Raw genomic sequence first — 72,089 nt, 5'->3', positions numbered from 1 at the left:
ATCGAGTAACTCTTACAACATTGACGAAGTAAACCCTCTAATACTGACCTAGTAAAGCCATGTCCACTTCACCTTAAAAAAAATATTATGTAAAAAGAATTTCAATTCAGTAAAAACAATTTCAGTAAAAATAAGTTCAGTTCTGTAAAAAATAATTTCAGTTTAGTAAAATTTAGTTCAGATCAATAAATTTTAGTAACTATAAAGAACAAATATAATAGAAAATCAGTAAAAATGATCAATTCAGTAAAAATAATTTAAATTCAACAAAATTAACTTCAATTCAGTACAAATAATTTAAGTTCAACAAAAATAAGATGAAGTGAACGAGGTCTAACTTCTATAATTCTACCAAGTAACCGTGTGATGTGTGGCCAACCGTATATAAGAAGTTGTGATTTATTAATATTTAATTATTATAATTTTTAATAATTAATAAGAAAATTGTGACAATTCATTAGTATTGAGTTTTACTAACAATAGTATAATGCAAAATCAAATATTGATTTTATGGTGTTACGGATCTATTATTCATTTTTTTTAAAAGGTCTTAAATTGTAAAAGTCAAAATTTACCGTTGGATTTGGAATAGGGCATGGTCTTAATAGAGAGAAAGCCTCAAAGTTAGCAAAGGCAACGTCTCCTCCATCTCCTTGATGAATGCTCGTAGGCTTTTACAACTCCACTGTGGTCCAACCTACTCTAAGCTTTTAGTTTTCTGTCCATTTCTACGAAACAAACTATACTATACCTATTTTTTTTTTATCTTCTTTGTTTTTTCTTTTTGGATAAAATAAGCTACTTACATACTCTTTGTTTATGTTTTAATTGATTTATTTTGGCTCGCTTTGTTCTCTTGTTTACTCAAATGATCATCATAATAAAATAGTACTTAATCTTTAATACAAAATAAAAGAAGCTCAATGTCAATAAGTTACCAAGTGTAATCTAATCAACAAAATTTAACACAAGTAAATTACATGCACTGAATTCTCTAATAAATACATATACATTTTTTACCAAGTAACTTTCTATTACGTACCTCCGTCTCAAATTAAATATTGTCTCATTTGTTTCGATAAAACTCTCGTAAAAAGTGATCATATGGGATAATGTAAGTTGGATCAAAAGAAGTATTACTCATTATGAAGTATTTTTTTTGGTGATACATTACTCTGGTTTTATTTTTTTGGTAAGGTAAGATGAAAGACTTTATTGAACCAACACTTCTCACCAGGTAAGCCAACACAACTCCGCACAAATGCATAAGAGTAGAAGGGGAAAGTAAGGAAATCTCCAACTCCCAAACAAATATACTTCTTGTTTGATAAAACCAAAACAGGATTGGCATTATAAGATTTATATTTAGCTAGTTGTATCAAATTATTAATGGACATCCTTAACATATCTAAAGTCATTTTAGAAAAGTAGTTGATAATCATTAATCCTAGAATAAGTTACGTTAATATGAAAAAGTGTAGCCTGAAAAGACACATCTTTCGGCTAACAGCAATATAATCATGAAAATAAGAGAAGCAAACACTTTAATTAGCACGAGTAGCACTCACTAAAACACAAATTAAACTAAATGGAAATACTAAATAGTAAAGCCCATAATAATTAAAAAAAAAAAATGATATGAATGGAAATTAAGTAAATGAATAGGAGAAAGAAACAAGCTCAATCTCCTCGAAAGCAAACAACAAAAGCAACAAACAAACAGCTCTCTTTCTCTTAAAAATTTTGATAGAAAGAAATAAAGACACACACAAAACAATATTGGTCCTTTTTTTTTTAGCTTAGCTTACAATTTCATTCCTAGACTTCTTCACTTCACTCCTCTTCATTAACTTTATCCCTTTGTCCCCTTCTTCTCTCTCCTCGATTCTCTCTCTCTCTCCTCGATTTCTCTCTCTAATTCCATTTCTCACAATTAAGTCAAATCCCCTTTCATTATATATATATATATATATATATATATATATATATAACTCTTGTAAAAGCTTGTTACATTACAATTATACAGAAACAAAAAAAATGAAAATGTTGAAACGAGAGACGACAATCGAGTATTCAATCAACGATTACCCGGACATACTCGTCGAGGTGTTGAAGCGCCTCGACGGGAGATCCTTAGGGGTGGCTTCATGTGTATGTAGACTATGGTGGTCAATTTCCAAGTCAGATGATTCAGTTTGGGAGTACGTCTGCTTTCGACACGTGTCGCCTCCTCCACGTGTTCGGACCCTAGTGTTGGCTCTTGGAGGGTATAAACGTCTTTACATGGTTTGTGTTCGACCCGTACTTGGTCGCTGGAACGGTAGTGGTCGTGGTCGTGGTCGTGGTGGTGCTGAATTGACTCGCCGAGTTTGGTCGAAGCAAGGCGCTCAGCTTTTGCTGTCGTTGTTTTGCGTCGATTATTACGAGAAGTTGGGCGGCGGTGGCGGTGGCGGTGGTGGTGGTGGTGGGAGGATTGGGAGTGATGCGGTTCCGTCGTCTCTAATGTTCTTGTGTAAGCCAGTTAATGTTTAATTTTTTTAAAAAAAAGAAAAATATTTGATTTTATGATTTGATTAAATTGGAGGGAAGATAATTAAGTAGTTCATCCAACGGTTCTAATTCATTGAGTTTATTTTATTTAATTTTTTTTAATATTTTGCCCCTCAATAAATAAAGTGAAAAATATCCAAATTTTGTACTGTTCCTTTATTTTCGTTTTTCATTTAACCTTTGTATGATGTATTACGGAGTAGTAAAAAAAAAAATTCTTTTCTATTGGTAGTGTTACTGACTTACTGATATAAAATAATTAAAGAAGTGAAATTTTATTTGTGAATTTTGATACTTTTATGTTTTCTTTTGTACAATTGTACATATGCAATTACCAAATTACGTATGTTGTTTCGTTTAGCGGTGAATAATATGAGTGAATGTAGTGGTGAATAATATGAGTGGGTGTAATTTTCATGGCTATATGTTGAACAATTAGCTTATTGGCATAGTGGCAATTGCTAAATGTTGAATAGATACATTCATTTGGTTTGAGTTTCTTACCTACAATAAGTGAACAATTAGCTTATGGGCATAGTGGCAATTGCCATACGTGTTACACTTGATAAGGTTTGAATTCTAATTTTGATGGCATTAGCTCCAAACACCGCGTTTCTTTGTTACGGACTACTCCCTAATGATAAGTACCCAACTAATTAAGCATTTATCAACATCAAAAATTAAAAAACTTTGTAGATTTTTGGTGTTTAGAGAAATAGAGAGTCACAACGTCGAGTAATAATAATCAATACGAGGATCACTTGAAACCGAGAAAGGAATTTTAAGTCTCTAACCACTTAAGATATTCCTCACTCTGTCAACTTTATAGATAACCTGAGCTTGAATTTCCATATCTTGAACCTAATCCAAGTTATAAAAGTTCTCTCTTCTTTTTAGTGAAAATCAAAGTTCTTAAATGTGTGCGGTTGCCAATTACATACGTCAATCGAACTAGTCTAAAAAGAAGGAAACCGTAGTCATTTGGACAAACAACCTCCAATAATTTAATAATTAGTAAATCAACTCATTTGCATGACTCTAAATAATTATAATATAAAGTAAGAGTTGGCTTAAGATTTTCATTAAAAATGTATAGTTGGTTGGTTCACCACTTCACTAATATAGTGATCAAACTTCTGAAACCCAATTATACTACAAGTACTAAGGGTCTGTTCTCATTGATTGAACTCAGCTAAGCTGAAGTGAGCTGAGCTGAGCTGAACTGAACTGAACTGAACTAAGCTGAGCTGAACTGAACTGAACTGAACTGAATTTCAACGTAAGAGAACAGACCCTAAATATATACGACACGTACTCTTCTTGTCTTCTTACAAAAGGATCGTTCAATTCATTTATATAATTAGGTTAACCCCAATCCGAATTAAATAATTAATTCAATGTCGTAAGTAAGACCAATAATAATATATTTTTTTTGTAAAATATTAATAGTAAGATTATATAAAAGATATGAAAATAGTTAAGGAGAATGTAGTCAACAATAAAGAGAGAAAAAGAGAGAAAACAAGAAGAGGTGAGAGAATCTAGCTGAAGGCCTAGACAACGTGCAGATTTAGCTCAAAACTATAGGACAAATATGTCCAAGACAACAAGGAAAACGCAGGTGCCTATCGTTTTATTACCAGCTCAATGCGTTGCAAAAAGAAGAAATTATAATTTTATTATATGAATTTATATAATTATATATTAATTTGGACTAAATGCCAAATTGCTAAAAATTGCACGTAGTAGTAGATATAGATATGTTGATTGATACTTCCATTCATGGTTAGAGTGAAGGGGTAAAGTTTAAGTTTTTTTTCTTCTACTATTTGGGTAACGCTACTAGTTGATGAAGTTGTTGTGACATAATTTTTGCTTCTCACTAGAGTAATCAATCATTGAAGTGTAGTGTGTTATGATCGATTATGTTAACCCAACCGGTCGACTTGTTTATTTTTTTTTCACATGAGTCGTATATGATCTTTATACCTAAAATGATTGTTGCGTTTGGATTTTACGTGGTTTTAAGAGAAAGGTAACGATTTGAGTGTGTAAGTGTGAATACAGTATGTACTAATCAAAAGTGTGGACCAAATTGGAATATTTGAGCAATAGTTATAGAAGGAGAGGTTGAAGTCACTATGAAATTGTGTACAATTTATTCTTAAAATAATGTTTATTTTACTTGCATGAAATATATCTAATCTTAAACCTAAAGTGACTGTTGCATTTTGATTTTACACGATTTTAAGAGAGAGGTAGTGATTTAAGTTTGTAAGTGCAAATACACTACGTACTAATCAAAAGTGGGCCAAATTTAACTATTTGTGCAAAAGTTTGTTGAAAGAGAGGTTGAAGACATTTTGAATAAGTTACCTTTAATTTAGGATGTAGAGAATAAGATTTTTTTTTTTTTTTCTTTCAATTGATCAATCTAACTGGAGGATATTGGAAACTCTTTATTAAAGTGACTTTTAAGGATTGTTTAATTAACATAAGAATTAAAATCCCACGTCAAATTTCCTAAGAATAATTAACTTGTTTGATTGTTACATAGATATTTATAAATCATTGACATTATTGTGAGTTACCATAAGGGCATGTGAATAGCATATTGTATTTGCACTTTCTACATTCTTACTTTTATGGTCTACCAAAAAGCCCTTAATTTCTAAATTTACATGAGTTTTCAATCCTTTATTTGCAACAAAAGAACACCTTATTTTTTTTGAAACATCTTAAGAACTCAATGCAACCATCTTTATTTTAAATGATCATTCAATTGGAGAGAGGAGACTCTCTTCACTTTCTAATTCTTTTTTTTTTTTTGAAGAAACACTTTCTAATTCATTGTATATGCTATATTTTAATTGGGCTACAAAGTTAGCCAATGTAAAATGTATAAATAATGTGAAAGTCAAAGTGTTACATAAAAATAAAAATTAAAAAAATTAAAAAAAAAAAAAAAGAAAGGAAGAAGTACTTTGTAATACGGAGTACCAATTAGATTTAATTAAAAGTTATTTTCGGAATCACATCTAAAAATAACACAAGCTAAAATTATTTATACTCCCTCTGTTTCCATATGATAGTCTAACATGGAAACAATCACATAAAATAAGAAAAGAAGAATATTTGGAATTATCATTAAAGTACAAAAACAAATCATAATGAGTTTTGCCTTATTTTAATTTTTTGATATATGTTTGGAAAGCATCAGCTATAATTAAGGGAGCTGAGGGATTTCCTCAATTAGAGTTATGTCATCAATCAACAATCAATTAATTTAACAATAAGAATTTAACATGTATAAAATATGAAATAAAAACTAAATTAAAAATGGAATACATTCGATATGGACAGATTTTTTTAAAATGCCTAAAATAATACGTAGTATATCAGACTAACATTATAAAACAGAGGGAGTAATTTTTTTTAGGTGTAGAAATAGATCTACAAGGTAGTGATGTACTACGTAAATAGAATTTGTTCTAAGGGGTTGAGTACCTCCCTCGAAACTTTAACTAACAAAAAAATTGATATCTAATTACTCAATTATCTAGACATACTAATTTAATTTGATAACATATTACAGTAATTCATTATTTATTGTTGCAGTCCAATACAATTAGTAGTAATTGTTAAAGACTTAAAGCCCAGGTTTATTATTGTTGAAGGTCCGTGACTTTGAACTCCAACTCACCAGAGAACAATAGGCCCAATCTGCAACAAAAGATTAGATTCAGCTGGTACCTAAAATATTCTAAATCAAAGCATAATTTGTTAGAAAAAACCTTTTAAAGCTTTTTGTTTGGAAAAATCTTTTAAAAATTTCTTGGCACCCGATTGTAAAAGTTTTACTCCGTATTGAAGACAACCAAAGGCTACTTTTCGATGTTGAATACACTAATACCTCCGTTACAAGTTATGTGCAACGATTAGACATTTTTCTTTTCTGTTTTATGTAAAATCGTTGCACATAACCTGTAACGGAGGTAGTATTTCCAGTTTTTTTTTTTTTTTCCTATTTGCCACTCCATTTTTAGTTACCCTCTAATTCACTTAATTAAATAATAATTACATTAATTTATAATTGAAAAAACCACAACCACCACCACCACTAGACAACCCCTCCTCCCCAGATCTCCTCATCTGAGTCATCTCCCCACCCCCGGCAACGACCACCGTGATATTAAATATGATTAAAATCTATATTATAGAACAAAATTCCATAAAATTGAACCAAAATTCTCAAGTTGGGTACTATTTCTTGCCAAATTTCCAAAACACAAAACAAGAAATAACCTACATAAAAAAACTTAATTCGATTGAGGGTCATAGTGAAAGTCTTGGTAGCACTGATGGCGAAAAGCGATAGGGGGTTCGAGCGACTGTGTAGTTTTTGGTTCAACTTTTCTCTCCTCTTTCTTGGCTGCCATTGAAAGACAAGCTCAATAGGTTACAATGGCTTGATTTTGATTTAATTTCGTTTTTGGGTGGTTTTATTCAGTCAGTATTATAAGGGTTACTTTGTTCTTTTAAAAGTGGGCACATGGTTTGACCAACCGTACATAAGACATGCTGAATGTATATACTTTTTCGTTCCATATATATTGCACCCTATTGATTTTTTTTACGAGCTCTCATATAACTAATATATTAAGCTAAACTTTTAGCCAGGCGACGAAATAGCGACAGAATTCTATTTGTAGGATAAAAAAAGTTAATTTAGAATTCTATTTTCAATCAAATTTGGATAGAATTTTAGGATAAAATTGTTAATTTAGAGTTTTATTTTCGATAAAGTACCAATATTTCGTATGTACAAATTAAATTATAATTTTATTAAAAAAAAATTATAACACTCATAAATTATCATATAAATTTATTTTTTGTATCATAATATTTTTTTGGAGCGAAGGAATTAGCTCAAAATGCACCACATCCATTATTTATAATATATTCTAATCAATTAAAACAACATACTTTACAATCTAATATAATTTTATTACCGTGCGTAGACCTGTCAATCGGGTCGGGTCACGAGTCATTTCGGACAGGGTCATTGTTTCAGGTTACGAGTCAAGAAATGTTTTTCACCAATGTTATTATTATTAGTCATTACATGCCTACTATATAGTTTAAATCATCACAAAAACATATGATCTTTCCTAACTAATTTTTGTATCTATGATATGTTTTAAATTGACATATAGATTAAAAATTTATCTTAAAATTCAATAAACAACCCAGGCATCGCACGGGCACAAAACTAGTTATATATATAAAGGGGAGTTTTTCCCGAGTTTTTAGAGAGCCACGTAGGATTTAATTTTCTTAGCATGCCACGTAGGATTATAAATTTGAGTTGTAGCCAATTAAATAATAAATTATTAATTTCTTTTACAATTAAATAATTCAAATGCCACGTAAGCAAACGAATGAGATTTTAAAGTTTAAATTAAATACAAAACATTATCTTTTGAGTTTAGGAATTTTATCTAATATTTTAAAACTAATATTATAACAAATGTAATTACATAAATATGAAAAATATTTTTTTTAAAAAAATACTAACAAACCGTGTATCACACGGGCTTTATCTAGTTTATATATTATTGTTATCAATTTTTTTTATTCTTATTATATTATAATGAGATTAAAGATAATGATCAAAGTTATACTTCTAAGTAGCAAGCATAAAACTCATTATGATACAATACTACAATATTTATTGAATGGATGAAGTAGGTTGGAATTCATAGAAATCGCCAAATAGGTAATCTAAAAACTTGATAAAAAGTGTTCACCATATGCCCTTATGAAAAAAGAATGTGGGAGAGTGTAAAATTACAAGCAACAAATGTCAAGTCTACAAACAATATTGATTGCTCAACCTAGGGTCCATAACGGAGGAAATTGATTGTCAGTGTGTTTGCAGTTTGAGGCCCATATTTAAGTTGGGCTATCAAAGACATAAACATTATGGACATGCCTATCTCTCAATTGCGCATCAATGAGTCCGTTTGAAAGTACCATTTGCAAAATTAGTAAAATAAAGGAATTAATAAAACTCCATTTGCATGTCATGTTATTTCAACCCTTTATTTTTTTTACAAGTTCGATACTTCATAATTAAGCAAAGTATGTTTAGCAAAATAATAATAAAAAAAGGCATTATTTTGCTGTTGGAAAATTCCTATCATTGTATAGTATACAAACTTTAATTGGAGTAGAATTATACACCAACCTACCAGTTTTAAACTTTTAATAACCAAAAATTTAAGGCAGCAACATGATGTGTAAAATGATATGCATGCATTGGGGAAACCCCTCCTATTGTTACCTTGTATTAAAAAATTGTACAAATAGCAATTGTGTATAAATTGGCGGTGGTGAGATTATTAGAGAGCATTTTGTTATATATTATACTAGTTTAAGTCCCGTGTAATGCACGATTATTATTAAATTTTATAAAGAGTTGTTGTATTGAATTTTATTAAAAAAAAATAATAATAAATAAAAAAATAAAAAATTAAACTCATAATACTAATTCAAAAATAAATATAAGCAACTCTATCAATGTCAAGATTAGTGACACTTAAACTTGATTAAAAAAAAAAAAAAAGGACTTTACAGTTTTTATTTTTTGTAAAAAAATTCTAAGGATAGTACCCGCACATGTTGCGTTAGTATTGATACGAATTTTAAGAGTAGAAAATAAAGTGTGTGTGTGTATATATATATATATATATATCTTAACAAAATGATTTAATATTTAATTGAATTAAACATTATTGCAAAAGTAACAAAATTGAAAGAAATAAAAAAAAGTTAATAGTATTATTGAAGACTAAAATAATATATAGCAGTATTGTTTAATAATAATTACCTCATTTTTGTTACAAAAATAATACCAAATAAAAGACTACTTATATGTAAAAATATATTAGTTGGGTTTATATGGAGAATTATTATTGTTAAGAATTTTAATTAGAAGAAAGATATTTTAAATTATTATAAAATGATTTCCTTAAAGATTCTGCGTAAAAACGGAAAGTAAAATGGGCGGGAAAATTGTTAATGAGATTGTGACAAGTGTCATTTTAGATTCGCTTTTAGTATAGGTTAATTGATTATTATAAAATGATTTCCTTAAAGATTCTGCGTAAAAACGGAAAGTAAAATGGGCGGGAAAATTGTTAATGAGATTGTGACAAGTGTCATTTTAGATTCGCTTTTAGTATAGGTTAATTGATTGATGATTGATAATATCTAAAAGAAAATGTAAAACTGAATTTCTACCATATATATATATACCTCAACATTACTTCTTCAAATTCCCCTACCCCTTACCAGTTTCTAATCGTTTAAAAATGTTATTGCAACTCATCTGGTGTTAAGATCATGTACCTTATATTGGCCAAAAGCCATAAATTATCTCAACACACAAGCATTTTATTTACATTTGAGGGTTAAATGGAAATGCATCTTTGTTTTGAAATTTTTAGTGAACACTACATGTCTACATGTACATGTACATCACTTACTTTAACAAAACGAATTGAGCTCCAATAAACTATATGCAATATTTTAACCTTGGGGGAGGTCATGGTCTACTCAAGTCACCTATGGTTTCCACCCTACATAATCCATTATTTCATTTCCAACCTCTAAATTAAACATAGGAGGAAAGCAACTCAAGAAAAAAAGAACAAAATTTTACCTCTAAGTTGGAATCATGACATTAAATCAAGTACTTAGGACCTGTTCTTTTCAGCTTAATTTTAGTTGAGTTCAGTTTAGCTCCAATAAGTTCAGTTCAGTTTAGCTCCAATAAGTTCAGTTCAGTTCATTTCCTAATTTCCTTTTCTCATAAACAATTCATTTCAGTTCAGCTCCAATCAGTTCATATCAGCTCAACTTAGTTCAGTAAATCAGAACAGGTCCTTAAACTTTCATTAACTCTAAAGAGATATTCACACCCTTATAATATAATATTTCATTCTCTTCATTCGGGATTACCTTGCTCACCGTTATGGCAAGTTGTCTAATTGACGAGGAGCTTGAGGTTCAAAGCACTTCCCCAAAACATTGGAGCAATAATATGTTGAGACATGTGGTGATGTGGAGCATTACAATTGAGGACTTAGGGTGTACCAAAAAGTATGAGATAGAAATTGTTGAGAACTTAACAACAGGAAGCAACAAATTAAATGATTTGGGTAAGAGTCAATTGCAGAGGAAAAACAAAATAAGAGTTATTATAGTAGGAAACTTGGACATTCTCGTGTGCTTTTAGGGTTTGTTTGTTACAACTTATTTTATCGTCTTATTTTAGACAAATTAAAATTTGATTAGTTAGAATATGTTTAGAGAAGTTTTATCAAAATAATTTTTAACATATTCACATGCTTTTGTTTGAGTTTTGTTACATAAAACAAAATAAATGTAATTAAGTTTAGAGAAGTTTTAATAATATGATTTACGAAAATATATGTTGAATCTAGCAAATTCCAATAATATGGTATATTGAAGAATCACCCGAGGTCACAAGTTCAAGCTCTAATTTACACATGCTTTGAAATAGGAGAATTTTCTTCCACCAAACATTGACCTGTGTAATTGAGCTAACTGATTTGTAAGAGATGTCGATTCAATATAGTTCTTTTTATTAATACACACTCCTTCTCCCCCCAAAAAAAGTACTATGAAGTTGTATACATTATTCAACGTAAACCCACATAAATTACATTTATGTACTTGCTTCTTAAATTGCATAAAAACCCTAAATAATATTTGGGTTGTACATACTACAAAGTATATAATTTATCTTCCCTACCCTTTCCTCATCCTTTATCCCAACAAGAAGCAATGGATCCATTAGCCCCTTTCCATCCAAATGTTCCCACAACATGGCATGCATTATAAAATTTTACTGAAAATTTCCCTCCTATTTTCTAAGGGTTATGAATCAACCATTTTTTTTTTGGACGGAAGCAACCACATCTTATTTTCAAGTACTCATGTTAATAGTAAGTATAATGTAAATAAACAATTAGCAAGTACATTTAAAGGGAAGAATGAGTATCTAATATAGACTATAGGATCAATTTAAAAACCCTAATAGTTATATATCAATGTAGCAATGAGCCAATGCCATTCTTCACCAAGAAATTAAAATATAGCATTGACATTGCTATACTCCCATTCACTGACTTGGTATGTAAGTATGTTATGGGTACATATACTAGGTTTATTTTTTTGTGTGCCCATATATAACCAATTCATTTTTTTTTTTTTTTAAAATAATAGTAATAATCTTTTGATACATAGTTAAGCAAGGAATTCTTGTAACGACAGTTTCATATATTATAGAAATTATTTACATGTACTGATGATATTGATTCTAGCTTTATGACTTATAGTTTGGAAGACCATACTTGCAAATACTTAATTATCATTTCAATTTTAGCCATGATCTTAAGCCTTAACAGCCTTGCTACCTAATTAATTTGTGTTTAAGGTTCAACAAGATTTTGTGGAATCATGGAGAAATAATAATTAATTTTCTAATTTTGATATTACTCAAATAAGGAGTTACCACATTTAAGATTATTATTATTACTAGTACAATATTTTAACTTTAGAGGTAATAAAATGAATGAAATTTAATGGGATATTTATTGTAATTTTTGTCTTGTTCACCAAACTTGACCATAAAAAGCAAAACATATCAATTTGCAATATTAATATATAATCAAAAAACAGATATGTTAAGATGAAGAATAATTAATTCCACAAATAAATAAAAAATTATATAATGACATCACATTATTTTTAAATGGACAAAACTACCCATCACCAAATTCACTCCCAAATAAAAAGTTTGATTAATTTATAAATCAAACTTTATAATTATTATATTTATACTTATATTTTTATTTTTTTATATTTTATATATAAAAAAAATATGAATGCGCATTATACACTAAGGTGCATTTTAGTATTTCTTCCCATTAAATAGCAATACCATAAACAGCGCTTTCTTTTTAACCAGATTATACATTACACAAAGTATCATTTTATTTCATTTTGGTAAAACTATTTTTTTCCCTTTCTTAAAAACTCTTTAATCCCTTTTCTCTCTCCTAATTTCCGGTCACCGGAATTTAACCCCTCAATTTTTTTTTAGATTACCCATTTGCATTTTCAAACCCATTTGATTTTTCCTAGTCTCCAAAAAAAATTATTGAGCCTAGGAAAAAATAAATAAATTAAAGGGTGATAAAATAGTTTGAGTTTTTAGCTTTAATTTTTGTTCAGTAAAACCCAGAAATTTTCATAAAAAATTATAAATAATTTGAATCTGGTGAAGTTTCGAAGAAAAATTAGTTGATCGATTTGAAGACTTATACGATCTATGTCTTCTTCATTTTTCACCCCAGTTGGACTATCAGTAAGTTGAACTTTTACTTTCTTTTTTTGGAATTTATTTTTGCTAATTTTAGTAGTTTAGTTGATATTCTACTGATTTATTAGCTGATTTTCTTCTTTTTTTTTTTGGCATTTTTGTAATTTGATTCTTTAGCTGCGATCTTCTTCAAAATAAAGTTTAGATTTTGGTAGAATTTTTGTGGGTAATTTGTAGTTTCATGAAATGGGGGTTTTTAATGCTTTGATTTTTATTATGCACTTTAATTTTAATGCGCATGTTGAATTAGGATTCCCTTGAATTTTTCTGGGGTTTTTGTATTTTTCAACTGGGTTTTGTGTTTGTTGATTTGGGTCTATTTTTGTGTTATAGATCTAAAATTTCAGTAACATAGCTCTTGAATTAGTGTTATAATTTGTTACATAGCTTTGAAGATTTTATATTTGATTAATTAGATTTTGTTATTTTCATGTACTTGCTTTAGCGTAAATTAAAAGTTGTCTGCTATAATATTGAAATCCTCATAGATTTGTTGTCCCCTAGAAATTAGAGGATTGATTTATATTTGAGATTGAAGACTGAAAATGACTAAATTCAAATTTGGGTCTTTATTAGTTTTGTGAGGTCTTAATTTTGGCTACTGGGTTTGACTGAAGTGCAGAGATATAGATATGGGCTGTTGTTGCACCACTCGCTTTCAGTGTATGGGCGCTATTTGTGGTCCTAGTTATAATTGAAGTATCGAGTCGAGTTGGTTGAGTTTTCGACATGGAATCGAAGAGAGAGGAGGCTCTTGTAGCGAAACAGCATGCTGAGAAGAGATTTGCTGAGAAGGATTTTGTTGGTGCCAAGAATTTCGCGTTAAAGGCTCAAATGCTGTATCCCGAATTAGAAGGTATTTCGCAGATGGTGGCAACGTTTGATATATATGTTGCGTCTGAGGGGAAAGTTAATGGTGAAGTTGATTTTTATTCTATTCTTGGGTTAAAACCATCTGCTGATAAATCTTCAGTAAAAAGACAGTATAAAAGGCTCGCGGTGTTGCTACATCCAGATAAGAATCGAACTGTGGGAGCTGATGGGGCATTTAGGCTTGTTTCGGAAGCGTGGACTCATTTGTCAGATATTTCTAAAAGAGCTACATATGATCGCAAGAGGAATGGTCAACTGTCTTCCACAGTGGTTGCTGGGGCTACATATCCTACCAATTGTGCAAAGTCTTCTCTTCCTCCTACATTTTGGACAGTTTGCACTTCTTGTCAAGTTCAATACGAATATCTTCGGAAGTATGTCAATAAGAGGCTCTCATGTAAGAACTGCCGTGCTACTTTTATGGCCGTGGAAATGGGAACAGCTCCGATCAACGGTTCTTATCCTGTTTCACAGTTTTCATATGGGCCTGAAAATGGATACAATAGTAGTCATGGGCATAACATGTCATTCTACCCTACTAGTCCTGTATATGTTTCAGGGAACGGGGTTCCTGTGTATCACTCTGGTCACGGCTCTGAATATGTTTCAAATGTGTCTTTTCAGTGGAGTACATCCCCGGGATCCTCTGGTGGGTATGTCAGCCCTAATGGGTTTACCACTTCTGCTGATACGCTTTACCAGAGTAACGGATATCCAAGTAAACCTGGGAAAAAGGTGAAAGCTGATGTAAGTGCCAATGGCTCAGTTGGCTGTAATCAATCATCGGGCACAACAAATGTTAGAAGGCCGTATAAGAAAAGAAAGGTTGAAAATGGTGGTAATTCTGCTGTAAATGGTGACGAGTTAGGTGGTAAGGTTGTTATCGAAGCAGCAATGCCTAAGGAAAACGGATGCACTGTACCCAAGTTTTCTGCCACTAATGAATCCTCTGTCAAGCGGTCTATTCCTCCACTGATTGATATCAGAACGTTGTTGATAGAGAAGGCCAGAAAAGAAATCCGGAAGAGGCTTGAAGAGATGAAATCGGAATCAATTGAGAATGGTGAAAAATCTCATATACCTGGTAAACCTGGAGAATCTCGGAGAAGAGCACATCTGGGTATCTCTCATTTGGAACCCAAGAAACTCGGGCCAGTCACTCTAACAGTTCCTGATTCTGACTTCCATGATTTTGACAAGGACAGGACAGAAGAGTGCTTTCAACCCAAGCAGATATGGGCACTGTATGATGAAGAGGACGGCATGCCCCGCCTTTATTGTCTGATACGCCAGATCATCTCAGTGAATCCATTCAAAATTCTGATTAGCTACTTGGGTTCTAAAACTGATACTGAGTTTGGAGCAGTAAATTGGATAGATTCTGGATTCACAAAATCTTGTGGACATTTCCGAGCGACCACTACTGACATCATTGAAGGGGTCAACATGTTTTCTCATGTCTTAAGCCGGGAGAAGGCAGGCCGAGGAGGGTGTGTTCGTCTTTACCCAAGAAGCGGAGACATATGGGCAGTGTACCGGAACTGGTCAAAGGATTGGAATCGGTCAACTCCTTACGACGTGAGGCACCAATATGAAATGGTTGAGATAATGGATGATTACAACGAAGAGATTGGGATTTGTGTTACCCCACTTGTTAAGGTAGAGGGGTACAAGACGGTGTATCAGAGAAGCACCGACAAGGCCGCAGTTCAGTTGATCCCGAGGAGAGAGATGGTCAGATTCTCGCACCAGGTGCCATCTTGGTTGCTCAAAGAGGTGACTAATTTGCCAGATGAATGCTGGGATCTGGATCCTGCTGCCATCCCAGATCAGCTGCTTCAGCCGGTGAAAGATACCGAGATCCAAGATTTAAATAAACCTAGTGAGAAAGACTCTTGAAACTAGATACTACTGCTCTTTTTGGGCATTTCTGATAATGAATGGTTGGCTTTAACTCAATACTGATAGAGAGATATCATAAAGTAGGGCAGGAGTTCACCATAGGATGATTTAGAGTAGTTCCGATGTTGGTCACAAGCTGATCGACGAACTTTGAACCCTAATGATTTTAGAGGGTTCATTGCTCATTGAGTGATGGGTGCTATGTAGGCATGTAGCAATCTTGTACTCAATTCTTAAATTGATTTTACTTGTGTTTTACAGGTTTTTGATCATCCTGCTAGATTTAGCTGTGAATTCTTATGCAAGAATTTTGTGCATGTTGAAGATGGTTTGCCGTTGGGTGGCGTTATCACAATTGCATGCTTCCATCGTTGTGTTGCAAATAATCTTACAATTCCTCATTGTTGCTCTAAGTGTTCCAATCTTATTTACTACTGTATAATTGATTATTGATCTTACAATTACTATGTCATGTATAGTATTGGGTACTGCGAAGTATTTCTCTAAAATTTAACCAATTAAGTTAGTTGATATACAAAAAAAAAAAAAATTTACTTGGTGAATTATCCTCCATGCTATAGGTCTGGTCTATTCTGTTCACTATATTTTCACTTATTTTAGGTTTAATGAGTTTTGTTGAAGAAAAATAAGTTCTGATAAGAGTTGTCTAAAATTCAAATTATAACTAAAATAAATTTTAATTAGATAAGTAAAAATCAAGTGAATAAAACACAACGTATGACTGTTTTCAAAATCAATTTTCACCAATTTCAAAAAGTTCTTACACAACATTTTAATTAATCCTTTTTTTTTTTTTTCTCCAAAGAGCACCATTTGATTTATCCACAACTTATTTTTTTATTTTTTTTTAAAAAAAAGAGATTATCCAATTCTTCTTGCATCCACTCGTGATTCTAATGAATACTCAAGAGGAATTGTTTAGTTCACCTTATTTTAGGACTTTCCGTTATTTTTTTAAAGTGTTACACTTATCTTTTACAAGTATAGTTTTATGGCCTTTTTTTTTTAAGTGTCTCACTTTTTTTTAAGCAACATTATCTATTTAAAATTTTAAATATTATAATTCACTCTTTCCTTTTTTTTTTTTGAGAAACATAATTCACTCTTTCCTTAGTCCAAACTCAAACGCACTACTATTTTTGTATTATTTCATTCCCTATCACATCTCTTACTTTTAAATAAAGTATTAACTCCAATATATATTTTCTTATAATTTTTTAATACTTCAGCTACTGCATCACTTACATTTACCGCGGTTATTTGAAAAATGACTACCATATTATTTTCATGATATACAATATGATCGATTCATTTTTTTTCACATTATAAAATGACTACAATTAATCTTCTAATGTTTACAACGCATATATAATTTTAAAAATTCTTAATCCAACATAAATTAAATATTTTCGAGAAACTATAAAATAAGAATGGAAAATTTGCCAATTACTACCGCAAGTTAATACTACTTTGTAAATTACTACCGCAAATTAAAAAAGTTGTGAATTACTACCGCAAAAAATTTTAAGATGTTGCGATTACTACCAAACCCCCATTAAACCCAACTATAACGTCATTATATCACTTTAACCCATGGTTAAAGCCCTTAACCATGACGTCATTATATCCCTAAACATTTTTTTTTTTGGGGGGGGGGGGCTGGTTAAAGCCCTTAACCATGGTCAAACACGGGTTAAAGGGATATAATGACGTCATAGTTGGGTTTAATGGGGGTTTGGTAGTAATCGCAACATCTTAAATTTTTTTGCGGTAGTAATTCACAACTTTTTTAATTTGCGGTAGTAATTTACAAAGTGGTATTAACTTGCGGTAGTAATTGGCAAATTATCCAATAAGAATAGAAATTACATAAGTGAAAAAAATGTTGATAAATCAAAAAAATATTGATAATACTATTTTATACCCAAAATAAAGTATAACACTAAAATAAAAAGGGAAGTACTTACATGAAATAAGAAAAAGTTCTCAACATACTTTTTTGTTTTACTACTTTTTGGCTTCGTGCAATGGACGAATTCATTTTAATAAGGTTTATTAATAATGATAGCCTTTATTTTCTTATACATTAATAAACATATATTGAAAATACACAATGACTTTATGTTAACCCTCTGGTATGGACTTTTCTAAACTATGCCCCCTCTTTTTAAAAGTTACACATTGTAACATTTTACTTACAACTAGTTGGTGGCCCAGGCGTTGCCTTGAGTCATTGCATTACATGAATGAATCAAGCGAATTGAACTATGGAATGAGATGAGATATATATGTTATATGTTTTGAATCCATGAACTTAAGCTACGAATTAAGCTAAGCCAATTGTTGGCCCCTTCTTTCACTCTAAGACCTTAGAGCACTCACATCAGTGAGCATTTTTTTGCTCATGAGCAAAATTGATGAGCAAAAATGGTAAAAATGTTACTACATCAATGAGCAAAATAAAATATGCTCATGAGCAAGTTAGAATTTGCTCATAGGATGAGCAAAATTGAAGATGAACAGTAAATACGTAGGCCCCAGCATTCATCCAAAATTGATGAGCAAAAATGGTAGAAATGTTACTACATTAATGAGCAAAATAAAATATGCTCATGAGCAATTCAATTATTTTTTTATTACTAGGGGGATAAAATTTCCTCACAAAAAATGCTCATGAGCAAATTTGGTTGGGAAGAGAGAGAAAGTGGCTAGAGAGAGAATGAACATTTTTTTTTGCTCACTAATGTGAGTGCTCTTACAATAATTATAATAGACTACTATACCCTTGCTCATCATCATGTATATGGATGACAATTGTTTACCTTTTCACTCTTGCATTGGTTGTTTAGATCCTCCTTTTATTGATCTCTATGCAATCTTCCTCTCCATATATAACAACACAAACACAAACACAAACACAAAATACTACAAAGTATATCAGTCGTTCTCTTAATGATCTCTCTCCTCCAATAGTGGAAGCTGACATGTTCTATATAGGGGTGATTAGTAATGAAATATTTGATAGAAATAAAGGATTTATATAAAAGGGTTTAGTGGCAGTAATGAAATAATTAATTGAGGTTGGAATTGGTGATGTTATTAACTATACGTTAAAAAATATTAAAAAAACATAAAAAAAACATATGTAGTACTCTGTATGAAGGTGAAAAAGGTTGAATATATTCAGATTATTTTTTTGTTTTTAGTTACAAACTTAATTAGTACTCCATCTATGATTATGAACAATGTCAATTACAACTATATTTTAGGCTATTCATTAAGACCATTGAATTATTTAGCGTAAATCAAGTAAAAATTAAATTTATGATTTAAGAATCTAGTAATGACTTGTTGGTGGTGAAAATTGTTATTTTTATCAAATTGATATGGAATTGCTTATTTGCTTATGTGGGAAATTCTTGATTAGCTAACAAATTCCATTTTTTTTTGGCGCTTGCCAATTGATAGGGTGAAAAGGTTTGATGACGTGGGAGTTTGATGATGTGGCTAAATAAGAAAAAAAAAGCGACACGTGGCGGATTGAAACTCCTTGCCTTTGAGTTTTAACTAGTTGTTGGCCCGGGCGATGCCCTGACACATCATAATTTTATAAGTTTGATCAAAATTAATTAAAAAGAGTTATTAAACAATATTAATAAGTGCATGAATATAATAATCTATATTATCTTTCATTTATATATACTTGTATAAGATATGTTTCATTTAAATATAGAGGTTATACATATGAAAAGTTTAATATATAAGTAAATTAGACATTATTATTATAGAGAATTAAAGTCACACAAATGAGGAGTTTTTCAAGTAAATTAAACATTATTATAGAGAATTAAAGTCAAGCCGATGAAGAGTTTTTTTTTTTTTTTTACACAATGAAGAGTTTTTCAAATTGACTACATTACTACTATACAATTATTCAATGTGGGAGAGAGAATGGTAAACACACATAGGATGACACATGACACAAATGTGGCGCCAACTCGTAAGTAAGGGTGACATATGGCATTGCCATGTTGTTCCCATGAGTTTTAATAATATTATAGATAATAATATTGATTATGTATCAATACTGATCTTGCCGTTATCCTACCATTAACGATTTAACGGTCACTGTTAGTGGGGCCTTTTCTAACCTATTATTTTTTTCTCGACTTACGTGCTAAATAATATCTCGTTTAAGGTTTTTATGGTTTATTTTGACCCTTAGGAATTTAAATTGAGCTTGGATTTGGCTATAAAATAATATAAAAGCCCTATTTTGTCATTATTCTTTTAACTATTCGAGTTCACAAAGGGGGCTTTTACATATTTTTTTTCTCAAATTCGAGCTCAATTGGGATCTTTAAGAAGTTCAAAATGATCCTAAAACCTTTAAGTGAGTTTTTCAGTGCAACATGTCACATGGTGCGGCAGGGGTTACTTGTAGGGTGTTACTGGTTTTGTCAAGGGTTACTTGTAGTGTGTTACTGGTTTTGTCAGGGGTTACTTATAGATGTTACTTATATTTTGGGGTTACTTGTATGGATTATTTGTAGGTGTTACTTGTATTCTGAGTAAAACCTACAAGTAACCCCAAACCAAACCCCCATAACCAAACCGGTAACACCCTACAAGTAACCTCTGACCAAAACCAGTAACACCCTATAAGTAACCCCATAATACAAGTAACACCCTGATCAAAACCAGTAACATCCTACAAGTAACCCCCGAATACAAGTAACACCCTACAAGTAACCCCTACCGCACCATGTGGCCACCCGCATACAAAAATTTGTAAAACATTTTCTCGCACACAAACTGAGAAAATAAATTTGAAAGGTGTGAAGTGGGCACCACTAATGGTGATTGTTTATGGTAAAATAATGACAAGGTTACTATTGATACATAATTGTAAATTGAAGTTTTCAATGTACAAAATATAAAGTTTAAAAGGAAGGGGCACAACTTGGTAAAATCAATACCATAGGATTACAATGTACATTTATTATTTATCAATTTTGGTAGAAATTGGAAACAATGGCTGAGTACTCTAGAGAAGAGTATTCTTTATACTTTCAACTTTTCAAGTATGCCAGCCATTATTTATTTAATTTTTCTTTAATAAAATAAAGAGTAAAAACTACTACCTCCGGTCCATTTTAGTTGCAACTTTGGGGGTGATTGCGAAGGTCGAGGCAAAACTTTTAAGGGGTTGATTAGAGAAAGTAAGGATAAGTAATTAGGGGAGTAATATGGAGGGAATACATGTGGTCCTTTTATTTGACTTTTTAGGACCACTTGTACTTTTTGATTTTTAGTGGGAATTTCCCACCCAAAGTTTCTGGCAGCATACAAACAGGTGGGAAAATTGTTTCCCATTTGGTTTCCCCCCACTTTTCCACCCCAAATTCAAATTTTTTTCCAAGTTCCCCAAAATTCGAATTTTTCATTCACATTCAAACAAAATGTCCCATGTAAAAGGAGGGCATCCTTTCCAAAACCCTATTTCAAAAGAGCAGTTTTAGGGGAATTGGGGAGGGGTTGGGGGGAGGATAGTTTAGTTAGGTTACATCAGAAATTAAGTTTTGTTAATTTAAAATACAGGCAGCCATATCAAATTACATCAATCTAAATCCAGATTAGCATTTTCCTAATTCCTAAAGCTGTGTTAGTAGATGCAGCTTCTTTAATTACAGGAATATGCTCCGTTGAAGACCGACAAAAAAAAACCAGCCGCTACTTCATCACCAAAAAGCTACTCTGAAAAAAAAATTTTGAGGGACTCATGGCAGAGTTCAAAGATGAACTTATGGATGAGTACATTCAGCATCAGCAAGCATTGGATGATGAATTCATAGAAGATGAAGAAATTCATGAAGAATATCCATGGTGGTACGATTTAGATGATGATCAAGAGTAAGAACAGGAAGCCAATGATGATGGATATGATGCAGATGATGATGCAAACAATCAAGAAGCACCACAACATGTCAAAGCAAGCAGAGAAATGAATGTAGAAGAGAAAAGAGCACTTGTTGATGAGATTATGTTGCACATGGAGGGGGACTCACTGCCAAGAGGCTTCTTAGCCAATTTGGCTAGAAAACATTCAGTGCACAAATCAACAACAACAAGGTGGTTCAAGGTAATCAAACAATCTCTAGCTGAAGATACTGTAGTTGATGTTAATACCAAAAATTGGGCAGGACAGGACCTAAACCAAAAGTGTACACAGATGAATTTCTAACTTCAGTACCATTGTACAAGAGAGGGACAGAGAGAGGTTATGCTGTAGCACTTAAAATACCTAAGACAACACTACAGAGACTCAGGCAACAAGGCAGGCTCAGAACACACACCAGCATTAATCATCCAGCTCTTACAAAGAAGCATAAAGTGTCAATGAAATGGGTTCTAAGTCACATAGATCCCATTCCAGCACAAGGGGACCCAAAATTCAGAGACATGCAGCAATGGATACATCTGGATGAGAAATGGTTCTTCATAAATCCAGAGACAAGAACATTTTATTTGCTACCTACTGAGGAAGATCCATACAATGCACAACAATCAAGGAGATTCAAGATAAAAACAATGTTCATGGGAATGATTGGGAAGCCCTTGTTTGATGAGAAAAACAACATGGTATATGATGGAAAATATGGTCTATTTCCTTTTGTCAAGTATGAAATGGCAAAAAAGAAAAGCAAAAACAGAAATGCAGGGACTCTAGAGACAAAGGCACTTCAAAGTGTCACAAAAGAATGCATTAGGGACATGCTACTAACACATGTTATTCCAATTCCAACTATATATGAGAAGTGGCCAGAACAGCTACCTAAGGACATCATCATTCAATGGGATAATGCAAGACCTCATCAAGTTCCAAAGGATGAAGAATTTCAGGCAGCTTGTCATGCACATGGATTCAACATTCAATTCATTTTCCAACCAACTCAATCACCAGAAACAAATGTTTTAAATTCAGGTTTGTTTAGTGTCATTCAATCACTACAATACCAATCATTCCCAAGGAATCTAGATGAGCTCATACAGGAAGTTGCTAGAGATTTTGAAGAGTTTGATCCAGTTTTGAACAAGTACAGTTGTAGACACCCATGTGTGTCTCCCCAAAACCAAACCTAGTGATGAGTACCTTTCACGTCGAATCATAATCGAATGAAGTGAAAGTGTGGAAAGTTTAGTGTTGCGGATAGTTTTAATTTCTTTTCTCTTCTCTCTGTTTTTGAAAACTTATTTTAAGAAAACAGCCAATCCAGTTTGGTTGGTCCATGATATGGGTCCAATACTAGTGTAGTTGGATGGGGCTCGACAAGAGCTTTCCAACGATATATTATAAGCCCAATTCCGATGAATATTGAGGAAGTTATGACCAATTTACTGAACTGGGCCCAGTTGGAGCCTTATGTGCGGCCCAATGATCTAGGGGAGGGCCTAATATGATTTATCATTCCTAATGCAATTAGGAATGGTCTTAGTCTTCTAGATTCTTCTAGAAGGTTCTTTTCATTCCTAATTCAATTAGCATTGATAAATTGACTTTTGTTGACTTTTCAGAGTTCTAATCAAAATCAAAAAGAATTTTTGAGGAAAAGATACGATTTTATCCTCCTGTACGGCAAAACATATCTGATTTTCGAAAACGCGTCAAAAACAGGACTAGCGCCTGACACCATGCATTGACGCCTGGAGCTAAGCCTGGCGCCTGGCGCCAATAGCCTAATGTTGGCGCCAGCTCTGTTTCACGTGCGCCAATGCTCTGTTTTGTTAATTTTATCTTTTGGCTGATTTTCTCTATAAATAACGTATTAAAAACTCCGTTTTCATTCACCTACAACCAATTTTCAATTCTCTTTCATTCTCTTTAATCATTCGCTAATTCTCATCAAGATTTCCTTAATCATTCATCATCTCTCTCTTATTCTTTTTTCTTAACTTGCTTTTACATACAAAATTCCGCATTCACAAGATCTAGAAACACCTAGCTATATTCGAAGTTGCCTTCGCCCTAGACGTGAAAGGTTTAATTTCTGAGGGTTTGATCCTAAATCTCTCTTTCAATTATTTAATTTAATTGTTTGATTTATTATTTTCCTTGAAGTTACTAACGTGTGTAATTTGTTATTAGAAAGAGGTACGAGGCATCAAAGTAAGTTCTTTAATGATTTTTATTGATGTTATGATGTAGAAATCATGTTTAAATTGTTATTATGATATTCCTAGTATCATGTCTGGGGTAAATTTGATATTAAATATGATTGTTACGATGCTTCCTATGTTCTTCCTAATATTTATGATTGCTAGTATCATGTTAGGGTTAAAGATTTGATTTTTATTGCTTAGTGACATGCTAGGATTTGTTATTAATCTTGTTAGTATCATGCCTAGGATCTTGTTATTATTATGCTTTAATATGAACATGATTATGATTATAATTGTTATAATTTATGATGATTATGATTATTATTATTATTATTATTATTATTATTATTATTATTATTATTATTATTATTATTATTATTATTATTATTATTATTATTATTATTATTATTTTGATGATGATTATTTCATTATGATGATTATTATAATTATTCTTATGAACATGATTATTGTTATAATTTTATTATCATGATTATTGATAATTTATTATGTTGCTTATTATTTATTGTTATTGCTTGATCACACCTTTTATGCATGTTTAAAGGGAATTTAGTACTTGTAATCACGCTTAATGAGATAGTTAATAATCTTGTTAGGTTTAATTTGATTATAATTTCAAGTGATCGCCAATAATAGTTTTTTTTGTGCATTAATATTCAACCAACATAGATAAACAGGTTTAGGGTTAATCCTATTGATTGCATGTTAGTCAGAAAGCGCACATGAATACGATCAGAATAAAGTAGAGGCCTATTATTAGGGCAGGTTCAATCTCTTTTAGGTTGGATTTGTACCTTCATCCCCAAACCCTTATTTGGTTCTAGACCTTATGGATTTGACGATCTCTTGGATCGTTAAGGGGTGTAACCTTCACCCTGTGAACGGTTTATAAGTTCCTAAAACTTGTTGGCGACTCTTTTGCTCTATCTTCTTCCCTTTTGGACGCCACCGTACTTTAGTGTATGATCACAGTGGGGTTCGAGCTAGGGGATAGCGCTTGAAATTAATCCTTGCACCTTGATAGATAGTACCGAACAACATTTGACTAAGCTCATTCAACATGCATCTTCAAACTTCACTTCGATTCTTTTTTTTTTTTTTCGCGTCTTTCTTTTTCGGGAGAAAGTCGGTACCCTCCACAAAAATGACGGAATTTTTTTGCTTTTTTGCATCTTCGAGTCGCACAATCACATTACAATGCACACACAAGTCATGTACACATTGAGTCATGTCGTATCATATCACTTTGATTTGAGTCTAATACATGTGTCAAACACTTTGAGTCGAGTCAACCTCGAGTCAATCACAGCGAGTCAAGATTATGCCTTGAGTCGTGTCAAGTCGACGAGTCAAGCAATGATAAACCTTAGGTCAACCCTAAGATAATTAAAAAGATTGGCAAAGTTCTATAGTCAAAATAAATACAGGTGCAGCAGAATAGGGAGGACCCTACTCCAATTCCTGGCGCCAGAAATATCTCAGCAACGACAGAGCTCGAAGCCTCTCAGAAAGGTGATTTCGACCTGGCCTCATGCAGCAATTTTGGGTTCCTTGGTACGCCAGTTAGCCCCTATAAGCAATTTGACATGATTAGTAGTCGACTCGATTACAATTGTAGTATGTGATTGACCTCACGAAAGATCGTCTCACTTAGCTTAAGCGCCTAAAACACTGGCTCATTACAATCGGTTCAAAGAAAGCACTTAAACGACAATATTTCCAAATATGGATTGTCGCGCATTCTTATTAAACGACAAAGTTTTCCCAAAATTGGATTGTCATCCCCAACTGACAATATTTCCAAAAATGGATTGTCGTGCATCTTCTTCAACGACTATTTTTCCAAGATTGGATTGTCATCTCTGGCAAAGTTTCCAAGTGTGGAATGTCGTGCTCCTTTTTTGTTTGGCAAGATTTTCCAAGTTCGGATTGTCATACATTCATAGATCGCTGGCAAGTTTTCCGAGATTGGATTGTCATACACCCAGTTCCCTATGGCAAAATTTCCCAAAGGATTGTTGTAGGTTTCTATTCATCATAAATATCGGCAAAGGTTCCTCAACGTGGATTGTCATTCATTTCAGCAAGTGGCAAATTTTCCCGAAGTGGATTGTCGGTCGACTCTTTTTTTTGCAAATTTCCAAGGTAGATTGCTTTCAAGAGTTATATTCCAAGATGTGGATTGTCGATCGTAGCAAAGTTCTTATGAAAGATTGTTACGAAGCATTGGCAACTTTTTCCCAAAATTGGATTGTGGCAAATTTTCCGAGATACGGATTTTCGCTTCATCGTGGCAACATTTCCAAGGATGGATTGTTACGTGGCATTGACAACTTTCCCTAAAACGGATTGTCGTACATCACACAAGAGTTGTGTTGGCAACTATTCCCAAATAAAAGAAGATTGTCGACACACTAGTTCACAGGCAGCAAAGCGCCGACGTACTGGCATAGCAGCATTAAGAAGCAGTGATCTTTTCGAAGACTATCACAGCGGAAATTGGAGTCATATAAAAAAGAAGCTCTTTGTTCAGAGACGCGTGAACATATAAAAAAAAAGGAAGCTCTTTTGTTCAGAGACGAGTGAACATCGAAACACCAAGGTGACGTTCCCTAGATTGTGGAGAGTTGTCACAAACAATTGAGGATTGTTTCAAGAGAAACAATCTTCGATAGTATTCCCTTGGACGTGGAATATTATCAATGCGGATGAAGATTGCTTCAAGAGAAGCAATCTTCGATGGAATTTCCTTGGACGTGGAATATTATCAATGCGGAGGAGGATCGTTTCAGGCGAAGCAATCTTCTATATTGGAAGCAGTTATAGGCGTAGCGGTTTTCAAGCGGGATGTCATTCTCTAGCTTGCAGGAGGTCATCAAAACAACAGTAAAGCGGCAACAATCGGTTACTTCCAGAGACGTGTGCTCGACGGTGCAAGATACGCGTTTCTTAACTCTTTTATCTGTCTAACTGTAGGGAATAAATTTCAAGCGTTAACCCCTAGCTTGAACCCCACTGTGATCATACACTAAAGTACGGTGGCGTCCAAAAGGGAAGAAGATAGAGCAAAAGAGTCGCCAACAAGTTTTAGGAACTTGTAAACCGTTCACAGGGTGAAGGCTACACCCCTTAACGATCCAAGAGATCGTCAACTCCATAAGGTCTAGAACCAAATAAGGGTTCGGGGATGAAGGTACAATTCCAACCTAAAAGAGATTGAACCTGCCCTAATAATAGGCCTCTACTTTATTCTGATCGTATTCATGTGCGCTTTTTAATTAACATGCAATCAATAGGTTTAACCTAAACCTGTTTATCTATGTTGGTTGAATATTAATGCACAAATAAACTATTATTGGTGATCACTTGAATTATAATCATATTAACCTAACAAGATTATTAATTATCTTATTAAGCGTGATTACAAGTACAAATTCCCTTTAAACATGCAATAAAGGTGTGATCAAGCAATAACAATAAAAATATATATCAAGCAACATAATAATAATCAATCATAATAATAATCATAATAATAATAATCATAGCAATAATATCATTATAAATAAAATAATCATCCTCAAAATAATAATAATAATAATAATATTCATAATCATCATAAATTATAACAATTATAATCATAATCATGTTAATATTAAAGCATAATAATAGCAAGATCCTAGGCATGATACTAACAAGATTAATAACAAACCCTAGCGTGTCACTAAGCAATCAAAATCAAACCTTTAACCCTAACATGATACTAACAATCATAAATATTAGGAAGAACATAGGAAGCATCGTAACAATCATATTAAATATTAAAATTACCCTAGACATGATACTAGGAATATCATAATAACAATATAAACATGATTTCTACATCATAACATCAATAAATCAATTAAAGCACTTACTTTGATGCCTCGTACCTCTTTCTAATTACAAAATACACACGTTAGTAACTTCAAGGAAAATAATAAAATCAAACAATTAAATTAAATAATTGAAAAAGAGATTTGGGACCAAACCCTCAGGAATTAAACCTTTCACGTCTAGGGCGAAGGCAACTTCGAATATGGCTAGGTGTATCTAGATCTTGCGAATGCGAAATTTTGTATTTGAAAGCAAGGTTTAGAAAAAGAGAGAGATGGTGAATGATTAGAGAGAATGAGAGAATTAATGATTGAAAACTGATTGTAGGTGAATATTAATTAAAACTGATTGTTGATGAGAATTGGTGAATGAAAATGGAGTTTTTAATACGTTATTTATAGAGAAAATCAGCCAAAAAGATAAAATAAACAAAACAGAGTCTGACGCACAAAAAACAGAGCTGGCGTAAACCCTGGCTAACTGGCGCTAGGCACCAACACTAGCGCCAGGCGCCAGGCCTGGTTCCAGGCGCCAATCCTGTTTTTAACGCGTTTTCGAAAATTAGATAAGTTTGCCGTACTGGAGGATAAAATCATATAATTTCCTCGAAAATGCCATTTGATTGTTATTAAAACTCTGAAAAGTCAACAAAAGTCAATTTATCAATGCTAATTGAATTAGGAATGAAAAGAACCTTCTAGAAGAATCTAGAAGACTAAAACCATTCCTAATTGCATTAGGAATGATAAATCATATTAGGCCCTCCTCAAGATCATTGAGCCGCATATAAGGCTCAAACCGGGCCCAGTTTGGTAGATTGACCATAACTTCCTCAATATTCATCGGAATTGGGCTTATAATATATCGTTGGAAAGCTCTTGTCAAGCCCCATCCAACTAAACTAATATTGGACCCATATCATGGAACAACCAGACTGGATTGACTGTTTTCTTAAAATAAGTTTTCAAAAACAGAGAGAAGAGAAAAGAAATTAAAACTATCCGCAACACTAGACTTTCCACACTTTCGCTTCATTCGATTATGATTCGACGTGAAAGGTACTCATCAACGGGTTTGGTTTTGGGGAGACACATTTGGGTGTCTACAGAAACCCCCACTTTGACTGAGTTTGGAGAAACGCAAGTTTTGAAAACAAAAGTCAAAGTATCGATAGGGAGGGAGAATGATTCAGAACGTTCTGCGATCCTAAATCACTCTTGTAACGCCGATACCTGCAAACTAGCGTTAGTTAAACAGATAAAAGAGTTAAGAAATGCGTATCTTGCACCGTCGAGTACACATCTCTGAAAGTAACCAATTTGCTGCCGCTTTACTGTTGTTTTGATGACCTCCTGCAAGCTAGAGAATGCCATCCCGCTTTAAAACCGCTACGCCTGTAACTGCTTCCAATTTGGAAGATTGCTTCGCCTGAAACGATCCTCTCCGCTTTGATAATATTCCACGTCCAAGGGAATACCATCGAATATTATTTCTCTCGAAACAATCCTCATCCGCATTGATAATATTCCACGTCCAAGGGAATATTATCGAAGACAACTTTGCCTGAAATTACCTTCAGTTGTTTGTGACAACTCTCCGCAAGCTTGAGAATTCCGTCGAAGATATCCTCGCTTGAAGTCATCCTCATTTGATGCGATAATTTTCCTAAGGAAATTACTGAAGACCTCCATCTGTCGATCTTTAAAAGTTCGCCTGAACTTCACTCCTGCTATGTTTGTATGTCAGTGCTTCTGCTGCTTCGAACCTGTATATCGGTGCCTTTTGCGAATGAACCATTATGTCGGTGCTTTTCTTTTTTCTTTTGAACCTATATGTCGGTGCTTTTTTTGTTGGTGAGCCAATGCTTAGGCGCTTTAAACTAAGTGAGACGAACTTTCATCAGGTCGATCACTTTACGTAATCAAGCCGATTACTAAAATCATGTCAAATTGCTTAAAGGGGCTAACTGGCGTACCAAGGTATCCAAAAATATGTTGCAGAAAGGTAGAACATCCTACCAAGTGGCTGGGTGTTCTGGCGCCGCTGAAAAGCCATCAGTGCCACACAATTATCCTTAGTGCCAGGCGTTGGGATTGGCGCCAGGCGCCAAGCCTAATTTTTGACGCCAATGCCTAGGGCTTGGCGCTAGCACGGGGATTTCCTTAAATACCCCTTTCTTCTTCATTTTGCTGCTTGCTTGTCGCGAAACTGCTCAAAAAAACCGCAGAACTTCACTTGCTCGGTTCTTGCTCGTTTCTCAACCGAATTAACTCAAATTCGTTGCAAATCAAAGCTCTTTTCATCTATTTTCCGATCTATGTAAGTTTTCTTCAAACCCACATCAGTTTTTATGAATTTTTGGCATGTTTATTCACAAATTTTATGTAAATTCGAAATTAAAAATGCTCAATTTGCTTTGTTTATAAAATTTATGCCATGAAATTGCTTGATTATGTTTATATATTGCCTTGGGAGTAATTTGAGACTTGTTTGACTCAATTTGGTGGAGAAATGAGCAATTTGCCATTGTTGGACCTCCTAAGGTCGTGAAGAACAATGTGACTTGTTCTTAATGTTTTTGCTAGCAATTCTTGTCCAATTTGTCACAATAATTACTATAGTATTGCAAGAAATTGTGTGATTGCTTGAAAAATGTTATTATGCTCAATTTGAATTTGTGCTTTGTTTTAGTACTACGTACTCTGCTGTTTGCGAACATAGTATCATGCGGCTAGGCGAACCTTAGATACTATAGAACCTTAATTCACGATGATTTTGCACAATGTAGTATGGCTAGACAGCGAGGTTTAGGTTCACGGTCCCGAAACACCTGACGGGAGCATGAGCCCGTAGAGGATGACGTCACACCTTCCACTTCGCTTGGTCGACTCCCTGAGTGGGATGAGCGGACCCTGTTTTTCGCCCCCGTCCACCACATTTCTAAGAGGGTGAGACGGGGCATCACGGTCGGGAGGACGCTCTATCACGGTTCCGGCTGTGATGGTTTGGGCGATTTGTACAAGATGCACATCGCTAGGGATCGGGAGACGAGACTCCTATGGGAGTCTTGCGGACTGGCTACCCTGTTCGAGACCTTCGAGGCTATGGTTGCCTCTAGTGGGGGTCACCATATAGTGCGCGCTTTGGTGGAGTTCTTCTGGGACACCACCAACACTTTCCACTTCCCTTGGGGCGAGATGATGGTCACCCCTACGGACTTCAGTCTCATTACAGGACTGGAGTTCAATCCTGTGCCACTGCCGTTCGACAGTGGAATCGACGTCTTTTCTGCGGAGGTCAAGGAGCTGTTGGGGCCGATCGCTATTCGGGCCCGAGCTGAGGTCGAGACGACTCAGTTTAGTGCTAGGGGAATTCGCTGCTCGACGCTGGCAGCGGCTTTTGATGACGATGCGACTACCCGAGAGCAGCAGGTGCGCATCTTTGCACTAATGTTGTTGTCAGGGACATTCTCTCCTAACAAGGGTAGTAGGGCGTTGCTTTATTACCTTCCTGCTGTCCGTGATCTTCACCGGATCGAGACTTATGATTGGGCCAGCTTGGCCTACGCTGACTTCGTTCGTGCACTGAGGGACTCGTGTCGACACCGGTCCTTTGGGACGAATGTTGCTTTGTCTGCCTTTTGGAAGGTCGTAGAGGTAAACATTATCCCCTATAAAGTTTAGCTGAACATTTTAGCTAGCATTTACTCACACTTTAAACTCCTTGTAGATCTGGTGCTACTTCCCATTTGCTGCGCCGGCGAGACCATCGCCGCGCGGATTTCCTGTGAGCGCTTGCTGGGGCGGTCGCCATGTGGATATGTCTACTACACATGTCCGGAACTGGATCATCGCGGTACAACTTTTTATTATTTATTTGCTTTTTCACGATGCTTTAGCTATGTTCTTGCATGATTGATGTTCTTTACAGGGGCCTGAGGTGGTGTACCGGCCGTGGGGCGGTTGGACAGTCCCTGGGTTAGCCGCACAGTATTCTGCTGAGCGTCGCTATTTCCTAGGGACTTATGGGGCGATCGCGTACTTAGGAGAGAGGGTTGCTAGACAGCATTCCTCTGATGTCTTCGTCGTTCCTGCTCCTCCACCACGTCACATGTTCGACGATGCGTGATTATTGAACATGTCCGAGGGAGCTGGTACCCCTTGGCGGTCCTACGCGATCCCTGGGCAGTGCTATGCTGAGGAGCTACTGCCGTTATTAGCTCCAGCCCCCGTATCGGCTGAGGATGTGAGGGTAAAATTTTTCAGCTTTTACTTTCTATGAGGTAGCCCCCAAGTACTGTTTTACTAACTTTTTTGCTTTATCAGGACGGTGCTACTGAGTTTGTGCCACCCTGTATGTCCATCCATTACCAGGGGACATGTGGGCCGATCGAGGAGATGATTCCTCCGGCTCCCGAGGGTGAGCGCTTCGTAGAGCGGTCGATTCCTCGCCACCAGACTCGAGTAAGCTTGGTTTATTTGCAATTTTTGTCCATATATTATGCATATTTACTGACTTATTTCTTTGACAGTTCCCGCGCGAGGTAGTTTCGGCGATGGCACGATGTATATATAGATGCCTTCCGGAGCCAGCTCGTCCGGATGAGGAATGCGGCCACCTGCCGTCGGGACGACGTCATCCCAGAGGTAGTCTTTCTTTATATATTTTTGCATTACCGCTTCGATTTTGCCTTGTTTCTGATATAATTCTTTTTGTAGGGCCAGCCTATTGCTTCTCACACCCGCACGAGACCTGAGGTGCGGAGGGATCCGGCGAGGTCTAGCTCGAGACGTCGTCGTACTACGTCAGGGGGTAGAGGCGGTCGTTCTGAGGCTGCTCGTGCTGACGTTGCAGAGGGCTCGGGATCTTCTTCTGAGGGTGCTCATGCTGCACCGATAGGCGAGGGAGAGGCTACCTCGGCTTTCAGAGGTGGTGGGATGTACGAGGTAGGCTCGTCATCGCAGCGGCCTCCGCAGCCTTAACCTCAGCTTGATCTTGGGTGGAGTGGACCTACATTGAGTTTTCCTCCTCCTGCGGAGACTGGAGCTGGAGTTGGAGCTGGAGTTGGAGCTGGTGGAGAGGTGACTCCTCGTACGACGCAATTTTACGATATAATGGGTATACGTCCTCTGGTAGGGGTGGCAATTCGGGTTAGTGGGTCAGGTTCGGGTCAGATTTCGGGTCAATTTCGGGTTATGCTTAAAAATAATGAAAAATAGTGTAAAACTTAAAATTATTACGAAATATGAAATTTTGGTCAAATCAGGTCGAATTCGGGTTATTCGGGTTTGAATCGGATCGGGTCGGGTTCGGGTTTCTCTCAGGAACTTCGGGTCGGGTTCGTTCGGGTTATCGGGTCGGGTCAGGGATTTCCAGCCCTATCCTCCGGCACCATAGTTTGTTCCTGTGATTTTTTATTTTGACTTTTTATAGAACTTTGCCTTAGACTCACTATTTTTAGACACATTTTGTATATTTATGAGTTTATTTTGTTTGCTATTATTATGTGTATGTTTGTGTGTGCAAGAGAAGTGTGACAAACAATTTTGCGCAAAAATTCCGTCATTTTTATTATTGATGGAGGGTATCCGACTCTCTCCCCCAAAAAGAAAAAAATAAAAAATCAAATAAATGCTTGTGTGTATAAAAAACTTGGAAAACTAATCTGAATAAATCCAAAAAAGAATAATATAATTAATATAATAGCTATATTAATTAAAAAGAAAAGGATAAGAAGATGTTTAGATAAGATAATCGGAGCCGTAAAGTCATTAGCCGACTCGAGTTTAGGATAAAAACGCAATTTAAGCAAGCGCGCCTGATGTGGCAACTTGGCGCTAGCTGGCGCCACGCAATGGCGCGTAGCGCCAGGCGCTACACTTGGCGTGTGGCGCCAAGTGCTGGCGGCTGGCGCCAATTACGGAGTCCGATGCCAATTGGCGCTGATTCTGTATTTCACTCTGATTAAAACTTCTCGCGATTTGTGTATAAATAGCCCCCTGCCCAGCCGATTCTTCTCATAATTCCAGCAAGTAAAATAATTCTTTGCCTTAGAAAAAATAATACCATGTCTTTAGTCACCAAAACTTTCACCCAATACACTCATGAATGGTGTCGATCTCTTAATGCTAGAGAAAGGAAAGAATTAGATTTGTTCCACTTGGGGGGAATTTATGGCATCAAAGGGGTAGATCTTGACTTAGATTTCATACATACCGCTCTAGAATTTTGGAATGTTGATACTCATTGTTTTAGAATAGGGTATGATGAGATTAGCCCTTTGCCAGAAGAATTTGGTGCTATTTTAGGCTTCCCTGCAATAGACCTCATAGTAATCCCTAGAGTAGATGCATATTATTATAAGGATTTTGAGCGCTTCTTTAATTTAAAAGAAAGGGATTTATCAAAAATGGTAGATGGCAACATAGTTAATTTGAAAGAATTTGCACGCCATTATTTTGATAAACCTCTTTCTGAATCTTTTCATATATATAGAAGAAGGGCTTTCTTATTTTGCATGCTTAATCAATTTTTTCTTAGTAGGGGTAAAAATAATGAAGGCCAATCAATTATAACCACCGTACTAGAGCAAATTGAATCAGGGAGGAATCCAATGCCATTGATAGTTGGAGAGACTATGATTGGTCTTGATGAATTGAAAAGGGACCCAAAAGCACCTTTTCGCGGCTCTCCAATTTTATTACAGGTAGAAAAATAATATTTTTAATTACAGAAATCAAAAAATATATTTTTGTATTGTAATAATAATTTAATTGCATTGCAATTTTTTTTTTTTTTTTTTTTTTTTTTTTTTTTTTTTTTTTTTTTACAGATGTGGCTAATGGAAAGGCTAGAATTAATTAGCCCTCCGGACGATATTGAGAAGTATACTCCCAATTGCTTCGTGAGGAGGAAGAAACACTTCCCTAAGATTGGGCGTCATGGGTGGAGAAAGGTTTTCGAATCTCGCAATTTTGCTATCAAGTGGGTCGTCCCATGGTGGAAAATAGAAAGGATGGTTGGTGTCAACAAGCAACCTTTCTGCCGTCTTCCAAGCTTGTCTCGTATGACTTATTATTACTCCTGCAGGGTAAAAAGACAATACGACTTGCTTCAGAATATTCCTTCCGAGGATCTTCGTCCTCCCTATGAGTACCCTGTTTCTCAAGAAGTAAACAGATTTGATGCTTACTGGAGTGCTAGACCTTTATGGGAAGTGATTACCCAAAAAGGTTCCTCCTTCTTTGCCCAATGATGTGAAGAAGTGGTTGCTGAAGAAGCCTTCGAAGGATTTGAAGAAAGATCAGGGTAAAACTGATGTGAAGAGTCGTCTAGGTGACAGGGTGATTCCTGCCAAGGAACGCTTAGGTGCAAGAGTTGAATTCAAAACACCTGCAATGCCTAGGAAGAAAGGTGTCACCAAAGATAAAGGGAAAAGGAAAGCTGACACCACAGATAAGAAGACTTGGGTGGAAAAGAAACATGAAGTACTAGCTGAAGGGGAGACTATTTATTCTAAGATTGAATGTAGGTCTTCTAAAGGATGCCTACTAGCTAAAGTTATGGATGAGGAGGAGGAAGCAGACAAAAATTGGAAAAGGGCTAGAAAAGAAAAGAAAGATTAGGAGCATTGCTTAACTTTCAAATTATTAGACTCAGTTTATTTTTCATTTAAAGTTAATTTATTTCAGCTTTATTTAAATTCCACCAATAATGTAATTTTATTTTATTAATGAAATTTCAGCTTTTAATTAAATTATTTACTTTAAATTTATTTTATTAAAGCAATGAAAACCGAAAAAATAATTTTCCAGAAATTTCTTCGAGTACGGAAGTCGAAAATTTTCCGAAAAGCACCGAAATTTGCCCAGAATTTATTTTCAAATTGGCGCCGATTATTTGCAACTGGCGCCTGCCAGTGTAGTCTGGCGCCAGGCGCCAATTCCATCGGCTGGCGTTGATGGTTGTTGGCTGGCGCCAGAGCTTACTCTGCGACGCCGATATTTCGCCGATTTTCTGTCGAATTTTTAATTAAATCTAGGACGCGAGAATGTCGAAAAATAAGGTGACCGCACCCGTAAAGGGTTTCCTACGTATCATTTCTTAAGGAATCAGGCCGAACGTAGCTCTCTTGAGTATCCTACTCAAGTAATTATGGGTAGTATTTCTTAAGTTGGTCAAGATTTGTCACGTTCGAGAATTCATTGCCATCCATATCAGTTAGTTTTGCTGCACCTCCTGACAGGATTGTTTTGACAATGTAGGGTCCAGACCAATTAGGTCTAAATTTACTGACAGGGTAAAGTCGTATCCCCTAATCAAAAATAATTCCTAAGTCCTCTAACTAAAGTAGATAGGGAAGTAGGGTCGATCTCCACAGGGAAACAAGTCTTTTTACTCCTAATTAATTATTATAATCTAAATTATCTAAGTAACCAATATTTATATTTGAGTATGAAACTAAACTACAAAGAATAGGAATAAGGAGAAAACAATATATGAAAGGCTCTAGGGCATAGGTTCACCAATAAATAATACACCTGGGTAAAACATAGTAATCAATCATTGACATTGCATAAATAACATGATTAACAGGCTCTCGCAATTTATTAATCAACATAGATCTAACAGGCTCTCGCAATTTACTAGATCTAAGTTCTTATTGAAAATAGCCTTTAATATCAAATTAACATCTGCTCGATTCATCAATTTAATATTGCTATACTTTTACAAGCCGCAATTGTAAAACATTAAAACAATCCAATAAGAAATTATCATGCAATACCAATAATCAATAATAGTCAATCATCAATGCATCAATTAACCAGATTGTAAAGGGCTCTCGCTACGTATTACAATCACACAATTAATTTACCGGTATTAAATCTCATCTCTCGAATCTTGACTTAACCATTTATAAATTAACTTGCCTATTGAAACTAGACCTAAACATTAATTCTCATCTCTCGATTCTTGAATCAATATTTTCAAACTCATGCATAAAAGATAGGCCTAATCTAGTCACAGAGCATTAAATCAATCAATAGGAAATTAATCTAGCATTGATAATCAACAACAATAATTTACCCCTTCATATTATTTATTAGATCCCCATAAACCCTAGAAATTAAACTACTCACAAATCATCATGACTAAACTAATCAAATAAATAAATAAAAGCATAATCAAGGGAGTAAATAAAATAACTGAAATTAAAGGGGAAGAAATTGTTACCGAAAAGTAATATGGAATTAATGGAAGAATTAAGGACAATAGTTTAGAGAAAGAATTCTAAGAGAATAATTAAGAGAGTAAAGAAAGAGTAAAGAGGAGAAGAAGAGATACTAAAATCGTATTACGGAGGAGTATTTATACTCCGTACAAAATCCTAAATTAAAACAAATTAAAACTTTGTTAAACATCTCCTATGAAATACACGCGCCCGATCGGGCGAGGCACCGCCCGATCGGGCGCGCCTTCGGACGCCAGCCTTTGCTTCTCTCGCCCGGCCGGGCGCGCCTCCGGGCGCCAGCCTTTTTGGCCGGGCGGCTCTCTTGGGCCACTATTTGGACTACGATTGTGCTCCAATTCTTCGGGCCAATCTGGGTTTCCTCTTTGGGTCTTGAATACTCGGTCCAAATGCCCCGGTATCACCTATACCGAGCCCTTATTCACCGGTTCGATGGCTCTAACCGGCCCTGGGCTATAAAATCTGGTCGTGTTTCTCCAATGCTCGTGATTGCTCCAAAATATCTCGGGAAAATACTCCAAAAGCATAAATCCCTGCAAAAGTCAACCAAATCTACGAAAACACTAGAAAACACCAATTAGTAATAAAAGTGGCTCTAAAGAGCCAAAAACACTACTAATTATGACTAAGGGACGGGGGTAAAATATTATATAAGATAGACACATCAAACTCCCCCAAGCCAAACCTTTGCTTGTCCCTAAGCAAAGATCTCATCAATGAATCAATAAATATACTTCACCCCCAAAAAGTAAAAATCAAGCACAAACGATTCAGGGTAAATCAAATAAACATGCTTCAAAGTCAACCAATCAAATCCATCTAATTACCAATCTTCCCTAACAATTGTCAAACAGAGCAAACCACAAGAGCATATAGAATTCAAGACTAGTGCTCACGCACTCAACTCTCATTTACGTGGCGAGTAAAAGATGTACTCGATCGCTCTCCATCCAACCCCTTTATGTGAACAATGCCCTCCCAACTCACACTCTCGCGTGTATAAAACAATGAACACTCAATCCTACTAGTCGACTCGAAATACGTCAAATCATAACTTGCATTGATAAGCAACACTTTCACATTCATACAATTCTATGCACAAAGGTCGGAAGGTCTTTAAAGCTTGTAATGTAAGGCTAGGGTAAAGGGTAGGATAAATTTGGAAATAAGTGAGAGAAAAGCTATGCTTAAAGGAGCCATATCCTAATAAAACCCATGATCAAAATAAATAATGATCATACATCTCCTACATAACCAACTCTAACATCAACCAAATATACTCCAATCATAATAAATAATCCCAACTCTTACAAATTCACTCATAAAATATAATAATGAAGAAGTAGAGTGAATAAACAAACTTTATTTCCAAACTTGAATATTTTTCATTGAAGCTCTATCATTTTTCTTTTGATCAACCTCAAACTAGAACATTTGAACACTTTTTTTTTCCTTTGAAGTTCACTTATTTTTTCACATTTTTTTTCTTTGAACTTCTATTTTTTTCATAACATCATGCTTTATTTTTTCAAGAAAATATAACTCTCAAACTCATTAAAAATAAACATGATTAACAACAAAACAACTTCTCAAATCCCACCCAAATTGTGCAAATAATAAGCACACTACAAACTCCCTTACCTCACTCACTAATAGCTCCCCCAAGCCAAGCTTGGGACTAGTAACCAATGGGGCAAAATAGGCTTGTAATGCGGCTAACAAACAACAAAAAGTCAAGGCAACAACATGGGTAGCAAGAAGGGAACAAATGTATCTACAATCATCTGGAGGCTACCTAAAAGAACAAATGCCTTCGTCCTCCACAATGTGCATAATAATGAATCATATAAACATTACTTATAGTTGCAAATCAATACTTAAATTCATTGACATACCAGGAAATATGGAACTATCACACATTCCTTACCAAATCAACTAGTCAAGCACTATACTCACAAGTAGTTGGACAAAATTGACGCATGTAAAGGTTTCAAGGCAATCAAACATCAAATCATGATCAACTAATCCCCAATGCCTATCATTGAATACCAGGAATCAAAACAATTTTCTCAAGTAAGGGGCACAGGGAAGCATAATTTATAATTCATTGGAACGTATTTTTGGATTTTTTTTTATTTTTCAATTTTTTATTTTTATATATAAGAAAGCAATAAAACTAACCTAAGAATAAAAGAAAAGAGAAAAAGAAAAATACCAAACCAAAATCTCCCCCAAGCCAAAATCAGACAATGTCCTCAGTGGCTCGGAAACTAGCCCAGCATAGCTAGTCCTCATCATCCTCGTCCATCGAGCCGAAACCCGCACCTCCACTGCCACCTGCACCACCTGCACCAGAAGAGCTACCACCAAAATAATCAGCGTGAAAAGCCCCCCCCGCCGGTCCCCCGAAAGGAATGTCCTGCCCGTACCCGAAGAAAGAAGAATAGTCAGTGTAAATACCACGGGCAGTGGGATCCCTATCGTATCCCTGGGGTGGAGGCTGAAACCAGTCAGGGTGAATAGCGTCGTCGGGAATGTTGCCCCGACGAGCATAATCATCGTACATAGGGTAGAGAGCTCTACCCTGGTTCCTCTCTAGATACCCTAACCTCTAGTCTAAGGATCCTACCATCCTCCTAAGGTCAGTATGTGAATGCTCGATACGTCCTAGGGCCTGACCTATACTCTGAAGATCCCAAACTGGGTCAGAGTCAACATGAAGGACGGAATGGGACATACGAGGTGGAGAGAAAGCCACCTCGGGCTGAGGCTGGGGTAGTGGAACTGGTGGTGGTGGTGCCTGCCCCCTAGCATTGGAAACTAAAGCATCGTAAGTGTAAGAAAGTTGCCCTGGGGGAAAGGCGGTCAAGTCTGGACTGGGTAGGGAAAAAATGGGCAAAGGTTGCTCGTTCCCAGTCCGAATACACCAAAATGGCGTCTGCTCGCTATCCGGTCTAACCCACCCCACATCCTCAAAATACCTAGCAGTCATGTAGGTATCTGGTCCGCAGTTGGTCAGCTGGTGGGGTCCGTCTACTACAAAACCGGCCTTTTTCACCGCTATTCGAGTGATAAGGCCACCTAAACGGATAGGAGACTTGGAAGTGGTGCTGGCTGTGGCATGCCTACTCAAATGGTGAAATATAAACCTGCCTATGTTCAATTTCCCGAACCCGTATACATAGTGTCCTATGACAGCTAGTTCGTTAGTTTGAGCGTTATGAGGCTCGGCCCTACCTAAAAACACAAACCCGCAAATCTTTGCCAGATTTTTGGGACAGGGTGGTGAATAGGTTTGGTACTAGCATGTTGGGGGTCGGGGGCAGGTAAACCAGTCAAAGCATAATATAAGTCACCCATTTTATAATCTACATGCCACTGGTGAGATAATTCAGAATTTAATTCAAAAATTTTACAAAATTCAACAAAAGTTAAACTAATATTTCTATTATTTAACCTGAAAAATAAATAGGCCCATTCCTACTACTAACAACATGAAAAGTGGACAGGAATTCACAGGTAAGTTCTCGGTATGTAGGATAATGCATGTCAACAAATTTTCTCATGCCAATGTCATTCAAAAATCGTTTAACAAAATCATACAAACCAAATGATTCTAGGGTAGGGCGGTGTAACCACCGAGAAGGAATTACCTCACGACCGACCAAATGCTCCAATCGTTCCTTTTGTTCCCGGCTCACGATCCGGATCGTCGGCCAATACGGGAGCTGCAAGTCCTAGTCGTACTCCTCCCTCAAACTGGAGCTCCTACCAAAAATGGACCTAGCCCTCTTTGATGCCATGTTCAAGAAATGGGTTGAAAATTTGTTGAATTAAAACTAAAAAATTTTTATGTGAAAGTGAAGAGGATGAAGAGAGGATCACAAATATGTAAAGAGTTTTGAATTTGGGTAAGAAATGGAGGAGAAATCTTAGAGAGAAGGTAGAGAGAATTTGAGTTTTTAGAGAGAGAAAGTAATGGAAGAAAGAAGAAATGGAGGAAGAAAGGAGAAAAGAAAGAAAGAAAAACACGGGGATGGCATTCGCGCCCGGTCGGGCGGTGGATCGCCCGGTCGGGCGATCTAATCGCTTGAATTTTGTAACCATTCGCGCCCGGTCGGGCGCCATTCGCCCGATCGGGCGAATTTTAGGCCAAAATTCTTTCCCTTCTCGCGCCCGGTCGGGCGCCATTCGCCCGATCGGGCGGACGAATTAGTCTGTATACGACGAATTTCGCGCCCGGTCGAGCGAAATTACTTTATTTTTGAACCTTGATCTCGCGCCCGGTCGGGCGAGCTTCGCCCGATCGGGCCCGAGGCTAAATTGTCCAATCGATATTTTCTTCTTTTCTCCAAAATTTGGCTAACTCTTTCCTTAAAACCTGTACAAACACTCATAAAACTCATTAAATTCCCTCATCTCTCCTCTCACAAGAAAAAGGAAAGAAAAACTAGACTAAAAAAAATTAAAAATACGGGTTGCCTCCCGCAAAGCGCTGGTTTATCTAGGTCCCGCACGACCTTCTTACCAAGTGCAATTTCTAGAACCCTTGGCCTAACGCTTGATCGGGTGGTTTCTCACCCGGTCTAGCGATGTTTAAGCTGCAATGCGGCTTCCTGACATAACCTGTGGGACGCCAAGTCGCCTTATCTGGTGGATCCTCCTTGGCTTGGACTGGGGGTTCTTCAATGCTACGCACTAAAAACCCTTTTTCGATCGAATGTTGCTTCAAATTGTCATTGCGTTCGACACTTGCAACTCGATCTGGTGGAACACTTAACGTAGGCTCGATTCGCACAACTTGCTCGATCGGTTCCACTTGTTCATCCTCGAAACCAAGACCAACATTGTAGAGTGCTCTTTCTATTGCATCGACTTCCTTCTGCCATTTGTCTATCTCATCTGAAAAGGATGCAACACAAGATACCGCCTCCAAGGGATCCTTTTCAAGAGCTTGGGGATTGTTAGAATAATTTACAACCACATTAACACTAAAACATTTCTCCTCAGTCATGGAGCTTTTAGGGGCATTATTCAGATTAAAAACAACTTTATCGTCCCCTACTGATAGTGTTAGCTTACCACTTCTTACATCTATGACTGCTCCTGCAGTGTTAAGGAATGGTCTACCCAAAATAATTCGGGTTTGCATATCCTCAGCCATATCGAGAACAACAAAATCTACAGGTATATAGAATTTACCTACTCTAACGGGGACATCCTCTAAAACACCTAAGGGGTATTTGAAAGTACGGTCGGCCATTTATAGAGTTATATTGGTAGCTTTTAACTTACCCATATTCAACTTGGAGCACACAGATAATGGCATGACGCTAACACTAGCACCCAAATCACATAATGCATTATCAATCAAGAGATTGCCAATATGACAAGGGATTGAAAAACTACCCGGATCTTTTAATTTCGGTGGAGACTTATTTTGAAGTACGGCACTACACTCTGCAGTGAAAGCTACTGTCTCTACCTCACTAATAGACCTTTTTCTCGTCAAAATTTCTTTCATAAATTTTGCATATGATGGGATTTGTGTGATCAATTCAGTAAAGGGAACTGTTACCTTCAAATCTTTAACCACCTCCAGGAACTTACCAAACTGCTTATCCAAGTTTGTCTTCAATTGACGATTGGGGAAAGGAAGTTTGATGATTGGATTTGAAGCATTCTTATTCTTGTCTGGAGTAGCCACCTTCTCTGGAGTTGTACCCTGCAATGTAGAGTTAGATATGTTAGTATTATCCTTTAGCCCTGCAGGGCTATCAACTACATTGTTTGGTTTAATGGAATCAAGATTAGCATTATTTGGTAAAACAGGTTCATCAACTCTGGGCATAGAGGGCCCTTCATAGTTCGAACCACTCCTTAGAGTAATTGCAAATGCTTGATCCGTAGGCCTTGTAGGCTGTGCCGGCAAGGCTCCCTGTTGGCGGGCTTGTAGAGTAGCGGAGAGTTGCGCAATTTGATCATCTACAATTTTATTATGCGCTAAAATTTGATCAATTGTCGCATCTCTGCTCTCCATGTGCTTTTGCATATTGACCAACATTGCTATAATTTCCACCAGAGAAGGGTCGGAAGATGAGGGGGGTTGTTGTGGTTGATTCTTCTGGCTAGCATTGGGATGATAATATTTCTGCTGCTGTTGCTGTGGCGCCTGTGGTTCTTGTGGTGGTGGATTTTGAACATTAGTGCTCCGGTAGGAAAGGTATGGATGATTTCGATACCCAGGATTGTAAGTGTTGGAGTATGGGTTATTCTGCCTATAAGCTTGGAAGGCATTAACTTGCTCCACGGAACTCCTGCAATCCTGCTCCCAATGACCTACAATACCACAATTTTCACAGAAAGCCTCATTAGAATTATTATTAATCGCAGAAACATTAGCTACATTAGCAGTGCTCAGGTTATCTAATTTTTGGCAAATAGAGGTTAGTTGAGCTTGCAAAAAGGATACAGAGTCGACACTATGCTTCCCCTTGTTAGCAAATCCTCTGGGATTCCCATATTGGGAATTGTGTATCGCCATTTCTTCAATAACCTGACCTGCATCATCAACATTAAGATTCATAAATCTCCCACTAGCTGCAGAGTCTAAGATTATTCTAGAGGAATTTCCAATGCCGTTATAAAAGGCTTGGATTAAATTCCATTGTGCTAAATTATGGTGAGGGCATTCTCTTTTTAAGTCCTTGAACCTCTCCCAAGCCTCATATAAAGACTTATTGGCTTCTTGGGAAAAGTTCTGAATCGCACTCCGTAGTACTGCTGTTCTCTCTGCAGGATAATACTTGTTATAGAAATTCAAAACAAGAGTTTCCCAGTCAGTTATACCAAGTGTAGTTCTATTTAAACCATTAAACCACAATTTAGCTTTCCAGTTAAAGAGAAGGGAAAGAGAATCTCCCTGATTTGGTCTTGAGTGACCCCGGCTTGCCTGATGGTGTTGCAATATTGACAATAGTCGGCAATATGAAGATTCGGGTCTTCACCCTTGGCTCCACTGAATTGCTTCCTCTCTATCATCGTTATAAATTGAGGTTTGATTTCAAATTGAACCCCATCAAGAGCCGGATTAGGGGTGAGATGTGGAAAATCCGTAAGCTTTGGTTGTGAATAATCACTAAGTTTCTTTGGAGCCGTCATCTCTGATTCTACATCTGATGATGCCTCTAAATCGCTGGAATCAGTTGGAGGATCGCGGTGATTATTGTTATTATCACCAAAATCCGCCAGGATTTGCTTGTAGAAATTTTTCTATCTATGGAAGGAACGTTTGATCTCAGGATCGAATGGGATATAACCTGATCTGGAACACCTGGGCATAAACAAAAACTAGAAGCAAATATGAGATTTGTCTCAGAGAACTAACGCTCTCTAAGACAAAAGAGAAATAATCTAGACTACAAAAACAATCAGAAATAAAAATAAAACCGTTTCCCCGGCAACGACGCCAAATTTTGACAGGGTAAAGTCGTATCCCCTAATCAAAAATAATTCCTAAGTCCTCTAACTAAAGTAGATAGGGAAGTAGGGTCGATCTCCACAGGGAAACAAGTCTTTTTACTCCTAATTAATTATTATAATCTAAATTATCTAAGTAACCAATATTTATATTTGAGTATGAAACTAAACTACAAAGAATAGGAATAAGGAGAAAACAATATATGAAAGACTCTAGGGCATAGGTTCACCAATAAATAATACACCTGGGTAAAACATAGTAATCAATCATTGACATTGCATAAATAACATGATTAACAGGCTCTCGCAATTTATTAATCAACATAGATCTAACAGGCTCTCGCAATTTACTAGATCTAAGTTCTTATTGAAAATAGCCTTTAATATCAAATTAACATCTGCTCGATTCATCAATTTAATATTGCTATACTTTTACAAGCCGCAATTGTAAAACATTAAAACAATCCAATAAGAAATTATCATGCAATACCAATAATCAATAATAGTCAATCATCAATGCATCAATTAACCAGATTGTAAAGGGCTCTCGCTACGTATTACAATCACACAATTAATTTACCGGTATTAAATCTCATCTCTCGAATCTTGACTTAACCATTTATAAATTAACTTGCCTATTGAAACTAGACCTAAACATTAATTCTCATCTCTCGATTCTTGAATCAATATTTTCAAACTCATGCATAAAAGATAGGCCTAATCTAGTCACAGAGCATTAAATCAATCAATAGGAAATTAATCTAGCATTGATAATCAACAACAATAATTTACCCCTTCATATTATTTATTAGATCCCCATAAACCCTAGAAATTAAACTACTCACAAATCATCATGACTAAACTAATCAAATAAATAAATAAAAGCATAATCAAGGGAGTAAATAAAATAACTGAAATTAAAGGGGAAGAAATTGTTACCGAAAAGTAATCTGGAATTAATGGAAGAATTAAGGACAAAAGTTTAGAGAAAGAATTCTAAGAGAATAATTAAGAGAGTAAAGAAAGAGTAAAGAGGAGAAGAAGAGATACTAAAATTGTATTACGGAGAAGTATTTATACTCCGTACAAAATCCTAAATTAAAACAAATTAAAACTACGTTAAACATCTCCTAAAAAATACACGCGCCCGATCGGGCGAGGCACCGCCCGATCGGGCGCGCCTTCGGGCGCCAGCCTTTGCTTTTCTCGCCCGGCCGGGCGCGCCTCCGGGCGCCAGCCTTTTTGGCCGGGCGGCTCTCTTGGGCCACTATTTGGACTACGATTGGGCTCCAATTCTTCGGGCCAATCTGGGTTTCCTCTTTGGGTCTTGAATACTCGGTCCAAATGCCCCGGTATCACCTATACCGAGCCCTTAATCACCGGTTCGATGGCTCTAACCGGCCCTGGGCTATAAAATCTGGTCGTGTTTCTCCAATGCTCGTGATTGCTCCAAAATATCTCGGGAAAATACTCCAAAAGCATAAATCCCTGCAAAAGTCAACCAAATCTACGAAAACACTAGAAAACACCAATTAGTAATAAAAGTGGCTCTAAAGAGCCAAAAACACTACTAATTATGACCAAGGGACGGGGGTAAAATACTATATAAGATAGACACATCATTTACCCCTTGGATCTAAAACATTTTTCCTTAGTGCTTTTAACACCAAGTCTCCTACTTTGATATTTCTTGTCTTGACCTTCTTATTAAAATGCCTAGCCATACGAGTCTGGTAATTAACACTGAGTGTGATGTAGAGCTTCTAGTCGTTTCTCATCGAGTAGAATTAATTCTTCATATCTTGCCCTAGTCCATTAAACTTCATCGAGTTTACTCTCTAATGCAATGCGTAGGGACGGTATTTCTAGTTCGACAGGTTGTACGACATCCATTTCATATACCAAGGAAAATGGCGTATTTCCTGTTGATGTATGGATTGACGTGCGGTAACCCCACAATGCGAAGTGAAGTTTGTCAGGCCAATCTTTATAATTTTCCGTCATTTTCTCGATGATAGTCTTTAAATTTTTATTAGCTGCCTCGACTGCTCCATTTGCTTGAGGTCTATAATGGGAAGAATGATGATGTTGAATGCCATATTTTTGTAGCAATTCTTCACATTCGGCTTTTAAGTGAGTTCCATTGTCACTTATCATTTCATGTGGGACTCCGTATCGACAAATAATATTTCTCTCAATAAAGAGTGCTACATGTTTTGCAGTGAGTTTAGCGTATGATTGCACTTCGACCCACTGTGTGAAGTAATCAATTGATACTAGGATATATTCGTGGCCTCCTGTTCCTGGGGGAGTGATTTTGCCAATGATGTCAATTCCCCATGTAGAGAATGGCCATGGCGATGTGTAGGTGTAGAGCAAGGATGGAGGAACATGTTGTAAATTGGCATAAATTTGGCACTTAGGGCATCTTTTTACGTATTGATGGCAATCCCTATTCATTGTAGTCCAATAATATCCTTCTCGCATTATTTTCCGGACTAACATTTTGCCATTTATATGTGTTCCACAGATTCCTTCGTGGACTATCCTCATTGCTCTTTTTGCATCCTTTTTTCCTACACATAAGAGAGCTCGACCCTTAGGTACCCTTTTATGTAGCTCGTTGTCTATGAGTTATTGGGAAGCCAAAAGCCTTAATGCTCGTTTTGCTCTTTTGTCAGCATGAGGAGGGTATTCTCCTTTGGTGACATAATTGAGTATGTCCGTGTACCACGGTTCTTCTTCTTCTTCTTCTTCTTCTTCGCCTTGGACTACTTCGTCGTCTTCTATAGCCTGGATGTATGCTGGTTTGTGTCTTTTTTCTATAGTTAGAGGCATTTGCTCGATTTCCATGGGAATCCTAACCATTGAGGCTAATCTTGCCAAAGCATCAACAAATTGGTTTTCTTCCCTAGGTAGATATGTGTATTCTACCTTCTCTAACTGATCGGTAAGAGTTTCCAGATAGGTTTGGTAAGGGGCTAGACTTTCGCTCCTTACTTTCCACCTTTTAGATATATGATTGATAATTAAAGAAGAGTCTCCAAATATCCTTAACTTTTTTACTCCCAATGCCAAAGCTATTTCAAGGCCTACCACGCATGCTTCATATTCAGCAGCATTGTTGGTAACGTCGAAATCAAGCTTTATGGAGATTGGAACATGCTCTTATTTAGGTAATACTAGTAGTACTCCAACGCCACATCCCTTTTGGTTTGAGGCTCCGTCGAAGTATAAGGTCCAAGTATCATCTTCAGTAACTATTAGGTCTTCGTTTGGAAATTCATTGTCTTGTATTGGCGTCGAGTCTTCTATTGGAAAATCTGCTAGAAAGTCTGACACCACGGATCCTTTGATAGCTTTTTGTGGCATGAACCTTACATCAAACTGGGCTAGATTGACTATCCATCTTGATATGCGTCCGTTGAGTGTAGATTTCTCGAATAGATACTTGAGTGGATCTAATCGGGAGACTACAAAGACGGTATGCACTAGCATGTAATGTCTTAACTTGGTTGTGGCCCACACCAAGGCGAGGAACAACTTCTCGAGCGGTGTATAGCGTGCTTCGTACTCGAGCATCTTCTTGCTTAGGTAGTAGATTGCGTTCTCTTTGCCTTCTACTTCTTGTGCTAGCATAGCTCCCATTGTCTCTTTGGTAACCGTCAAATATAACCTAAGAGGTATTCCGGGGAGTGCTGGTGCTAATACGGGAGGATTTGCGAGATAGGATTTGATCTTTTCAAAGGCTCTTTGACACTCGTCATCCCATATTACTGGTACATTCTTCTTGAGCTTCTTGAAGATTGGTTCACATATTGTCGTCAATTTTGATATGAACCTACTTATGTATTGCAACCGGCCAATAAATCTTCAAATCTGTTTCTCGGTCTTGGGCGGTGGCATCGACATGATTGCTTTGATCTTGGTTGGGTCTACCTCTATTCCTCTAGAGCTTATGACGTAACCCAAAAGCTTGCCTGAGGTGACCCCAAAAGCACACTTAGATGGATTCAACCTCATATTGTATTTTCTTAGCCTTTCGAAAAATTTCCTTAAGGCTACTTAATGGCCTGGACGGTCTTTTGATTTTACAATCATGTCGTCGACATATACTTCGACTTCTTTATGCATCATGTCATGGAGTAAGGCAGTTGCTGCACGTTGGTAAGTAGCACCCGCGTTTTTCAACCCGAATGGCATTACCGTGTAGCAGTAAGTGCCCCATGGTGTTATAAAAGTTGTTTTCTCCATGTCTTCTACTGCCATGAGAATCTGGTTGTAACCTACGTACCCATCCATGAACGAAAGAAGCGCGTGATTTGCCGTGTTATCTACCAGAATATCGATGTGTGGCAAAGGGAAGTCGTCCTTTGGACTTGCCTTATTTAGATCTCGATAGTCGACACACATTCTTACCCTTCCGTCTTTCTTCGGAACTGGGACGACGTTGGCAACCCATTCGGGGTATTTGGATACCTTAATGAAACCTGCAGTTATTTGTTTTTGAACTTCTTCTTTTATTTTAAGAGCTACGTCGGGTTTCATTCGACGTAACTTTTGTTTTACAGGTTTCATTCCTGGAATTAGTGGTATAGTGTGTTGAGCTATTTCTCTATTAATGCCTGGCATATCTTCATATGACCAAGCAAATACATCGATAAATTCTTTAAGTAAGTTAATTAAATCAGTTCTTTCTTGTTTATTCAGTGTTAATCCGATTTTAACTTCTCTTTTATGAGTTGAATCATTTGAGATATCAACTGTTTCAGTTTCTTCAATTACCGGTGTTTTCTTTTCGAGTGTTTCCATTGCTTTAATAATTTCTTTGTCTTTTTCATTGTTAGTTAAGCAATGCTCATCATCTTGGGTTAGAGAAGAACACGAGAAATAAGGAGAATGAGAAATATAATTATACTCTGAGATCATTACATCAAAGAGTGATATGTCCGTAGGGACTGGATCACTAACTATCCTAGGAGAAGAAAAAGGAGGGGGAGGTGTTACTACTAAAGACTTAGAAGACTCTAGGGGGAAAGACTCTGACTCAGACTCAGACTCAGACGAATCTTCAAACATCGGTCCTTGCCCTGTCGTGATGGATATCTTCCTTCCGCTTGGAGTAGTCACCTTGATAGTCTTGCGCCACCCTTGTAGTGATCCTTCAGCTGGAGTGATTAGCTTCGAGGGATCGAAGATTTCACTTTGTAGGATTGTTTGAATAAGCGAGGAGTTATCCTCTTTACAAGTTGGCTCATTCTTTTCTCGCCCAAACAGTAATCCCATGACGTTAAAGTCAAAGCATGGGGGTGCTTTCTCCTTGTAGACAGGAGTTGGGATTTCATCAGTGAAATAGAAATCCAAGAAAATCTTGAATCCCGGTTGTCTTATGTCGTTTACAACAAATGGCTCGGGAAATTCATGGCATGGATAGTCCTCTCCTTATTTTATAAACTGACCATTAAGCGTAAGAGGGTACTGATCCATTGGGATTGCTTTCTTTTGAATGCGAGCGTCCCTACGTGCTTTTGACTTTTCCTGGGCTCGCTTGAGATCTTTCTGAGTCGGTTCGAAACCAAGTCCGAAAGTGTCTAACTTAGGGAGGCCAGGTGACTCCAGCGGTTTTGCCATTCCTTTCTTCTTTCCTAGGGTCATCCCAGGAAAATGTCCTTGTTTCTTCAGCATGGCATTGACAATCATGTTGGAATGGGGGTCATGGCAAAGAGGGGTCCTTTCATCCTCCTGGATTAAGGAGACTTCTTCGTTAAAGCCCCATAAATCTTCATCGTCCTTATCGTGCTCCACATTAATGATTGGATTCTCTATAGATTTGATCCTCATAGGCGAAGCATCGATGGTGATTGGAATTCCCCTAACTATAGCTTTTACTTGTTGGTGGAGAGATGAAGGGACGGCCTTTAGATCATGAAGCCAAGGGCGTCCCAACAACAAGTTGAACGAAGCTTTAATGTCTACTACTTGGAAACTAGTAGCATGTTCTATTGCTCCTGTCGTTACATTTAGGGTAATCTTGCCAAGAGCTTGACGACGAGTGTTGTCGTAGGCCATTATTCCTTGTGTAGACGGAGTTAAATCTTCGTCCCTTATGCCGAGCATCCTCGCAGTTCTAAGTGGACAGACGTTGATGGCCGATCCATTGTCTACAAGAGTCATAGGAACATTCATCCTCTTGCAAACTACTGTGAGGTTTAATGCCTTGTAATGTTTGTCACCTTCTGGGGGTAAATCTTTGTCAGAAAAAGTGATCAAATTAATCGGACTAGGAAGGTCACTTGTGAGGAAGTTGGCTAATCCCTCAGGAGTAGTGTCAGAATCTATCCCAATTTTGTCCAAGGCATTCATTACAGCTAACCTATGTTCTCGAGATGTTGCCAGAAGTTTCCATACATTCATCTCAACTTTTGTCTTCTTAAACTGCTTAACAATATCATTGTCTTCAATGATAGGTATGGGAACTTGTTGTGTGGTTGGCATAGGTGGTGTTGAAACGGGAGGCTGTATTCTCCCAGATCTTGTGAGGACGTCAATCGATGAGTCTTCTTCAGCCCAAATGTCATCTGTGGTGTATGACACAGAAGGTGTAGGTCCTACTATGTCCTTTAGATAGACATCTTCTTCATCACTATCCCAAACTCCATTAATGGTCACATCCTCTTCTTGTTGAACTTGGACTAGTTTCTTTTCATCAATCATTTTCTGAACCAAATCCTTGAATTTGAAACAGTTTTCTATAGTGTGACCCCCTGATTGATGATACTGACAATAATATCTATCGGTTCTTTTCAATGATTTGAATGGTCTCGGTTCGAGAGGTTTGATCTCGCCACTCTCGGAGAGCATTTCGAACATTTGTGCATATGGGATTCCAATTGGAGTGTAGATTCTATTGCTCTTCTTGGGTTTTTCGGTGACTTGTAAGTGAAAATGCTTTGCCTCATAAGTCGTTCTCACTGGTGTGAATTCCCTTTTAGGTTCATCTTTCGGAAGTGGAACCTCATCACATTTCTTTTGGGATTCCTTTATAGCCTTGAGAGCTTCACGTAGTAGATGCGATACCTCCATCATAGACAGTGTGAGCAATTGTATATCTTCCTTACTTGCCAGTTCTGGAAGGTTATCCTTGACATCGAAAAAGATTTCCTCTTCCTTTTCTGCGGCATGGATTTCTTTGACGGGTCTAATGAGAGATGAGGGGTCAACCTCGTTTTCCTCATCAGAAATAGCCAGGGTATGAGCGAGAGGTGCATTGTCAATGCTTGACTTCTTACTGGCAGGGGGCAACGGTAGCTTGTTGTTATCGATTAAGTCTTGGATAGCTTCCTTAAGCTTCCAACAGTTTTCGGTTAGATGGCCCCTACCTTGGTGATACTTGCAATGTGAATTGGGGTTCCAATTAGCCGACCTCTTCTCAACTGGTGGGTCCCCAAATGGTCTAATAGGAGTTATAAGACCTTTTGCATTTAATCGATCAAATGCAGTGTCATAACTCATGCCAATAGGAGTGAAGTTCCTCCTAAATGGTTTCTTCTGTCCTTGATTGTTCATAGCAAGGACTTCTCCTAAATTAAAAGTGCTAACGTTGTTTGAGTGGGCGGTTTTGGAAGAAGAAGGATTGTCGTTCTTCTTTCCTTTCCAGCCACTATTGGAGTTATTGTTGGCAGCTTTTAACTTAGCCAAGTCGTCTTCAACATTGATCTAAATGTCATAAACGGCCTTGAAGGTATGGAGATTATTTTAATACTTGAGATGCTTGGAATATTTTTCTTGAAGATTTTTGATGAACAGCCTCATAGATTGTTTTTCACTTGGCACCTCAATCATCTTAGCTGAGGTTTCCCTCCATTTGTTAAAGAAAGAGGTGAAACCTTCATTCTCTTTCTGCTTGAGGATTTCAAGTTCCCTATGGTCAGTCTCGACTTGAATGTTGCATTTGTACCTATCAACGAAAGCGTTTTCTATGGACTCCCAGGTAGAGGTCTTTTCTTTCTCAAGAGAAAAGAACCATTGTTGGCAAACGGTCTCGAGAGATAGTGAGAACAGAGAAGGGAAAACCTTCTTATCAATACCCTTAATACTCATTATTGTTTCGAATGCTCTTAAATGAAAGTAAGGGTTGTCAGTTGCTCTGAATTTTGGGATGTCGTTGGCATTGAACTTCTGCGGAAGAAGATCTTTGTCCACCGAGACCCCTTGTGATGTAAGTTCTTGAAACTTGTAGTCTCTAGATAGCTTGCTTAGACTCTCTTGCATGAGGTCCATCTGTTGTTGCTTCACGGGATCATCGATCTTGAGTGCGAGAAGCTTCAGTGTCTCACTCACGGTAACCAGTTGGTTCCTAAGATCATTGACTTCTTCTTGTGTTGCCATTATAGTCTTAGCTTTCCTCTTACGAGCTATGGGTTTGTCGAAAAGTTGGACTTGTACGAAGAGGTTGTCTTTGATTAACCGTCCTTCCTTTCTTAACCACGCCCTGTAAATTAAACCATCTTGCGTTTTAATTACTTGACTCGAATCAACTTGACTTTACGGCCTATTTTAAGGCGGAAAAAAGAGAGAATAAAGTAAAAAAAAAAAGGGTGCATATTTTTGGCAAAAATAATGTACATATTTTTAGGGAACTAAGTATAGTTTTTTTTTATTGGAGGATTAATATCCGACTTACCCCCCTTAAAAAAATGACGGAAAAAAAAAAACGCGCACACAAGACTCTCTTAAACATGGTCAAAGTATGTGTATTGGTGTGTGCGTTGAGTGTAAGTGACATGCTTGAACTCTTGTGTAAGACCATGGGACTTAGTGCCTAAACTCGATCATCGACTCAATTAAGTACTATTGACAGCAAAACTTAACCGAATTAGTTAGAAAACTGATTAATTAGACTCTAGGTGATGACTCGGCCAATAATCCGAACTGTCGGCCAAACGACAGGACTGGCGTCGCACTGTGGAGCTTGGCGCCAAAAGACAGAGCTGTCATCAGGCGCTACACTTCATAGTGTGGCGCTACAGCTCAGACCTTGGCGCCAATATTGGAGCTTCGATCTGGGACTGTTTTCGGTGTTATTAGTCAATTGGGGTATGCCTAAAGTCGTACTAGGTCAATTCCGATTAATATATTAAACTTTATTGACTCAAATTAATTAATTAATTAATTAGGCAAAGTTCTTTAAGTCATTAGTTTATTTAATCTCAACACAAGTCAAACAAACGGTTAAGAGAAATCATAATATATATGCACGACAAATAATGCACAATTAGTCAAGTAGGCACAATATGATGCAATGAGTTTGCAACCTAACCATGGCTCTAGTTCTCTAAAGTTTTGGATATGGTTTAGTCAATAGAGGGTCCATGGTTAATTGTCCGGATGCACCGCGCGGAAGCCTAACCGTGAAGGGTTGGCGCGAGTGAATGGGACACCGCGAGTTTTAGAAAAAACTCCCTTCCATGGTTTGGTGAATTCAACATCTCGGATGTACCCTTTGTTGCACGGAGCGTTCAATCGAGTAGATGGAGCATGAATTCCCAGAGGGTTATGTCCATATGTAGAACACATATGGGTTTCAGAAAAGTGAGAAAAAAATACAATCAGGAAGTAGGATCGAGCAAACAATACGAAAAACCGCTCGAAATTAGAACGCATATTTCTGGCTCGGTATTGAGGGAAATTGGCGCCAGCAAACAGAGACTAGCGCCAGCTTTTAACTGTAGTGCCTGGCGCCAATACTGGCGTCTGGCGCTACGACTAAAATGCTGGCGCCAAGCTCTGGCCCCTTACGCTACTTCCCACATGCCTCAACAGCTTTTTGTGCTCGATAAAATTTTCCAGTTTTGCGCGGTGTTATTTCGGTCCTAGTTGTGAAAGATATTTCTCAAATTTCCTACGTGTAAAATCCTATGTTTTTGACTCATTACGGATGGTCTTTCCAATGAGATCTTTTTTATGCATATGACAATAATGTTAATCAAAATTACGCACATGAAATACTTAGAACCTTTCGAGTCTCATCCACTCATTCTAAATCATTGCCGAAACAAATTCAGGAATTAAAATAGAAATCCTCCCCAGCGGAGTCGCCAAAAACTGTAGGGAATATTTCAAGCGTTAATCCCTAGCTTGAACCCCACTGTGATCATACACTAAAGTACGGTGGCGTCCAAAGGGAAGAAGATAGAGCAAAAGAGTCGCCAACAAGTTTTAGGAACTTGTAAACCGTTCACAGGGTGAAGGTTACACCCCTTAACGATCCAAGAGATCGTCAACTCCATAAGGTCTAGAAACGGTTCGGGGATGAAGGTACAAATCCAACCTAAAAGAGATTGAACCTGCCCTAATAATAGGCCTCTACTTTATTCTGATCGTATTCATGTGCGCTTTTTAATTAACATGCAATCAATAGGTTTAACCTAAACCTGCTTATCTATGTTGGTTGAATATTAATTCACAAATAAACTATTATTGGCGATCACTTGAATTATAATCATATTAACCTAACAAGATTATTAATTATCTTATTAAGCGTGATTACAAGTACAAATTCCCTTTAAACATGCAATAAAGGTGTGATCAAGCAATAACAATAAAATATATATCAAGCAACATAATAATAATCAATCATAATAATAATAATTATAGCAATAATATCATTATAAATAAAATAATCATCCTCAAAATAATAATAATATTCATAATCATCATAACTTATAACAATTATAATCATAATTAAGTTAATATTAAAGCATAATAATAGCAAGATCCTAGGCATGATACTAACAAGATTAATAACAAACCCTAGCGTGTCACTAAGCAATCAAAATCAAACCTTTAACCCTAACATGATACTAACAATCATAAATATTAGGAAGAACATAGGAAGCATCGTAACAATCATATTAAATATTAAAATTACCCTAGACATGATACTAGGAATATCATAATAACAATATAAACATGATTTCTACATCATAACATCAATAAATCAATTAAAGCACTTACTTTGATGCCTCGTACCTCTTTCTAATTACAAAATACACACGTTAGTAACTTCAAGGAAAATAATAAAATCAAACAATTAAATTAAATAATTGAAAAAGAGATTTGGGACCAAACCCTCAGGAATCAAACCTTTCACGTCTAGGGCGAAGGCAAATTCGAATATGGCTAGGTGTATCTAGATCTTCCGAATGCGGAAATTTGTATTTGAAAGCAAGGTTTAGAAAAAGAGAGAGATGGTGAATGATTAGAGAGAATGAGAGAATTAATGATTGAAAACTGATTGTAGGTGAATATTAATTAAAACTGATTGTTGATGAGAATTGGTGAATGAAAACGGAGTTTTTAATACGTTATTTATAGAGAAAATCAGCCAAAAAGATAAAATAAACAAAACAGAGTCTGACGCACAAAAAACAGAGCTGGCGCAAACCCTGGCTAACTGGCGCCAGGCACCAACACTAGCGCTAGGCGCCAGACACCAACACTAGCGCCAGGCGCCAGGCCTGGTTCCAGGCGCCAATGCCTGGAGTCAGGCGCCAAGCCTGTTTTTAACGCGTTTTCGAAAATCAGATAAGTTTGTCGTACTGAAGGATAAAATCATATAATTTCCTCGAAAATTCCATTTGATTTTGATTAAAACTCTGAAAAGTCAACAAAAGTCAATTTATCAATGCTAATTGAATTAAGAATGAAAAGAACCTTCTAGAAGAATCTAGAAGACTAAAACCATTCCTAATTGCATTAGGAATGATAAATCATATTAGGCCCTCCTCAAGATCATTGGGCCGCATATAAGGCTCAAACCGGGCCCAGTTTGGTAGATTGGCCATAACTTCCTCAATATTCATCGGAATTGGGCTTATAATATATCGTTGGAAAGCTCTTGTCAAGCCCCATCCAACTACACTACTATTGGACCCATATCATGGACCAAACAGACTGGATTGACTGTTTTCTTAAAATAAGTTTTCAAAAACAGAGAGAAGAGAAAAGAAATTAAAACTATCCGCAACACTAGACTTTCCACACTTTCGCTTCATTCGATTATGATTCGACGTGAAAGGTACTCATCACCGGGTTTGGTTTTTGGGAGACACATTTGGGTGTCTACACTAACTAACGCTAGTTTTGCAGGTATCGGCGTTACAAGAGTGATTTAGGATCGCAGAACGTTCTGAATCATTCTCCGTCCCTATCGATACTTTGACTTTTGTTTTCGAAACTCGCGTTTCTCCAAACTCAGTCAAAGTGGGGGCTTCTGTAGACACCCATTTGTGTCTCCTCAAAACCAAACCCAGTGATGAGTACCTTTCACGTCAAATCATAATCGAATGAAGTGAAAGTGTGGAAAGTTTAGTGTTGCGGATAGTTTTAATTTCTTCTCTCTTCTCTCTGTTTTTAAAAACTTATTTTAAGAAAACAGTCAATCCAGTTTGGTTGGTCCATGATATGGGTCCAATAGTAGTGTAGGTTGATGGGGCTCGACAAGAGCTTTCCAACGATATATTATAAGCCCAATTCCGATGAATATTGAGGAAGTTATGACCAATTTACTAAACTGGGCCCAGTTGGAGCCTTATGTGCGGCCCAATGATCTAGGGGAGGGACTAATATGATTTATCATTCCTAATGCAATTAGGAATGGTTTTAGTCTTCTAGATTCTTCTAGAAGGTTCTTTTCATTCCTAATTCAATTAGCATTGATAAATTGACTTTTGTTGACTTTTCAGAGTTTTAATTAAAATCAAAAAGCATTTTTGAGGAAAAGATACGATTTTATCCTCCTGTACGACAAAACTTATCTGATTTTCGAAAACGCGTGAAAAACAGGACTAGCGCCTGACGCCAGGCATTGGCGCCTGTTGCTAAGCCTGGCGCCTGGCGCCAATAGCCTAATGTTGGCGCCAGCTCTGTTTCACGTGCGCCAATGCTCTGTTTTGTTAATTTTTTCTTTTGGCTAATTTTCTCTATAAATAACGTATTAAAAACTCCGTTTTCATTCACCTACAACCAGTTTTTAATTCTCTTTCATTCTCTTTAATCATTCGCTAATTCTCATCAAGATTTCCTTAATCATTCATCATCTCTCTCTTATTATTTTTTCTTAACTTGCTTTTACATCAAAAATTCCGCATTCACAAGATCTAGAAACACCTAGCCATATTCGAAGTTGCCTTCGCCCTAGACGTGAAAGGTTTAATTTCTGAGGGTTTGATCCCAAATCTCTCTTTCAATTATTTAATTTAATTGTTTGATTTATTATTTTCCTTGAAGTTACTAACGTGTGTATTTTGTTATTAGAAAGAGGTACGAGGCATCAAAGTAAGTGCTTTAATGATTTTTATTGATGTTATGATGTAGAAATCATGTTTAAATTGTTATTATGATATTCCTAGTATCAAATGAACTATTTCTTTCTCATAACATGTCAATGTTGGGTAGTTGTATGTGTGTAAGCCCTAAAATTGTATAGGAGAGCATTTTATTAAGGTTTATGACGCTTTTTACTCAAAATGGCCCGAATATGGCCTAACTTTACTTTGCCCATTTCCTACATTTCTTATTAAATGAACTTTATTTATCTCATAACATGTCAATATTATCTAGTTATAGGTGTATAAGGAAAGAAATCACATCAAAAGAGCATATTAACACAAAATGGCCCTAATATAGCCCATATGACTTCTATTCAGCCCATTTTCTACCTTTCTTGTGAAATAGCCTTTTTGTTTCTCATAACATGCCATTGTTGGGTAATATTAGGTGTCTAAGGCGTGAAATCACATCAATATAGCATTTCAATAAGTTTTAGGACTTACCTCATCAAGCTGTTGAGTGTCCGTACAATGAGTCACAATGTCAAGCATGAATCTCATCACATACAAAGCACAATCAAGTCCATTCTCTTGTTGTGCGCACTTGCATATGACAAACAAATCACATCAGTGAAACATGCAAAGGAAATGAGCAAATATTTACTAACATAGATTTTCAAGATAATCACAATATCATGTAAATTACCAACGGTGTCTTCCATGTTGGACCCTTTGGAGCACGACAATGTAGCTTCTTCATAACACTGTAGTAAAAAAAAGTACATTCAAATTTGATTAGTCGTATGATTACTAAATTAGTTATTATTAGCAATAATCATCACTAGGTTGCTATATATATTTACTTTTGCAATATAGACTTCACGAGCCACTTCTCCGATGATCGAGCTAAATCAAGGTGATAAATTGTGTTAGTGGAATTACAAATCACCATGAGGCTCCAATGCTCCCTACATTAGTTCACAATAGACAAGGTAATTAATATTTAGGAGTCAACATATAATGAGGCTAAATCGATTGAATTTGACATGGTTAGACTTACTCTCTATAACATGGGGCGAATATGAACTTGTCTCCCGCACGCGCTGATTCCCTTATACTCTGTTCAACATAGTACAACACGTCATGGGGGTTGCCTATGATTCTAGTAGTGGATAACTGCTCGGGGCATAACCACCCAACTTTACAAGGAGAATCAGTGTCAGTTAAGTGCTCCTGTAGTGCTCTGCGTGCATGAACATTGAATAATTTATCAGATGTAGGATAATCACCATCAATTTGAATAACTTGAAAAAAGTATAGATTATGTGGGCATTGAAGTACCTCATGAATGTTTGAATGAGGGAAATTTTAAGCTTTTCACCACGTAGAAATTCCTTCACATCTTCTTTGCTGATCCATGAAATTGCATCCTCATCATAGTGGAACATTGCCTTAGGAAGTGCAACTTCCATGGGATCGACCAAATGACAAGCACGGTTGTGAAGAAAGGTCATGTCAGCAGAGAGCGATTGAAGAACAATGTCTTCAACAAGTGGAGTAGGTGACATGGGTGAACCTTTCGAAGAGTGCAACTTCGACGCTTGTTCACTCTTGGACCGTTGTTCACTTAGCTTCTTCTTAGGTTGATCAATTCTTTTAGGCTTCTCCACCCTCTTTCTCTTTGAAGTTTTGCTTCCATTTGAAATCTGAAATAGTTTGAGAAATAATAAGTTTAAACTCACAATCACTTATACATATGTAATTATGATATGGTTTGAGAATGTATAAGTTTATTAGTTGAGAAATGAAGAAAATAGGCAAGTGAGTAGCCATTTCGGCTCAAATGACCTTAATTTTGATGAATTAGACCCAAAACCTTAGAACTTAGCGATTTTAATGTAATTTCAAATGAAAAACACTTATAAATATGTGATTATGAGTTTTTTTGAGATGCAAGGAGTTTATAAGTTGAGAAATGAAGAAAATAAGCAAGTAAGTAGCCATTTTGGCTCGAAGTGGCTTTATTTTGATGAAATGTGGCAAAAAAATTAGAACTTTGCTTCTTTTATGCAATTTCAACTCACAATCACTTATAAATATGTAATTATGATATGGTTTGAGAATGTATAAGTTTATTAGTTGAGAAATGAAGAAAATAGGCAAGTGAGTAGCCATTTCGGCTCAAAATGGCTTTATTTTGATGAATTGGACCCAAAAAGTTAAAACTTGGCGATTTTTATGTAATTTCAAATGAAAAACACTTATAAATATGTGATTATGAGTTGTTTTGAGATGCAAGGAGTTTATAAGTTGAGAAATGAAGAAAATAGGCAAGTAAGTAGCCATTTCGGCTCGAAATGGCTTTATTTTGATGAAATGCGCCAAAAAAATTAGAACTTTGCTTCTTTTATGCAATTTCAACTCACAATCACTTATACATATGTAATTATGATATGGTTTGAGAATGTATAAGTTTATTAGTTGAGAAATGAAGAAAATAGGCAAGTGAGTAGCCATTTCGGCTCAAAATGGCTTTATTTTGATGAATTGGACCCAAAAACTTAGAACTTGGCAATTTTTATGTAATTTCAAATGAAAAACACTTATAAATATGTGATTATGAGTTTTTTTGAGATGCAAGGAGTTTATAAGTTGAGAAATGAAGAAAATAGGCAAGTAAGTAGCCGTTTCGGCTCGAATTGGCTTTATTTTGATGAAATGCGCCAAAAAAATTAGAACTTTGCTTATTTTATGCAATTTCAACTCACAATCACTTATACATATGTAATTATGATATGGTTTGAGAATGTATAAGTTTATTAGTTGAGAAATGAAGAAAATAGGCAAGTGAGTAGCCATTTCGGCTCAAAATGGCTTTATTTTGATGAATTGGACCCAAAAACTTAGAACTTGGCAATTTTTATGTAATTTCAAATGAAAAACACTTATAAATATGTGATTATGAGTTTTTTTGAGATGCAAGGAGTTTATAAGTTGAGAAATGAAGAAAATAGGCAAGTAAGTAGCCGTTTCGGCTCGAATTGGCTTTATTTTGATGAAATGCGCCAAAAGAATTAGAACTTTGCTTCTTTTATGCAATTTCAACTCACAATCACTTATACATATGTAATTATGATATGGTTTGAGAATGTACAAGTTTATTAGTTGAGAAATGAATAAAATAGGCAAGTGAGTAGCCATTTCGGCTAAAATGACCTTGATTTTGATGAAATGATGAAAATTGCTTAATTTTTTTTTTTTTTTAAAAATATGCAACTTCCGTTGCACCGGGACACCCGAGGGAGCCGCCCCCGCTGCTGGAACAGCGAAGGCAGCCCGCGCCGAGGCCACAGCAGCCCCGACAGGTGGCTGCCAAGGCTGTAGCAGCCACGGCAGGTGGCTGCCGGTCTACTGCAGCCTGCCTGGACTGCTGCTGCCTCGACAGGTGGCTTCCATGGCTGTAGCAGCACAGGCAGGTGCTTCCGAGGCTGCAGCAGCCAGGTGCTGCCGAGGCTGCAGCAGCCAGGTGCTGCCGAGGCTGCAGCAGCCAGGTGCTGCCGAGGCTGCAGCAGCCATGGCAGCCGCCTGTCGAGGCTACAGCAGCCCAGGCAGGCTGCTGCCGAGGCTGCAACAATCTGGAAGCCACCTGCCGTGGCTGCTACAACCTTGGCAGCCACCTGTCGGGGCTGTTGTGGCCTCGGCGCGGGCTGCCTTTGCTGTTCCGGCAGCGGGGGCGGCGGAACTTACATATTTTTTAAAAAAAAAAATTTTGAGCCATTTGAAATCAACTTGGCGGACCTTGCATATTGTAAAAAAAAAAAAAAAAAAAAAAAAAATGGGCGGTTTTATTTTAAGAGTGTCTAACGGTTTAACACTGACAAAAATTGAGAACTAAATAATTTACCTCCTTATTAATCAACTTCACCCATGCACGTGGCCAATCAACGAAGCTACCTACAGCTTGCCAAAGCGTTGTTATCTCAACCTCCTCTATCGGTACGGGTAATGGGATGTCTTCGAACCCCGCAACCACTGAATCGATCCCAACCGAGTAATGATGTGGCCTTGCCGTAGCACCCGTCGTCGATTGGGCACTACCATACGCCACCAAACTCAACGCCTTACTATTTGCATGCCCCGGGGCTAGAAGTGCACACCGGGTGTCTTCCTACACAAGTATATATATAAAAATAAGATTGTTAAATAGGACTTTTACAATAGCATAGATAATATAACAAAATTCATTAAGGTAGAGGGTTACAAATCACCTGTAACTCTGGAAATTCATGCGGTGTTGGATTTTCAAGCTCCCTCGAGTCCGCATGTTTAGGAGTAGGAACCTGCAACAGTACATCAATCATTGCACCTCAAATCTCAATTAACTCAGTATTTTAAAACTTTTAATAACCCAATTGATTTTACCTCAGGTGGCACATCTTCACCACGTATCTCATCTCCTCCATGTCTATCACCTTCTCCTTGTCCTTTTGGTTCAGAACATGAGTCGACCGGGGTACTCGTGAGGAACGGCAAAGTCGGTAAGTTCATCAGCTTCGCCCAAGCATTCAATTCACCAACTAACTCGTTGCGTACTTGTTCCTTAATTGATGCCACCTTGGCATCCAACTCCCCCGGTGAGTTAACACTGGCTCGAGATCTACCCGATTTTGTGTATTCGGGACCCATCACCTTATTCCATCCAAGAAATGACCCTCCCGAACCTACTACTCGTCCTGGATGGTATGGCCTTCCCAAAGCCATGGTGAAAGGGTCATTCTCCACACTTGGTTCAAATTTGCCCTCCACCATCTCTTGAGTGTGCTCAAGCTATAGCATAAGGAAAAATGAGGTCAGTAAAACAGTTAATGGTTTGTACAGTGATTTAGATGCAAAAGTGACTTAATTTCAACAATTCATAGGTAACTTACAAGCTTATCCGCCAGTTTTTTGGCTTCCGGACCCTTGATGACCCATTTTCTGGTTTTCTTATCAAACGAATGGAGAGAACAAAAGAAATCACCGGCACGACTCACCAATGTAGTGATCGTGGAACTAGAGGGTTCCTTCGATGCCACTAGAAGCGCTTTAGGGTATAAACCCGAACCGACCCACTCAGGTCTCTTTTCACCAAAAGTCTTAGGACCCATACGATGGACGTATTCCTTCTTTTCTGCATTCTCTTGATTTTGCTCTCGAAGTTCCTACAAAACAAAAAATGTTAGTCTCATTACTACAAAAAGTGTCAAGCTATTATTCAATTGAGATCAGATTTACACAAACTTACAATGGCTTTCTTTTGACTCTTCATTCTAACGAACTCTTCCCAATCATCTTTTGACACGGTCGGCCATATTTGCCACGGGAGACGGTCATCCTCTTTGGCATTCTTCTTCTTTGTTTGCACCTTCTTCTTCTTGTAGATCCACTGATTAGTCAACTTGGTCTTAAAGCCTCTGAATCTTTCCGCTAATAAAAATTCAAACACCCTTCTCTTCTCGGGATCATTAGGAATAGAAAACAGCCTCTGCAAGCACAAATTAAAACCGATTATTAGTTTCTATTTAGTAACAACCATAAGGTTAAGGTATCTTAAATTGTCTAAATGTGCCAAAAACACACTTACCCTTATATCATCCCAAAATGCTTGAATCAAACCCGGAGGTACTTGCCGCATTACAAGTGTAATGGGGATTTTCCGCGAACATATGCCAACTTGATTAGCATATTGTCGACGCCATTTGGGCCCGGGTTGGCCTTTGTTGTCATACTCCAAGACCATGGGACCGTCCGGTTTCTTAAAGCTTCTCGTCGGACCCCTTCTTTTTCTTTGAGCCGGTGCCTTTTCCCCCCTCCACCACCCGTGTTGTTTTCATCTTCTCCTTGGCCTTGACTTTCAGGAGTCGGGTTCTCACCAACAATCTCACGTGTTGTATTTACAATGGCCGGTGCATGTTCAGCTGAAATTTCAAAATCGTCAAGCCTACGCTCGACTCATCTTGAGCCTGATCCTCTGGCTCACCCAAGTCATCCTCCTTATTCACATCATAAGGCACATCACTATCATCCTTGTACTCGTCCTCATACTCATCATCGTCAATGTCCTCTACCAAATGAGGATCATGATCGTCCGCCATGAGATATAAGCACTTGTCAAAGCAATCATAAAACAATATTAGTGTATAGTAAAGTATATGCATGATAGTTATTATGGTTATGTAGAAGCTATTTAAGCCATTTTCACCTACTTATTATGGTCCTATAACCTTGTATATGCATGATAATGAGTACAAAATGCCAATTTCAATCTACATATGGAAAATAGGTTGTTAGAATGAATAAATGTTAGTTCATACACAAAACAAAGGAGTTGGGTTAAGTAGAAGCTATTTAAGCTAGTTTCACCTACTTATGGTCCTATAACCTTGTATATGCATGATAATGAGTACACTTAGGCAATTTCAAACTACAAACATGTTAAATATATTGAATGTAGGTTGTTAGAATGAATAAATGTTAGTTCATACACAAAACAAAAGAATTGGGTTAAGTAGAAGCTATTTAAGCCAATTTCACCTACTTATGGTCCTATAACCTTGTATATGCATGATAATGAGTACACTTAGGCAATTTCAAACTACAAATATATCATTTTCGCCTACTTATGCTCCTATATACATGATAACTAAACTATATTTGCAATGAAACCATTACTAAATTTTAATCAAACTACCTCATTCTGAAATTCCTTCGTTGTGGTCTGATCGCATATAACCTGCTTCGTTGTCTATGTCATTTAGTACAACAGGTCTAGGAACAGTGAAAGGTGCAGAATCATCAAACGCATCATATTCTTCCTCATCCTCAACATCTCCAATGCCTAGGATTCTTCTTTTGCCAGCTAGCACTATAGACCATTTTGAATCCATTGGGTCAGTTACGTAGAACACTTGCTTAGCTTGAGATTCAAGGATAAATGGTTCCGCACTATCATTCAAGTGGTCAAGATCTACAAGAGTAAAGTCCTCATGTTTGACGTTACGCCTGATATTATCAACCCACTTACACTTGAAAAGAGCAACCGTGAAGTCACAATAATCAAGCTCCTATATTTCTTGAATTCGACCATAGTATGACAACTCTGCATCGACAGGTGATTTATCCTTAGAACTTGCAAACTCCCTTGACGATGCCACAAGAGTTACACCACTGTTTTGGGTGGAGGAAGATTTCAAATCACGAGCCTCGGTCCAAAAAGTGTACCCATTGATGTCATATCCCTCAAATGAACGGACATCATCCCTAGGACCGTACGCAAGCCACCGTACTGTATCGGTCACATTAGTATCATTCAATCCACTCATTACTCGATCACGAAACCAATCAACAAATTTCTTATTATGCAACTGCATAAGTGCCCTTTCACCTTTGGATGGAAATTCGGCACGCAAACTAGCCATGTGCTCGTCTAAATATGGGTGCACATTTGAAACATGGTGCAACACATAAAGGTGTGCTTGTAAGAACTGATCTCGGTCTGGTGACATTCGTTTCGACCCAATTGTGCCATGACCATCAAGTCTACCTTCATGTCGAGAAGTAGGAAGACCAATAGGTTGAGCAAGGGCTATGTAGTCCGCCACAAAGTTACCTATCTCCTCACCCACTGTCCCTTGCATTATACTTCCTTCAGGGTGAGCTCGGTTCCGTACTTTATCTTGTAATGTACCCATGTGTCTTTCAAAAGGGTAGCACCACCTCATGAACACTGGACCGCACAACTTAATCTCACGCACCAAATGAAGAACCAGATGAATCATTATGTCAAAAAATGAGGGTGGGAAATACATCTCAAATTTGCACAAAGTCACAACCACATCTGCTTGCAAAGAATCTAGTGTACAAGGATCAAGAACTTTGCTACAAATTGTATTGAAAAACGAACAAAGGCTTGTAATCGCTTCCCTCACGTGTTTCGGTAGAATACCACGGATTGCAATCGGTAGGAATACTTGCATCATAATGTGACAATCATGGGATTTCATACTTGTCAGCTTCAATTCTCCATTTAAGGTTACAAATCTTTTCATGTTAGATGAGTACCCTGATGGAACCTTAATGCCGTACAAACATGCACAAAACATACGTTTCTCTACCCTTGACAATGTATAGCACGCCGGGGGTAAATAATTCTTTTCATCCTTCCCTTTACCCTTAACTTTCTTCTTTGACGCATCTTTGGCCTTTCCCTTTCCCTTGCTCTTCTCCTTCCCTTTTTTCGAAACATTTTCATCTTCTATTCTCGGCTCCTTCCCCTTTCTAACCTTTTCTTGAGGCCACAATTCTGGACGAATTTCCATCTCTTTCAAATCTAACCGTGCACCCTTTCCGTCCTTTGTTTTGCCTGGGATATTCATAAGCGTCCCCAAAAGAGCGTCACACACATTCTTCTCTATATTCATAATTACTCATTAAATCAACCTCAAAATAACCCATTAAAACATACAAATTTTTCAACTAAGGAACAAGGTAATGCAAAATTACTCTAATCTATAATATGTATTCAAAATTACTCTAAACATACAAAATTACTCTAATGTATAATATGTATTCAAAATTTCTAAATAAACAACCAATGCAAAAATTAAAAAAATTAGGTAAAATTATATACATTCCTTGACTTTAATTTTCTTAACAATAATTGTTCAAAATGCTATTGAAAATAATAGAATTACATATTTCAAAATAATTGTTCAATTTTTAACAAAAAAATAAAAACTTACCCTAAATTAGTTGGAAGACCCTCGCTGGTGGAGGTCAACAGGCGGTGAATGTATGTGGTGCGCACTAGTGGAGGCAGCGCGGAGGTGGAGGCGGTGCGCGCTGGTGGAGGTGGAGGCGGTGCGTGCTGTTGTACATGTTTCGAATAGAGAACGAAGGGCGGTGGAGGCCGGTGAAAGACAGAGGGGGGCAGGGCAGGGGAGAATTAACGGCGGTGGTTTTCGACAATGTTGGTGGCCGGTGAAGGTGGCGGCTGTGGTGGAGGGAAAAGGGGGAGGTTGCTTAAGAAATCGTCTCCAATGAAACAGTACTGTGAAGTGGGGAGGTCGAAAGGAATGAAAGAGAAAGAGAGGAAGGAGAAGAAAATAAAGCAAAAGGCCGCGTTTTTTTTTTTTGAAAGAGCACCGGTTCAAACCGGTGCCTTTTTTATTTTTGGCACCGGTTTGAGTTGAACCGGTGCCTTTTCCTTTTTTTTAAAAACCCGCCCAATTTTGGGCCGATTTTTGGCACCGGTTTGGCCTGAACCGGTGCCATATGGGGGGTGCCTAATGCTATTTTTCTACTAGTGCTTGGATCGTTAAGGGGTGTAACCTTCACCCTGTGAACGGTTTACAAGTTCCTAAAACTTGTTGGCGACTCTTTTGCTCTATCTTCTTCCCTTTTGGACGCCACCGTACTTTAGTGTATGATCACAGTGGCGTTTGAGCTAGGGGTTAACGCTTGAAATTATTCCCTACAACAGTACACATGGATCACACAACAATCATGCTTGATTAAGATACTAGAGAAGCAAGGTGGGAACAACTTCTCTCCCCCTCACATGAAGAAGAGAAGTTTGGACGGTCAAGGTCTACAACCATAGTTACTAGAAGTTGACAGGAATCTGATTGGTCAAGTTGTACAATATTTGGACTCAGTCACAGTAATAGGTGATTATCAAGGACACATGGAAGTGGATGCAGACTGAAGCACATTAGGAGAAGAATGCAAATGGAATAGGGACTCAACACATGACTGCCACACATAACCTTTTAATATTCTAACAACTTTTTGAGTGAGTTTATGTCTAGGTTATATGTCCTTTTGGTAAATAGAAGCAACACGTTTATTAGGCAGTCATGTATTTATTATGGTCTAAATCTTTTGTTTAGTGAAACATGTAATTAACCAACTCTTTGAAATGTTTTGTAACTAATATTTCTATTAGAATGGGTGTATTCAGTCAAAGCTTTAGTGAGTGTTGGTACCTCAACAAAACCTCATAGAGAGATTTCAGGAGCATCCACACCATCATCATTTGGAAAATAAACATGGTATGCATTTATAGTTGGGGGACTCAATGCATGTAAGGGATTCAAATGCTTAGGAAGGCCAACTAGTACATGCTAACATGATCAACCAGGGGACTCAGAAGGGATGTGGTCAGCATTAAACAAGTGACATGGTCCAACAAACATAATTACAACTAATAGCAACCCAGAGCACAACCCTAGCACAACCATAGCAGCACATAAGCCACAAGACAGAGCACAATCCTAGCACAACCATAGCAGCACATAAGCCAGAAGACATAGCACAACCCTAGCAGCACACAAGACAGAGCAGAACCAACACAACACAGAGCACAACCCTAGCAGCACACAAGACAGATCAGAACCAACACAAGCCACCAACAAAACAGAAAAATCACAACCAACAGAAGCCATCAGAACATCATACGGAGCATAACCAACACAAGCCACCAACACATCATAAACAACAAATACCCAACACAATACAACAACAATTTTGAGATTTACCAGCAGCACACAAAACATGATCCAACAACGCATGAACACAATTACCATGGTAACAAAGCAAACATAAAACAAAGGACAAGAAAAAAAAAACTAGGGTTTATAAAGTATACGCTGTGCAATCAGTTAGGAGGAGGGTAGAACTGAGGGTAGTAGATCTGCAGGTACGCCTCAATCACCTCTTCCCTCGACATCCCTCCAGGTGAACCAGATTTGATCCTCTTAGCTCCGATAGAAGGGCCTTAACCGTCGTCGTGGGACTCAGGTGGCTTAGCCACCTCAGAAACCTCCAGATCTACTGGGTTTGACTGCCCAGTAGCAGATCCAGCAGCGGAGACCTCAGCCTCAACAACTACAGCAGCAGGAATAGGAAGCACCTCAGCAATAGGAACCACCGTGGTGGTTCATCAACAGCCGTAGCCACAGGGACCACTTCCTAAGGATTCTCCTCCTCATCGCTCACATACTCAGCCAGTTTTGCACCACGGATCCTCCTCCTTGCAATAACTGAAGCACGATGAACAGGTTTCATGTTTCTCGTTCCTCGCTACGGCTTATAGGTTACACGCCCAGATCGACGCTTAGATCTAGATGATTCAAGGGTCTCATGGCAAAGAAGATCGAGTTCTTTGTCCTTTGAAGTAGACATAGTGGGACTCAAGAACTAGAAGAACAGAACTGAAGAATGAAGGAAGGAGAAAACCTAGATCGCAAGGTGAGAGACAGAGTAAGAGAGAGAGAGAGAAGATCCTAAACGACAAAGGAGTGAGAAAAATATGAACTAGGGTTTTGGGAGGTAATATATTCTGGAGAATTCTCCAGAATAAATGCACTAAACCATATTCATCTGATGAATTGAATGTTGTAGCATTCAATTGAGTTGGTTGGGATGATGGTGAATTTAAAGAGTTCGGGGTTTTTTTTTTGTGGGAATGATTAATCTAATTAGTCGGTTATGTAGTGTAATTATATTAGGTTAGTAGTATAATAAGGTTGGTTTAAAAAAAAAGTAAGGGTAAGTTTGTAATTTTACCTATAAAAAGTTACTAAATAAGGGGAAAAAATGGGAAAGTTGCAAGTAATGTGGACCGACCCAAAAAGGAAATAGTTGCAACTAATTTGGACCGGAGGTAGTATTAAAAATTGTTATTTATATATTTTTTTGTTTTATATTAGAAATATATTAGAAGAGATAAATAGACAAATTAATCAAAATAACTATTAGTAAGAGTAAATTAGTAAAAGTAAGCTTATTATTGATAAACTTATTTGTATTTCTCTGTTCCATAATAAAGTGCTTAAATCATATTACACTATCTTTAAAACATGTCTTTGACCATTAATATCGTTAATTATACATTTTAATTTTTTTTTTAAAAAAAAACTATTATTATAAAACTACACATGTGACATATGGAATGATATTATTTCTGACATTGTTATGAGAATTTGTTGGAACATTTTTAAAGTTTGACTATGAAAATAATAAGAAGCGAGAGAGTATTTTCTAATATTTTTTCAAATAGCGTGCCTTATAAGTATTTAGAAAAAAGAAAAGGAATTACATGTACTCCCTCAATCCCTAATTATTTGCCCCAACCACAAAAATCACTTTATTAAGGCTTTAGGCAAAAAATAGTGCACATGGGTTGACACAAATATCAATGAGGAGAGAGATAGAGAGAGAGCAATTGGAAAAAGATGCCAAAAATAGTATGGGGCAATCTTTTAGAGACAACCAAAAAAGGCAAGTGGAGCAAACAATTAGGGATGGAGGGAGTATTAAATATGACATTTATGGCTCACTCTAGAGGTTTGGGGTGTAAATCTTGTAAAGTGAGGATGCTTAGAGTAGAATTTCCTTATCCTTCCAAATTTCAAAGTGTCCAACCTATAAATATTAGACCAAAAAAATCATTAGATCAGAGTTGGTGTCTGGTGTATGTATATATATATATATATATATATATATATATATATATATATATATATATATATATATATATATATATATATATATATATATATATATATATATATATATATATATATATATATATATATATATATATATAATTGATGTATGTATTTCTAGACATTTATGGAGTATAAATGTATAATCATACCACAACACGTCAACACCTTTCAACATAGGCCAAAGCTATTGACTTCTCTCTACACCTTTCAACATAGGCCAAAGCTATTGACTTCTCCCTATGATAAGAGAGATTGTTATATACTACCTCCGTTTATAGTTATGTGCAACTTTTGCCATTTTTGTCCGCTCGGGGTTATGTGCAACTTTCCATTTTCTTTCTATTTTTAGTAAAAATAAAAGGGAAAAATTACAATATTGCCCTTAATTAGATTTGTTTTTTTTTTAAAAATTAATACCCTTATTATAACCTAATCTAATTTAACCTAAACTAATCGGATTCACCTAATCTAATTATTCCCTCCTTTTATCTTCCAATTCCCCTCCTCTCTCTTCATTTACACACCTTCCCAACTACCCAAATTAATTTCTGATGATTCGTGCTCCCTATATGTTCTGGAGAGTTCATAAGATGAACCCTAGTTCATCTTCTGGGTTATTCTCTCTCCTCTGTTCTTGCGATTTTCTCATTTTTTCACTCCAGATCTACTCTCCTCTTTTCCTTTCTTTCTCAATCAAAGTCCCTCCATAAAAATGGTGAAATTAGATCCTCTAAAGGATGCATATATGGCTACGGATGACAAGGGAAAGGAGAATTTGATCTTAAATTTCATGCACTGCTTCGAGGTTGGATCTCCTTTTCCTCGTCAATTTTACGAGTCCAGTGAGACGGGTCCGTACTGTACTCTGTACACTTACAGAGCCCTTGGTCAAGTCCTCAAAAGCATCGATGAGGAAGAAAGAGCGAAGAAGGAGGAGGGTGAAGGTGAGTCCCGTCGTAAATCGCTTGATTTCTCTGAGATGGATGTAGATCTGGTTGCTGAGCAAGGTGAGGGAAGTGTTGTTGTGCCCACTAAGCCTAGATCTAAGAGGGAAAGGCCATCCCTAAGAGTTAAGGCTACTAGGAAGGCCGCGCGTGTTGCTCTGAGAAGGATGCGTGGCCTCCCTGACCACGAGTTGATTGTGTTATCTTCTGATGAGGAGCCTGATGAGGAACCTCCAGCCAAGAAACCAGAAGTGCCCTCTTGTTCTGTTCCTGTTGTGACGTGCTATGTGAAGCGGATGAACCCTACGGTTCAACCCTCTGAGTAGCTGCACTCGTAACGCTTCCTAACCCTAACTTGTTTAATTTTTGTTACCGAGTCCCATTTTTAAGTTGATTGTGTATGCTTGTGACATGAATTGTTTATGGTGGTTCTGTTATGCACATAGATTTGATTATGTTATGGTGGCTCTGTTCTGTTCTGATGTTGTATGTGGTGTTGCTGATTTGTCCTGTTAATGTTGGATATTTTGATGGATATGGTTTTGGTGCTTCTGTCCTGGTTATGTTGGATATTATGTTGGATATGGTTTTGGTGCTTGTCCTGTTTATGTTGGATATTATGTTGGATATGGTTTTGGTGCTTCTGTCCTGTTTATGTTGGAT

The 72,089-nt window shown here is 36.9% G+C and overlaps 2 protein-coding genes, 1 non-coding gene and 1 pseudogene across 4 annotated transcripts; all 4 read left to right on the top strand.

The window, feature by feature from the left end:
* The first annotated feature begins 1,963 nt into the window (after positions 1 to 1,963).
* On the top strand, positions 1,964 to 2,733 carry LOC145559451 (F-box protein SNE pseudogene; annotated as a pseudogene).
* A 9,899-nt stretch (positions 2,734 to 12,632) lies between these two features.
* On the top strand, positions 12,633 to 16,071 carry LOC145558306 (uncharacterized). Of its 2 annotated transcripts, none has more exons than XM_081619508.1 (2): positions 12,633 to 13,009; positions 13,647 to 16,071. In XM_081619508.1, the coding sequence occupies exon 2, from the start codon at positions 13,754 to 13,756 to the stop codon at positions 15,794 to 15,796; it is 2,043 nt and encodes a 680-aa protein (XP_081475634.1). In that variant the 5' UTR covers positions 12,633 to 13,009; positions 13,647 to 13,753; the 3' UTR covers positions 15,797 to 16,071. The 2 variants fall into 2 exon arrangements, with proteins under 2 accessions (XP_081475634.1, XP_081475633.1); XM_081619507.1 differs by having other exon boundaries at positions 13,642 to 16,071.
* Positions 16,072 to 21,602: 5,531 nt separating this feature from the next.
* LOC145557364 (uncharacterized) lies at positions 21,603 to 68,017 on the top strand. The gene is made up of 3 exons (XM_081618548.1): positions 21,603 to 21,733; positions 22,024 to 22,937; positions 67,932 to 68,017. Exons 1-3 carry the CDS (start codon positions 21,603 to 21,605, stop codon positions 68,015 to 68,017), a joined length of 1,131 nt encoding a protein of 376 aa, XP_081474674.1.
* Positions 43,796 to 43,902, top strand: LOC145561053 (small nucleolar RNA R71). The gene has a single exon (XR_014093637.1). It is a non-coding gene; the product is annotated as a small nucleolar RNA R71 (small nucleolar RNA).
* Positions 68,018 to 72,089: the final 4,072 nt, after the last annotated feature.

This window comes from Chenopodium album, chromosome 9 (genome assembly GCF_948465745.1).
Source record: "Chenopodium album chromosome 9, dcCheAlbu1.1, whole genome shotgun sequence".
In the NCBI taxonomy this organism is placed as follows: domain Eukaryota; kingdom Viridiplantae; phylum Streptophyta; class Magnoliopsida; order Caryophyllales; family Amaranthaceae; genus Chenopodium; species Chenopodium album.
Note: the sequence above shows the minus strand (reverse complement) of the source record. Positions and strands in the feature narration are given on the sequence as shown.

Coding starts and splice junctions, on each gene's coding strand:
- LOC145558306 (XM_081619508.1), top strand. CDS start 13,754: ATGGAATCGAAGAGAGAGGAGGCTCTTGTAGCGAAACAGCATGCTGAG.
- LOC145557364 (XM_081618548.1), top strand. CDS start 21,603: ATGGCAGAGTTCAAAGATGAACTTATGGATGAGTACATTCAGCATCAG. Junction 21,734..22,023: donor GATTTAGATGATGATCAAGA/GTAAGAACAGGA, acceptor AAAATTGGGCAG/GACAGGACCTAAACCAAAAG. Junction 22,938..67,931: donor GTACAGTTGTAGACACCCAT/GTGTGTCTCCCC, acceptor GGGTGTATTCAG/TCAAAGCTTTAGTGAGTGTT.